The sequence below is a fragment of a genome, unplaced genomic scaffold, assembly GCF_019419815.1.
Source record: "Pyrus x bretschneideri cultivar Hongxiangsu unplaced genomic scaffold, Pyrus_bretschneideri_v1 Contig57, whole genome shotgun sequence".
Taxonomy (NCBI): domain Eukaryota; kingdom Viridiplantae; phylum Streptophyta; class Magnoliopsida; order Rosales; family Rosaceae; genus Pyrus; species Pyrus x bretschneideri.
This window is the reverse complement of record NW_025999795.1, coordinates 132,301-193,248: the sequence shown is the minus strand read 5'-3', so window position 1 is coordinate 193,248 and position 60,948 is coordinate 132,301. Positions and strand designations below refer to the sequence as shown.

Sequence of the window (60,948 nt, the reverse complement as noted above, 5' to 3'; positions counted from 1 at the left end):
AGTAGCTTCCCACTGGCTTCTCTCTTCTTGGATTCAGTCTCAACCAAATTAAACGGTCGCTGAAATTTCTTATATATATTATAATAATAAAATATATATTAATTTTCGGTTCGCTTTGGAATTAAACAACATATTAATAATATGACGGCCCGATTCCCATTCTGAATTATTAGGATTTTTTCAATTTCGACTTTTTTTTGGGTGAAGTTTGGGACATTTTGGGTCGAGTTCACATATTTTGTTTTTTTTGTTTTTTCAGCCCTAAGTTGGTCTTTTTTTTTATTGAAGTATTTTCTTGGACCCCAAAAGATATATTTTCTTTTTACTTGGTGAAAGTGAAAAGTTAATGATAAATATCGCTTATTTTTAGCTAAGCCACCTGAAAGTGGAACTCCATTTTGATTTCATTTCACTTCTTACAACTCAAAAGTCATCACTTTACTCCTTGAAACTCAAAATTCGTTTCACTTTCACTTGTGAACTCTTTGTTCTCCCCAAAACTTATAAGTCGCCTCTTGAAACATATGTGAGACCCACACCTAATAAGACTAAGACACATGTGCAATAAATTTGATTATAAATGTCCATTATACGTTAACATTCAAGAATAAGAGAATATTAAATTTAAAAGACATTGAAGAGATAAAAAAATAAAAAATAAAATGATTAGCCTGGCGCATCTAAATCAAACCCGCATAAGAAATTAACAGATCTAAGGCAATCTAGAGCAAATTGTGAGTTTTATAAATACGACTTTCAAGTTTCAAGAGGCAAAATAGAATCAAAAGTGAGTTTCAAGTGGCAAAATTGAGAGAACATTAAGTTTCAATGAGTAAAGTAATGATTTTTGAGTAACAGATAGCACAATGAAATTAAAATCGAACTCGAGGAAGCGTAACTAAAAATAAGCCTATATCCTTATATGAAATGATCAAATAAAGAGATAAAGAAAGAAACAAGTTGATATAAAAAGGCAAAAAAGAAACAAGTCGATATAAAAAGGTGAAGAAAGAAACATGTTGATCTGACGAAGATGTTTATATACAGTGCAGCAGGTGTGAAAGTAAATTTTGAAGCTTCCAAAAATACTAAAATGAGTCAAAGTATAAATACACACATATATATATATATATATATTATATTCATGTGGATTGCGTAATGAGTGAGTGAGGCCGACCTTTGACCTTGAAAGCAACAAGATTCATTCACTTCAATATTAAAAACCAGTCAATACTCAGTATCGACACACTTGGCACACACACAAACAAAACTAAAATCCACGCCCGCAACTTGGAAAAAAAGGAGTGGGGGATACAATCCTACGACAGCTGTCGGGTTTATTGGTTTAATATCCCCTAACCGGCACCCAGTCCTGCAATTACTCCGTGGATTCCATGCCTGCCCAGCCTGGCTCCGTGTTCGCGTTTTTATTTGCCCAGTCACCTTTTTGTACTCACATCACACTTTATATATATCCAAACCAAATCTACTCATTAAAAAAAGTACAGAACCAGAACAAGCAATCTGAGATTATCCACAATTTTTCATCAGTACTAGGTTTCCAACTCCAAAACTGCAAAGTACTAGATTGTCCACACTTGCGACTTTTCCAACTATAAAGCTCGAATCGCTTGTAGTTTAGTTAGTTAAGAGGTCGCTTAAGTGTTTGAAGTTTTGAGTTTGATTCTCGCTTGCTTCAGCATCGTTTGTGTAAAACAAACTCTACTACTCTCGTACCTAGAAATGGATACTTTCTCTCATTACTACATGGACCCGCAGCCGGAATCGTCTTCCGCTTCTGACGCCAACAGTGCTCGCCCCATGTTCATGAACTTGTCGGACGAGGAGGTCCTGCTGGCGTCCACTTACCCGAAGAAGCAGGCTGGACGGAAGAAGTTTAAAGAGACAAGGCACCCTGTGTACCGCGGTGTCCGGAGGAGGAACTCCGGCAAGTGGGTGTGCGAGGTCCGGGAGCCCAACAAAAAGACAAGGATTTGGCTGGGAACTTTTCCTACAGCCGAAATGGCCGCACGCGCTCATGATGTGGCGGCCATTGCGCTGAGAGGGAGGTCGGCTTGCCTTAACTTTGCCGACTCTGTGTGGCGGCTGCCAGCCCCGGCCTCCGCCAACGCGAAGGACATTCAAACTGCCGCGGCGGAAGCAGCAGAACAGTTTCGGCCGGTGGAAGAGTCGGATGAGGCTTGTGGTGCTTCTGCGGTGGCTCCCTCGGAGTGCACGTCAGCGTCGAAGCAACAAGTGCATTTTGTGGATGAGGAAGCGGTTTTTGGGATGCCGGGACTGCTGGCAAATATGGCGGAAGGAATGCTACTGCCTCCACCTCATTACAGTGACGATCATGACGTGGGAGTTTATGATGACGTGGATGTTTATGGTGACGTACCATTATGGAGTTTTTCCATTTGATCTCTTTTCAGCGTAGTCTCTACTCTCCAGAACGCAAAAAAGCAGCTTCTGTGAGAAACTATTTTGTAGTGATCTTTGGCTTGTAGAAGTGCTTTTTCTCCGTACAAAATTTTGACTAGTACGGAAGCACGTATAGGAAGAAAAGAAGAAAGATAAAAGTCAAATATATGTACCACAAAGATGTATCGTGTGTAAATTTATAATATAATTGAGAAAAATTACTTTTGAACTAATTATTCAGTAACAGCGACAAAATCTCAGTAAATTATCTAATAGTACGCGAGTAATGTAATACGAATAAATATTTCTTGATCCAATTTCAAATTGGAAGTCACTAGTGTTCGTTGCTCGATATCTGTGCTTCCATATGCTGGCTTGCTTCTCCGAGAGACATTTTTTCCTTCTCGAGTGATTCAAGCTTGTCTGCGTTGGCTTTCTGAATCTTCTCCGGGACCTTTTCTTTGTAGCCGGCTACATTCATCGCCTTCGATAGCTTCTCCTTTTGCCTGCAAGTTAATAAAAACAGCTGTCAGCAATCAAAACCTGGAGGGAGTTAAGTGTAATCTGAGCTTTCAGTCACCAAGTAAATTCAACCGCAAAGCTTACAATGTAATGTCTTCCATCTTCTTCCGGATCTTTTCAAGGTCGGCTTCTAATGAACGGCTTCCATGAAGCTTGAGATACACAGAAAGGTTTTCGTTTACAACACCCACCACACATCCAGTTGGAGCAGCATCGTTCTCGTTGATTACCTGAACGGATAAGAAACATATTAACTGAATTTGCATAAAACAATGGTCAGTCAAAAAGCAGTCGGTCCTATAATTTTGTTGCCTCGTTCTGTTGCTAGAGCAGGTTTTTTAAACAACGCATGACTTACCGTCAAAGATGACAAATTGGCGAGAGTTTCAATCTCCAGTTGATGGCTGCATATTATTTCCCTATCTAATGGTGTTCGACAAAGCACAGAAGCTGGTCGCCTGAAAGACAAAAACACTAATTAGATCAATTCACAACATGACAAATCAAAATATTTCACACTGCACTGACAAGATATACCTTTCACGACTTTCTTTTGCAAGTGAACGGAGAGATTTCACAACAGAATCTATAAGATTCATCTCGGTCTCTGCCCTTTCATTTGTCCAGCACTGTATAAATGACAAGTTAGAAAGATGGTTACTTACACATACTATAACCGTCTCCGCAACATTATCCCAAAGGTACAGGGTCATAATGAAAACCACCATTCCCATGAGTAATCCATTATGGCCTAAGAAGAACAATGATGCAAGCATACTTTTTGCATGATCATTTGCCTCTAGCTTTAGGCTGGTCAGGATCATCCAATTTATCTTTGGAAAAAAAAAAAAAACTAACCAACCAACCTCTACAGTGGAAGGATATTCGCATATCATAATTGAGGCTGGCCTCTTGCGATCCTTTGGTGATGGAAGGCGCTGCCACAGTTCTTCTGTGACGAATGGCATAAACGGATGAAGCAACCGCAGACCATTGTCAAGACATAACCATAGTGTGGCTTGTGCAAATCCCCTTTCAGACTCATACATTGGATCGTTGCCAGAAAAGTACGGCTTGATAGCTTCAATAAAGACATCGCACAAGTGGTACTGCCACCAAGCATACACTGCAGTGGCTGCATCTGAGAAGTCGTACGCTTCCAACGACAAAACAGCTTTGGATATGACTTTATTTAGTACTGAGAGTATCCACTGGCAACTAAATGGAACCACATCTGGATTTACATCTGAGGGTGGCACAAAATCATCCCCAAGCCTGCTCATAGCAAATCGTACTGCATTCCACAGTTTATTGCACCATTGACGATAACCCACAACCCTTTGGATGTCCAGATTTATCTTATCTGACTGAAAAGACAAGAAAAGACAATCAGATAGATTACTAGATCCATGGTAGAAAACCATTACCTGCCAGAAATATAACGATAAAAATCCTAACCTGAGAAGTGTAAGAGACAAGAGCAAAACGAAGAGCATCAGCACCGCATTCTTCAATACCCTTGGGAAAGTCCTTTACTTGCCCTTCTTTGGCTACAGTCAATTCCTTGGGATCCAAATTTCCCTCTAAAAGCCTCTGATGCAGACCTTCAAGGGTAATACCATTTATTACTTCAAGAGGATCAATGACATTCCCCAAGGACTTAGACATTTTACGCCCATGTGCATCACGAATCATCGGGTGCAAATAGACCTGCAAAGCAACCAAATTCCACCTGTCACTTCACTAATCAAACTATAATGTAAAATCAAAACCATCTTTGCATGCTCAGAACGATTTTTGCAAAAATTAAGATGGTGAAAAAGTCACGTGTCTCTAACAAATGCCCACTGGACATTTTAACAAGCTCGTGTACGCATAAACATGTAAACTGGGAATCTGGTAATAACAATGTAGTAGGATTCCACAAAATTTCTTTTCCTTCAAGCTTTTACCAAGTAGAAAAACACTCAGTAATGTTAAGTATAACATGCTATTGTTTCATTGTCAAGCAACTGGAAATAATAATTTAGGCATTATGCAACACACACAGAAAGCCATTACATAAATAATGTAAAAAAAGTTCGCACCTTTGTAAAAGGTACGTTGCCACCCAATGTATTTCCAAGCATTACCATACGAGCAACCCAGAAAAAGAGAATGTCATGACCAGTTTCAAGAACTGAAGTAGGATAAAACACCTTCAGATCTTCTGTATCATCAGGCCAGCCTAACACAGACAATGGGAAGAGACCGGCGGAAAACCACGTGTCAAGCACATCAGGATCCTGTATCAATTGAAATTTCCCCTCAAATTTTTGAATGGCATGTCCTTTGGCCTCTTCTTCATTTCTTGCAACAACCCAGCGCTCATCTGATGCTCCAAAATTGTCTGGACTATCACCCTCATAAACAACATACCACACAGGAACACGGTGACCCCACCAGAGTTGCCTTGAAATGCACCAATCACGAATGTTCTCAAGCCATCTGTACAATTGAGACCAGAACTAAGTACAAATTTTAGCCTTTATGTTCAGAATTCCATTTATATAAATTGCAAAGACACAAGTTACAACTAGAATTCATCCACTGACTTGTCCAAAACCTGAACTTATTTTCTTGGCAATGCTCTAAAAAAGAACATACCTTCTGGAAATATGATCTTATTATTCCTTACAATGCATACACAAGAAATTCCAAAAAGTAAGGCAAAGAAAGAAAAAAACCACACCTCTTCCAATCAGCAGTATACTGTTTCGGGATGATCTCAAGTTTCCTGTTCTCATCATTTATGGCAGCATGAAGGGCTTCTTTTCCCATACCACTGCATTTAACATACCATTGGGGCTTTATCATGGGCTCCACAACATCTTGACTTCTAGAGCAAATTCCAAGGCGCATCTCATTGGCCTTAGCATCTCTAAAGAGGCCCTAAATGCAAGGAGAATAGGGTCACTGAACCATCTATAAAATTGTAAAGAAGTGAATTCAAACAGACTGTACCCTCCAACAACTAGGAAGATTGATGCACGTGTAACACAAAACTGGGAATGCTGACAAGTGACATTATTACAAGTAGGGTATATTAAATTGTGCGAAGTGTTTGGAATTATGGGGATGCAAACAATTTCATTTCATAAGACATTGTTTTGAAGGAGTATCAACTTGAAAACGATATTAAAGAAGTGTGGGAGGAGGTGGCAGTGATAGTGTTAAAGGTGTTACTGCAGTCAGCCCAGGAAGTCCCCACTAACAATCAATATATTCATCTACTCGGTAAGCATTTAACAATTGCATAGGAATATGATACACTACGTTGATAATTAGAATTAATTTTTTTTTTAATCACCATCTATACGTAAGGTAAACATGCAGTACTGTAAACAGATACCTTCTTCTTTAATGCTTCAGTCACTGCCTCTCGGGCTTTGAAACGTGGCATCCCTACAAATTCTCCACCATCCTGATTTATTTTTCCATCATCAGTAAAGACGTTGATAAATTCAAGATTATGGCGCTTTCCAACATCAAAGTCATTAGGATCATGGGCAGGTGTAATCTGCATGAAGCAAGAGAGAAAGATGGACAAATCTTTATAACCTGAAACATAAACCAGAAAATAAATTTAACATAATCTTTCACAACTTATACGTTAAATTTACCTTCACAGCACCAGTCCCAAATTCTGGATCAACGAGAATTGCATCACATATTATACGAATCCTTCTTCCATTAAAAGGATGAATGGCATGCTTTCCATGAAGATGCCGGTACTTTTCATCATTAGGATGTACAGCAATAGCAGTATCACCGAGCATAGTTTCCACTCTAGTAGTGGCCACAACAATCTCACCTAAACCTTCTTCCAGAGGGTAAGCAAATGAAGTCAACATGCCAAATTCAACAGGGTTCTCATATCCAGGAACCTTTAGTAACGTCCTTTCTTTTACATCAATATAGTCCACCTACATAGACCAAAAAAAAAATTCATAATGCTGAAAAATTTGGGAAAGTATCCCACTAAAAGGAGAAAGCTGACCTCTATGTCAGATATTGCAGTCCGCAAGACACAATCCCAATTCACTAGGCGATTATCCCTGCAAAATAAAGCCAGAATGTGTACAAACCAGAGAGCATAAAAAAGGACATAGAGAGGATGAATTATAGGAGTAGATGATTGGAGAAGTCCATTGGTCGTTAGTATTATCACCCAATCCTTACCTCAACTGGCTAGCTAAATAAAAAAAAATGTACATATGAAATCAAACAAAAAGCAGAAAAGCTAGCCTCCACCATGACATAATGTTAAACCTAGAACAACACAGATCCTGTGCCTAGCATACCTGTAGATAAGCTCTTGCTTATGAAGCCTTACAAAAGCCTCTGTCACGGCCTTTGATCTTTTCTCATCCATTGTAAAGCACTACAATTAAGAAGGAAACAGTGGGAAAAAAATCAAAGAAATTAGTAATACATATAACAATACACACACACACGTAAGAGAGAGAGAGAGAGAGAGAGAGAGAGCTTCATGACTAGGTCTAATAAAGAGAACAAGAAATTTAAAAGACAACTAATTGTTTGCTCCAAAAAAAACAAAAAAATAAAAAAAAATAAAAATAAAAAATAAAGAATTCAACTGATTACCTCACGGGACCAGTCCAAAGAAGCACCCAAACGACGTAGCTGCTGTAAAATTGTGCCCCCATACTTATTTTTCCAATTCCAAACCTTTCAACAACCAAAGTTACCAACAACAATTATGAAAAGGAAAGAATGGATCCATTAACTTTAGAACATCAAAATTATGAATGGATATAATACTAGCTAGTTTCAGTTCAAACTCACTTCAGCTACAAATTTCTCGCGACCAATATCATGCCTGGTTAACTGCCTTTCGCGCATTAGCTTCTTTTCTACAACAACCTATAAATGGCACATAAATATTAAAATCCAGAATACAAATAACAAATGACATGAACATAATCCAGATATATATATATATATATATATATATATATATATATAGATGCATATGTAGGGTTTTCATGACAAGGTTAATAAATTCATGAAGCACGGGCTATTAAGCACCGCAGCTATAGGAAAGAACATATCATGTGCTGTTTACTCAAATCCACTAGTTTTGTTAGGAGGAAAACCTGGACCCTAACTGGTCCTCCCACAGCCATAATAAGGCCAAATACGTATCTGATTGATCTTTGAGATTTTGGCAAAGACACCATTCTAGTTGTTTTTTCTGTTATGAAAAGCTACACCACTGAGAATAAGATAAAATATAAAACACCACTCCTGACTACGGCTTAATTTTGAAAGAACGCGCCCTTGAGGACATCAGACATGTATGAGAGTAAAAGTTGCTATTTAAGATCCGACATCCTTCATGCGGAAGTTCTATACCCAGAGAGCAGCCTACATATCAGGCACTAAAAACTATGACCCCTACAAGACCCCCATCCAGCCACATAATAAACTGGTGCTGTTGAGTTTGTGTGAAGTGTTGGAATGCAGGGAGTGCAGAATCACTTTTGCTTAGATTGGTAATACTCAAAAACTAAACTATAGTAAATATTCAATAATTGTTAAATGAACACCTGTGTTGCTATCCCAGCATGGTCCATTCCAGGCACCCACAAGGTATTGTAACCAGACATTCTTCGCCAACGGATTATAGTGTCCTGCATATAACAAAATTACATCCAATTAGTTTTTTTTTTTTTTTCTTTTTTAGAAAACATAATTTGGAATATGAACTTGGGAATCACCTCAACAGCAGCAGTAAGAGCATGGCCAATATGAAGGGCACCAGTCACATTGGGGGGCGGCAAAACCTGTAACATATGCGAGTAAATTTTATTTTGTTTATTGGTATACATGTCAATGCAAACTCAAAAACAAATTTGATGGAGCAATATGACACTCACAATGACAAAAGGAGGTTTGGAGCTCTTAGCATCTGCCACAAAGAATCCCGTCTTCTCCCACCATCCATACCACCTAAATCGTCAAGCATAGATAACATAATAAATAAATAAAAAGTAAAATTGTTGGGAGAAGTGGTGAAAAGAAAACATGACACTCACGATTTCTCTACTGCACCTGGACTATACTGTTTCGCCATTTGACTCGACATCCGTTTCTTCCCACCAAATGGAGTCTCTGGGTCGATAAAGTCCTCCGGATTCTCCTCCCCCTCGTTGGAACGCTTTACATGCTTCTTTTCACTCTTCTTAGAAGAACTAGATGCTTGTTGTGCCTAAAACCATCAAATAACACCATATCCTTTATCAGTCATCTCAGGGACTGACGTTCTAGGACGTTTCGACACCACGCAGACGCATCACAACAAAATATATTCCACAAAACCAAAAAATGAATCGAAAACCTACACCAAAATACATTCACCATCATTACCTGAAGCTTGGCAGCTTTCTCTAAAGCTTTCTGCTTTTTCAATTCCTTCTCTCTTGCCTGCCCAAATATCAAAGAGTTCGAAATTAATTTCTTTCTAAAATTCAGTCATTCACATATTTATTCATCCGGGTCTGCAATTATAACATTAAAAGAAGCAATTTTTCAAGAGACTACCTTTTCTTCCTTCTTCCTTTTCTTCTCTGGGTCTTCAATCCCTTTTCCGTTATCCATCTGCGGCATCAGAAGAACGACACGGTTAAACCAATCCCAAAATCCAAAACGGATGGAATTTCTAGAAAGCTTAAATCTTTGATCAGGTGGGTGAGTTCACATACCGCCGCCCTACCGGCCGGAGGAGAAGACTGAAGAGGCGTCTGAACGTGGAAGCGGCGGAGGAGAGGCGGCGCCGCTGCTGCAAATTTGATCTGGTTGCTGATGAAGTGGTAGAGTACTTGGGTCTGCTTGCCTAAAACCTTTAAATGGGACCCAATCACATAAGTATTGTTGGTCTTTGGTGCCAAAAGTTTTTAACCGTCGAACACTTGAAGCTCAAGCTCCACATATAAACAATGCAACACCATTCCTAATTTCTTATTTTTAAAAAACAAAAAAACCATCAAGGGAATTCGTCTGGTTCATCTTTTTAAAGATCGAAAAGATTTACAAAGGCGTTTCACTACCATCATGTAATTCACCAGCGTTAAGAATCAAACTCACGACGTACCTTCCAATTTTTTCTTTTATGTTGCTAAAATTAAGTAAATATCTGGTATTTCTTTGAAATAGCACATAAAGTGCTTTTGGGATATGTGCTTCTTCTAAATAGCACTTAATCACTTTCACTAAAAGCGCTTTCAATCATTTTAAAAACTCTTACGAACTCTACTATATAGATAGAAAAACTTAAAAACACTTCTACCACGTCTTGGACTTCCAAGTACCATTCCAAAAAGCAATTGGATGTGGCTGAAGTTTTGAAACGTTAATAATAAAAGCGCTTATAGCAAAAACATTTCTCAGTAAAAGCTTTTTACTATTTTTTTTTCATTGATACCTCTCTCTATAAGCTATTCCAACACTGCATAACAACATCACCACACAACATCCTAAAATGGTATTCGACAAAGATTTACAGCACAACACAGTAACTTGAGAATTCAAATCTTACATATAGAAAGTTTCCAGGAAAAAAAAACCGACACAACGACCTGGAAATCCGGATTCCATCAGAGGAAGTAGCCCACCGTAGACGGCGGAAACAAGACCGATACCAATGCGAAATGCAAAATCAAAGGGAACCACATCACGGTAAGCATTTCGGAGAAACGCATACACATGAGGAAAAAAAGAGAACATTTTACGAACTAACTGAGCTGAGCATGTCATGTACTTTTGAGTCTTTGATACAATCCACCATTTGATCACTTCATGCTTTTCGATTCAGATCTACTACTTTGCTTTCTTAAGGAGAGCCGATGTAACAAACTCGGCATCATCCCTCACAAAACTCCACCAGAGATATGTAATAGGTATGTTGATTGCATTCCAGAGAGCGTGCGCGTCAATAAAGCCTCGGTAAGGTGGGAAGTCATATATCTCGAAGAGCAGGGCAAGGGCTTCTCCTGCCACTACCGCCCACAACTTCCAGCGCGATGGATGGCAACTAACACCAGCCCAAACTGCCCATGTAAGAAGCTGAATGATGCCCATGGCCATGCACACTTTCATGTTCAAACCTGCAAAACTTGTAAGCTCATTGCCACGGCAAATAGTTTTGTATTAAAAGCAACAAAAAGTTTGGCTCAAATTTGCAACAGAATGTCTTACCGTAATCAAGTTTATAGAAGTTCAGGTACAGTATGTGTGTGGTCACAAATGCAATCAGCGGAGCACAAACCATGACCCTTGCAGCCTCATCTCTCACATCAAAAGCTCGAATTAGGGTCACAATGAGGGAAAATCCAAGTAGTGCTACAGAAGAAGAATAATCTAGCTTCTCTGTCAACTCGACATCTCTACATTGGATAACAAAGCAGCAGTTAAAAACTGTCTGAAAACAATTAATGTTTTCATATCAAAATCGTGTTCCCTCACACCAGGCACAATCAACGCGCAAAAGTTTTGTATTCATTACAAGGTCAGTTCCACAAGCTATAGCATGGTCTTGCTGTCGAAATTTAGCAGAGAAAAATTCTGGCCGATGGAATACCCTAATTCCATATGCACAACACTACACCAAATCTTGTCCTGCTGTTATAAATTGCGACCATTAATTTGTTTAAATCTATAGGTTGCGAGGTCTAAGAAGTGCAAAGTACTAAAATATTTATCTTTCGCCTAAGTTGACATTTTGGAGCAGATCACGGTTGTATGTATAAATCATTACGGTGTCAAAGGAATTTAAAACCACTTACCGGCTGTGAAATACACCACTCCAAAACCAAGCATTCATTGCCAAGATCCCATAGATGTGCCACATACCAGTATATTCATAGTACGTCTTCTTATTTGGATTCGATGGCAACTTGTAGTATATAAGGATGAAAAAAGATATCCAGCCATGAAATTGAATGGCAAGATTGATAGCGGAGAGAGCAACAGCAACCGGTTCCTAAACAAGTTCGTTAAATGGTTAGGCCATATCAGCAAGTAAATTAACTTATTTAGATTAGTAATCAACTAATTTGCTCTACTAAGTATCAGTGGAAGACCTGGATGCCATAAACACGCTGAAATGGCCATTTCCCATGGTATTTGACAGGTTTATGGCCGAGTTTCTCTCTCTCTTCCTCCCTTGCAAACATGCAGTGGTACCTGCAGTCACTGCGGCAGTCCCATTGTTTCCAGCGCAAATAGAGGGGCTCTTGCATGTACCACGGACCATCAATAGGTTTCCCATCCGATGAAAATTTACAGTGTTGAAAGCATGTGTCCCCTACACAACCAGATTTTTCGCACTCCGCCACACAAGACCTGGAAAACCCATAAAAATCATAATGGTTATCACCCAACAGCCACGAAACAAGCAACATATAGATGAATACAATACAAGAGAACACCTAATGAACTTCCGTGAATGTAAATTTTGTACTTGTGAAATCACATCAATCAATTAGCATAACCAATATAGGGCTCGTTTGGAAGTGCTTTTAAAATGATTGAAAGCGCTTTTGGTCAAATTGAAATTGGGTTCCAAAAGCACTTTAATTGCATTTTGGGAGAAGCACCAGATACGTGCTTCTTGCATAAAAGCTCTTTTCTAGGATCCATTTGAACTTTTACTAAGGATTTGATTTCAAAGACATTCTCACCAAAAGCGTTTCAATCATTTTAAAACTACTTCCAAACTCGTTCGCCTAAAGCTCCTAAATAAAGAACTTTCATCATTATCTGCATTAATGCTAGTTAATTACAAAAGATTTCAATTTTAATTTTCCCTAGCATTAAATGATTGTACAATTTTCATAATTATCTTCACAATCTAAATCCATCAAGTAATAAAAACATCACACTAATCGTTGATTCGTTGTACGGAATACACGAAACTTAGTCCAGATTTCCGAGTTTTCAACCCCGAAAAAAAAGAAAACTATATCAAATTTCTAATCAATTTGGCTATACAAACAACTAAACCAAGCTCATCAATCAAACAGTGAGAGCATTCAACTAAACTAAAATACTTCAAATAAACAACTCAATGAGCTCGAATATTATAAATAAACCAAACCAAATCAAATACTGATACGAACTCGGAAAAACTGAAAGAAAACGAAAGCGAAATTCCAAGTCCTTTCAGAAATCAAGCAAAAATCACAGAAAGGAAGGCATACTTGTAAATCGGATCAGCATCGCCATCACTGGCGCGAAGAGCAGGAAGCAGAGAGGAGAGGAAAGCGAGGAGAAGAATGCAACGAAGCTGCGCCATCGGACTCTCGGAAGCAGAAAGTCAACAGCGGAAGAATCTTCTGGAGGTTTCTAGAGCTGGCGAGGAATGTTCGTGTGGAGATGCGACTGGCTGCGTCCCATGGAACCGCGAACTGGTTAGAGAGAGAGAGAGACGGCGGAGGAGGAGGATAAGGAGAGGGAGGTGGCGGAGGAGGAGCTGAGTGGAGGAGCGAGAGAGGAGGAGTTGAGGTGATTTGGGTGGTGAATCCAGGCGATGGGGCGGAGACCAGAATCTCGTGAGGGGCCTCGTCTCGACTCTTGGCGATACTCGAGGAGACACGTGGGCGGGAAATGGACGTGCTGATGCTCTCTCTCTCTCTCTCTCTCTCTCAATTTTTTATTGTTTCCTTTTTCGAATCCCTGTTTTGCCCGTGACGCAGTCAAACAATGACGACTTTAATGGTAAAAACTTGGTCATCTTCATTCTCCATAGGTAAACTAATCAATTTATAGGTGAAAATTTGATCATCTTCATAAATTATAGGTCAAATTAATCAATTTATAGGTGAAAATTTGGTTAAAAAATATACAAGTCAAGGGTTTTTAGCATTAATAATTTTTTTGAAATGTCACGTGAACTTAGTTCTGGATATTTGACCTCCTTTCTACTAGGAGGTGGACGAATCAATTGATTTCTGACATTTGATTTTTTTTTTTTCAGAAGTTCTCTATTTTTTTTTTTTTTTGGTACACACTCTAAAACATTGACTGTTAGAAAAACATGTCGTGTTTGATTCAAAAACTTATGTTAAACTACTAAAAAAGTATATTAGGCTCCCTAACATGGAATTTAACTAGTTGCAAGCTTTAAGAATTCAATGCACTCCATCCCGTTCTTAAATAAAAAAAAAGTGAATTATCCAAAATAGTCTTGAAGAGGTGTGGGAGTTAAAAGTTCCGAAATAACTTCAAAATATTTTAGATGGAAAACTTGGGGCGAAATGACGAATTAATGATTTTGAAAAATTGATATGACAAACAAACCCCTTAAGATTTTAGTTTATATGAAAACTACAATTAAAAGTTGAACATATTCAATTCCAATCCTGACCATCGTTGCAAATGAATCTGGAAATGTCAAAGCCTTTCCTTTTTGCGGCATTAGAATTTGCAAATCAAGCACAATCCCAGTTTAATTAGGTTTTCATTTATTGGAGTTCTTTGCCGCAGGCCACCAGTAGTGCATTGGATGCACGTTGGTGGTTGCTCACCGATTAAGCACAGTACGTTCAAAATGCGCATCAAATTGCTTTGTGCTCCGATGGAAGGATAGCTGAACTCGAACCCAAGACATCTCCGATCGTTGAAAACAAGCGAGCAATGGCGGAGCACACGAGTGAGTTCTACACTACTATATAGCATATGGAGAAAATGAACGTAAATTGTTAAACAGTCGAATTCAGCTGCATATGAACATAAATCTGGCTCTACATATTTTTGCTTTCGTTCGACAATGACTTTGATTACGCGAAAGAGTACTACATTGCGGTGGGGGCGATGACCGTCTCTCGTGAAACCACTAAGAGCTAGAGAAGGAAATAATAGCGTTCAAGTCGGCCAGGCATTCCGTGGGAAGGCCAAGGAAGGAGTTGATCAGAAAATCATCGATAGGATCAACGGTTGCCACCCCAACAAGTCTGCACTTTCCTTGTTTATCCAACCTCTCCCCTCTTCCACTTCTCATCGTTCCTTTCGATTCCTCTGATGTCAATACCGTCCTCACCAGCAGCGGAGGAGCCTTGTATATACTCCCAACGGAAAACCAAAACTCCGCCTTGAATTCGAGATCAACCTGCAAAATAAAGTAGCAAACAGTGGTTATGAAACCAGTTAGTAAGTTAATGCGACAATAAGAATTACTTTTGTCGAAGCATTTTACCTGGCCGGAGTCTGGATTGATGCTCCCACTGAAGAACTCAGGGACAATGTCAATCGTCAAAAAGGGCGGCAGTGGCAACCCCAAGAACTTTGTTGTTGCACTCTCCAATGGCGGGATATAGAGCCTTCCGATGTCAAACGACACCAAAACATCGCCATTCGAGTTGCTTTCCGTGACCTCTGTGGCAGACCCGGTTCCCGCTCCACCTTTAGCATTGTATTCAAAGTCAGGATACCTGGCTATGCCAAGCTTGCAGGCACTCAAAGTCTTGAAGTTTACGGTATAAGGTTTCGATTTTCGATCTTCGGTTTGAGAGCAAGAAGGGGAGGAGAAGGAGATGATGGTTTTGGTTCTGGGATTTTGGTTTTGAGTTGGGAATTTCCAGAGAGCTGGAAGGTTGGAGGTGTTTATCCTGCAGCACCCCATTTTTGGCGGGTACCTTTCTTCTGTGTTTCTTTCCTTTTTCCTTTTTCTTTTTTTAATTTCCCACTGCAAAATTTGAGGCTGGTGTTGATTATAAAAACCTTATCTTTTTATGTTGGAAGATTTAAATTCTATGTGGTGACTGGTTGTGCAATTGAGACGTGTACATAGACAAGTCTAAGCAGAGAAATGTGTTTGTGGTCCCCACCATAACCAATCGCTGCCACAAATTTGCAAATAACTACTAGATGCGAGTTAGATTGATTGATAGTGATGTGTTTATCCGTGAATTTTTTTTGTGTCCGTCAACCAGATTAGGTGAACTCTTCGACCAACTTATGGAGGCGTGGAACCCTTGCATTGAGGTTTGTATTTTGTACCTACATTCAAAAATCTCAAGAAAAAATATCATCTTAATTTTTAAAACTTCACAGTAACACGAAGGTGAAAGTAAATAAATTAAACGATGATTCATGTACGAATTTGCAGAACTGACTGAAAACCGTGAGTGTTAATCCACCTTTTCAAAAAAATAAAAAATAATGCAAATTTTTTATTTTCTCGAAATATATTTCGTGAGCATTAAAGAAATCTTTATAAGGTATTTAGAAGCAGATTTACAATTTATTGAGCAATAAATGTATATTTAATAGAATATTTAAGCCGATAAGTAAAAAAAATGTCAAGATGTTAAAATGTACATCTAGTGTGATATATATATATATTTAAAAAAATTAGAGATGCTAAAATCATCTGTTTGTGAGGCTTAAACAAAAAATAGCGAAATTTTGTTTTGTTAAATAGATTTTCACCTTATATTTAGATAAAAGAAAAATTAACAAAAATAAAAGTTAAAATATCTTTCAATTTAGGTTTTAAATCGTTGATTACAAGTGTTTAAATATGAATCATAATATATTTTGTTTTAAAATTAAAGATGTTAAAATTGCATGTAAGTGAGGCTTAAACAAAAAATAGTAAAATTTTGTTTTGAATAGTCTTTCACCCTCTTTTGATTGACAAATAGGGTTCTATTAATATGTAGTTTTGATTTAAATAAAAAAAAACAAAGTTCAAATATCTTTAAATTTCAGTTGTATCTATAACAAAGATGTCTATCTATGGAAGGCTTGTCGTTGACTGGCTCACTTGAAAAGAGTATTTACTCATGCACTAGAGATCTCGTGTCCGGCCCGCTCAATATTGTATCACCGTGAAACTGATAAGGTGGATTAAAAAAAAAGGGCAGAAAGATAAATCACAAGACTTGGAAAGCACTTCTGTGAACAATGACTTTATACGAAAGGGCAGAAGCTCATTAGGCATACATCACATAGCACTCTTCTTAAGCTACCAACATGAAAAATGGCACTAAACATCACGAATTAGCCGAGTGGAAACACAGACATGGAAACAGACATGAACGATATATTACATTAGCTTACAGAAGCCTGTCAGTTTCCGGACGTCGTAGCAAAACTTCATCGGAACACTCCACCTCCATCTATTGCCTTTCCTACCTACCCGTAAAAGCAGAAATTCACTCTCCCTTATCATGAAGACATCTCTCATCATACGACCAGCTACTTGAAGTTGAAACTAAAGAGAAAAGTGGCACTAAACATTAGGAATAAGCCAAACGGTAACATATGTGCTTGCTACAATGCACGAGCTGAAGGACTTTAGACTTCATATGAGCATCAGGGCCCTCCGCCTTATCTTTTACTGCTTCAGGTCCAGACGGTTAACAGACAAGAGAAGATCTCAGAGATGTAGGATAATGTGTGCATGATGACCAACGAATGATTGATTCGGTCACCATGAAATCTATTTGCTCGTGCTCACCAAGTCCAATAGTACGGTTCCTCTTGCTGTGAATGGCTGATGTCCTAGATCCAGTTGTTCCGCCTGTCCTTATAGCTTCGGCTGGTTTGTTAACCAATTGTCTCGTTTCAAGTCCGAATGAAAGAGAATCTGGCAATAATAGCAGCTTCCCTGAGATTGTCTCTGCATTATAATACATTAAAATGATTGAGACGAGATTTCTATGATACTGATGCAGGGAGAAGCGAAATGTAACTCAAAATACCTCCATGAATTGTGTCTACTCTGGATATGCTGGCTGAGAACTCTATTGCACAACTACCTTCCTCGACCAAAGAACTAGGGCTGAAGAATGAAAAGCTTGGCATGGAGGGAATAGGGGAGGAGAATTCCAAACCATTAGAATCACCATCACCACAGAATGAAAACCCGCCGGATGCTAATTGGGGAGTAAATGGTTCCACCATGAAAGCAGAAAAAGATGACCTACAAGTAAATGTAGGTGATTGGGCATCACATACACTAGCTGATGCAGAGCCAAAGCTGATGTCTTGACTCCTGGACATACAGAATGAGCTGCCGGCTACATCACATTCTCCACGGCCTCCATTTTCACATTGACTCGGTAGTTTAGGATATGGTTCATTAACCCTCATCCAAGGATGATCTACAGGGGAAAGTTCACAACAAACACATATTAGTCAAGCACACCAAGAAACTTCTTTCATTCGCCACTCACAAACACTTCATAACAAATCATTCATGGACTATTAACTGTTACAGCATTTCAATAAACTCTTGGTGAATGTGTGTGTTTTCGTGCGTGCATTTGACCTACCTAAAACTTGCTGAGCCGTGAGCCTTTGTGAAGGATCTTTACAGAGCATTGCTCTAATCAAATCCTTAGCTGATCCAGTAATTCGATCCCAGGGATCAGATGGGAATCTCAGGTCAGCTGTCCTAACAGCATCAAATATCCGTGACTTTGTCTTCCCCCAAAATGGCGGCATTCCACTAAGAAGAATATAGAAAACAACACCCGCACTCCAGACATCTGCAGCCTGGTTATAGCTACCTGCAAGTACCTCAGGAGCTATATAAAACGGACTCCCAACTAACCCATGCAAACTCTGCCCTGCTTCGACAAAAAACATTGTCAAAAATCTGAACTCAAAGTTTTAGCAGAAAAAAATTAGCCAGCCAATATAAGGGAAATATGGAATTACCAGGCTTGATGTAGGTTGCAAGACCAAAATCTGCCAACTTGATTGGAGACGAGGAGGCTTTTGTGGCCAATAGGATGTTCTCTGGCTTCAAATCTCTGTGAACAACCCCATTTTCGTGACAATATAGAACTACCCGAATCAGATGCCTAAAGAGAACCCTGGCATCAGACTCAGGGAATCGTCCGTGCTTCTCCAGCTGGTGGAAAAGCTCCCCTCCTGCACAAAGCTCCATCACCAAATGAACATACTCTTCCTCTTCATACACCGCCTTAAGATCTACAACATTTGGGTGCCCAGATAACCTGGTCATAATTTCAATCTCAAGTTTAATGCCTCGCACATCGTCTGAGGTCACTAATCGATCTTTAGCAATTGACTTACATGCCAAGACCTCTCCAGTCAACTTATCGGTGCACACCCTAATAACACCAAACTGCCCCCAACCTAATTGCTCTCCTAGAATGTACCGATCCTTTAGATTTGAGGTCTCGTCTGCATCTAAGATGGAGGAAGTCAAGCTAGCGACTTTGTAGCAATTGCACAGCCCTGTTGACGCTCCACTGTTGCTGTTCCTCTTGGCAACAGCCATACCAATATCCCGCTCCTCAACCACCCAGAACACTAATCACAATTTCGGCCCACAAATCTCAATTTTCCGGCTTTCGTGCAGAATATTTCAAAATCCTTTTCCAACAGATGAGAAACCTGAAGTTTGAAGTCAATATCTTGAATTCTCAGTCAAATCAGAAGAGAAGCTTCCTGGGATAGTAAACAAAGTTCTCAATAAGGCTTCTAGAACACTTGAACCTTAACAACAACAAAAGTTCAAGCTTTCAGCAGGGAATTCCTTTTCGACATGACCGGATCACGTGGATCCGGATAGAAATCAAGCTGTACCAATTACCAAAATTCAGTCTCAAGCATTAAATTCAAAACCAAAAAGCAATCACAAACGATACCCATTGGAGCAAATTCCATTTACAGCAGGAAAAAAAAAAAATAAATCTCCTTGCTTTCTATTAACAGGTTGCTTCTTTTCGGACTTTTTGACCTCCAGAATCAAGCACAAAACAGAATTCAAGTTCAATTCAGACACAAATCTCCCACTTTTCACAAACCACCCAAAAATAGAAACAAAGGAAATTTTTTTACGTATAGATCAATCTAGAATCTCCAATAACAAGCTCTAATCATCTGAAAACAAAATCCCAAAAACACCCAAATTCCATCAACCTAAAAAGTTCCCAACTTTACTAAAAACAACAAAATTCAAACGCAACCCATCAAATTCCAGTTGAAAACAAAACAACCCCGATCCAATTTTCCAAGTACTTCCAGAAAAAAGCACTTACATACGAAACCCAGAACCCCAAATCCACACACACTCAAACATATACATTTAGAGAGAGAGATTGTGAGAGAGGGAAAGGTACCTGCTTGAAGAGAGATAAAGCGCAGAGAAAGGAAAGGAGGCCGTTGGAGCAGTGGTGGAGCTCCGCAAGACAGAACTCTCTTCTGTCCTGTGGCTCGCTCTCTCTCTCTCTCTCCCCCTCCTTGGATTTTGGCTTTGGATTCCTCCGAGGCTGCTTTAAATTTGCGATGTTTGGCTCCTCCCTGATTCAACTCTCTCTCTCTCTCTCTCCCTCCTTGGAATTGGACTTTGGCTTTTTTTTTCTTTTTTTTTTTATTCATATTTTTTTCAAATACGGATCTATCTTTCTGTACTCGCTGGGTTGGTTGTAATACGACGTACTCGCCTATTCTTAACTACTTTCCTTTTCCATTCATTCAGCCAGATAGGAAAGTAACTAACTTTCCTTTTCAGGAAACTTTTGACAATTTTGAATCCAACATGAACACATGAGGAAGTTAATAGTCATCAAAGAGAGTTTATTTAATAAATCACTCTGAAATAAGGACTTTCATGTAAATTATATTGGGATTAGTCCAAGTGCTTAATAAGGAATTGAGATCCTATTTGGATCTTTGTGTTCGGAGCTAGTGGGTTCAGAGATCTAAGTCACTCATTCAAAATACCACGACCCTTGTTTGTCTATTTCATTGGCCCATTTCATACAAACTAAGGATTCGGATGTCTCTCTTCAACCTTGAAGAACCCTGACTTTTCATTCCGTTTGTTTCGGACTTGGAGATACGGAAAGGATCTTGGTTCCTTAACTAGGGATGTGTTGAGTTGGAGGTATAGTTTATGCTAGCCAGCCTTGTAATGATGTTATAAGTCAACTCCGTCTCCAATTTTAGAGTTCAATTACGATGAATCTATATTTTGACTGAACTCTAATCATAGAAATCATTCTTAGAATTTCAACATACCCTTTTTCTCATTTTGATCAACGGTCTAACAATGTTGTTATTGATCTTGATCTCATTTCATAGTATTGTCGTTAGCATAAATTCAAAGGTTTTCTTAAGTGATGGAGAGGAGTATTGCTCTTACACAATGGCGTGGATTTAAACCCCATTGGCCCCTAATCTAACATCTAATCTAACAAATTTATCGTTTGATAGAAAAAAAAATAGTTGTTTCATAAATATGTGGCTTTTTAGCTAAAATTATTCCTAAGATTTTCATAACTCCTCACTTTGGTCACTGAAATTTAAAATCAATAAAAATGGTACCTAAGTTTATTCACCATCAAACATGTAATTTGGTTATTCCATGAAAAATTCTGTTAAATAAGGATCAAAATGATAAAAATACCCTCTATTTAATAAACAACATGCCAAAATGATTTGACAAAAAAATTGATGGTATTTTTGTCAATTTATCCTTATTCAATGGAGATTTTTCACGGAATGATCAAAACAATTGATGGTTGGCAAACTTAGGTACCATTTCTATCGATTTTAAATCTCAGATATCAAAATGAAGAGTTAAGCCAATCTCAATTACTATTTTAGCTAAAAAGTGTATTGTTAATTACATATGAAGGAGAATTAAACAGTTGTAAATAATAACAAAGATTTTCTTAGAACTAGAAACAAGAATGCTCTTAGATATGCTGCAAAGTTTGGATTTTCACGAATGCCTGCTTAAATATGCTGAAAGCGTATTAGAAAAATCCAAGGTAATATTTTTTTTAAGGAAAACTAATGAAAAAGGCTTGAAAACTTTGAGTTTTAACGATAAAACTTCTTGAGTGATATCGCAGTAATCTGGTGAGTGATATCGAGAGAATTTGTTAAGTATGCTCGATGTAACTTGCTGAATGTTGTTGGAATATGCCTAGTGGACATTACATCAAACACTTGGAAGAAACACAAAATGCCTATACCAAACATTCGAAAGATTCTAAGAATGTATATTTTGCGAATTCCAAACGATACTAGGACCACCTTAGTCTCAATGTACATCGGTCATTGGCTATCGAAGAAATATATATTGTTTTTATTTATCTTCTAGAAACTGAAAAAACGACAACTTGTTAAATTCTATAGAATTGACAGATGATCGATGATGTACGTAGTATTTTCCATATCCTCTCAGCTCCCGGCCTGCCGCATGCAGAAGAAAGTTGTTCAGTATTCGTTCTTAATCTGGAAAATCCCAAATGACAAGAAACTAGGATACTTCCTAAACTTGGGCCTTGGTAGCTGAGACGTGTATGCATGCAGTCAACTAAAATGTTCATGATCTAAAATATTGCATGCGATTGGCTCGATATCTGCCTGTTGCAGACATCAGTTTGCAGCGGCGGCGCGATGAAATCGAAAGCTTCCTTATCCACTCGGCTTTCCGTTCCTTTTGTTTGTTTACTAGAAAGGGTAAACTGAGGAAGGTCGATTAATTCTTCTAGGGAAGAAGTGGAGGAGAGATGAGATTTATAAACGAGCTTGAGTATTGTGATAAGCGTTGTTAACTACCTTAACTATAAATATGTTAAAAACTTGTAGAATGAAACATTATTTCAAAACAAGTGGTTTACTACGCTATCTTGAATTATTAAATTTTCCTTGTTATTTATGTGCAATTGTACGTCGTGAATTAGTCTTGTAAATAAAATAAAGTCTAACCTAAAAATTATTTACTCAAATATTTACTGTACTAAGAACAGGTGTTGAGCCTTGGGTTTTAACAAATGTGGTGGAAACATGTAGAATAGTATCGCCTTGAGCACTTTTATGAAACCCTAGTGTATAAAGTTAAGTGTTCATAAACTATGTAAATCATCTTCAAATTATAGAGGTTTAAGTGTTTTTTTATTTTTTAAATAGTTTGACAAACATTCAAATTCATGATTAAATTATTACTTAAGTGTTGATTAATTGCTTATTTTCTATTGGTGACACATTATATAGTTTACAAATTCAGTCTAAAAAGTTGGTCTACGTAACATTACTTCGAAAACAATGAAGACTGTGCGCTCTATTCGTCCAACTAGTATGATATGTTCAGAGAGCACTATGATATATGATATTTCTTTTCACTTATAAATGAGATGACTCAAATTGAACTCTCATTATCAACGAGCTGGTGGCCCAGTGGTAAGGGACGAATTACGAGACTTTCTTAAAGCTAAAAACTAAAGGTCTCAGGTTCGAAACCTGCTGTTGGTGTGGAAGCCAGACTTGTGGCCAGGGGGAGGCTAAAATGCCTATGTTTATTTTTCTGGCCCCCAGAAATAGTGGATAACCGTGACTTGCCACCAGTTGTCTCATTTTATTAAAAAAAAAAGGGACTCTCATTGATAATGAGTTCAATACTTATGTGTAATTAATCTAATATGTAGTTTAAACCAAATCCGCAATCATGATCGAACCTTCAATAGTTTTTTGGACAAACAATAAGATAATTTATAGTTGAGAAATGCGTAATTGGATTATTGGTCTTCGTGGTGATACGGTAGTCAGAAGATAACCCTTGTTGTGAAGTCTGTTAGGATTTAGGCTCAAAATTGAATTATGATAACCCTCTGTTAATTATTGGCACGTAAGCCACACATATAAAACTAAAAAAGAAAGGAAAGCTAACGAAAAGTACTAAAAAACTTTAGTTTTAATGAAAAATGACAAATAAAGGTACACATGAATAGTATTAGGAAAGGTAAAAATGTCATTTTTCTTTAAAAGTGAATAGTATCGGGAATATTTCGTTACAACTCCCAAAAAGGAACTCTCCATTAATTTTTAGCACATGAGACTAACTTTATCTTTTAGACTCACATGTGAGTCTTATGTGCTAACAATTAATGGAGAGTTAACAAAATTTTCAATTTTGGATCTAAATCCTAACAGATTTCATCTTAGGCATTTAAATTCTAATTTTATTATATGAGCTATTTTCCGACTACCATATCACCACAAGACTATTAATCCAATTAAACCTTGAGAAATGCTAAAGAGGCTCTCTCAAAATAAGACTATTTATCACCTTATATTTTAATGTTAATTTACGTAATTTTAAAATATTGTACAAAAAACATGAGATGAAGAAAGACTCTCGTGCTGTGCCTTACCATCAGAACCAGGGCATGTTAATTTACGTAATTTTAAAATATTATGTAAAAAAATATGAGATGACGAAAGACTCTCGAGCCGTGCCTTCCCATCAGAACCAGGGCATGTTAATTTACGTAATTTTAAAATATTATGCAACAAAATATGAGATGACGAAAAACTCTCGAGCCGTGCCTTCCCATCAGAACCAGGGCATTTCAGTAATTCAATTTCCTCGTAGACACGACGCAATTCCAGTTTTGTCCATCGTCTCCATCCCCCTACCGCGCGAGCGAGCGAGACTGAGAGAGAGAGAGAGAGAGAGAGAGAGAGAGAGAGAGAGAGAGGGAGGGAGGGAGAGAGAGTGTGTGTGTGTGTCTCACAAATCAAACTCTGCTCCCCGAAATTAAATTAGGGTTTTTCCCAAATTTAAATCCCCCCAAATCCCCCACCCTCGAGAGAGAGAGAGAGAGAGAAATTCCGAGCTTCCGAATCTCTCCAACTCCATGATCGGATTCCAATCAGCCAATCCATCCAATCAATTTTGAAAAAAACCAAGAAAAAGGGGGGAAAATCGAAGCTTTTGAGTTTCAGTTCAAGGTATATAGCCACAGAGAGATTCGAATCCGTAGCTGATGGATGTAGACGGAGGGGGAAGCAAACGGGTCTTCCACAGACTGGGTGGGCAGCAATCCGACCCGTCAAAGAACCAGAAGGTATGCTACCATTGGAGGGCGGGCAAGTGCAATCGCCACCCCTGCCCCTTTCTCCACAGAGAGCTCCCGACGCCGCCGCAGCAAGGTCTCAATGGGACGGCCTCGACTAAGCGCCATCACGCCTTCGCCGCTAACACCGATGGTCCATCGTCCCGGAATCGGGGTCCAAATAACTTCAATGGCGGGACTTCTTCGACTTGGGGCCGTACAGGAGGAGCGAATAGGGTGTTTGTTAGGAAGATGGAGAAAGTCTGTAATTTTTGGGTCCAGGGGAATTGCAGCTATGGGGACAAGTGTAAGTTCTTGCATTCTTGGAGTATGGGGGATAGCTTCAGCTTGTTGACGCAGCTTGAGGGGCATCAGAAGGTATTTTTTTGGATTATATATGCGGGTTCTCATTGTTTCTATTGGGTTACTTTGTGTGCTTTTGGGAACTGATGGGGGTTTTTGGGAACAGGTTGTTAGTGGGATTGCACTGCCTTCTGGGTCTGATAAGCTGTATACTGGGAGTAAGGATCAAACTGTAAGGGTTTGGGATTGCGCATCTGGTCAGGTAGTTATTCACTTTTGGGACTCCAATTTTCAATTATATAACAATATTCAAAGCAAAGTTTCTGAGGATTTACAGTTAAATAGATAAGTTTCAATACTTCTTCCCCTTTTCTGTGACGGGTGAAAGTTTAATGTTTGAATAGATGGGTAAAGGACTCCTGTAGCGTATCTCGTTTCTGTTCTTTGGATTAGGTTTAGTTTAGTACATTTGGTAGACATTGTAGTTCCTACCCATTGTTGTTTATAAGGTCGTTGTGTAATAGGAATGTTAGAGTTGTATGCCAGCTAAGGACTCTGTAAAGAAAGCTCTTAGTGATCACAGTCAGTAGAAGCCTTATACAATGAGTGCAAGTTGTATGTACAAAGTAGTTTCCATACCACATCACTGAATGCAGCTGTCGCTCAAATTATAGTTTAATTGATGGTGATCACATCAGCGAGCAGAGTGTGCAAACTCATGAATGGCCATGACGAAAAATGTGGAAGGGAAACACGGCATGTTCTGGAGGATGCATAGAAGAGAGCTCCTGACATTGTGGACTGAAAAGCTTTTTAGAGATTTGCTCCCATTTCTCAATATCTATTGACTTTTTAGTTTTCCTAAATCACATGGTCATTGCCACTGGGTTTACTCTAGATGGTTGGACAATATTTTTTCACATGTCTCATTGCCATTCCAAAGGGCTGTGAAAATAATTCGTGTGCTTCTATTTGGTTATTTTGCAGTGCATGGGAGTTATTAATCTTGGCGGTGAAGTAGGTTGTATGATCAGTGAAGGTCCTTGGATATTTGTTGGCATACCAGAAGCTGTAAAGGTAGGGCAGGAGGATTCTCTTTTAATGTAAGCTTATAGGATCAGACTCTAAGGATACTTTGTCTCATTTGTGTATGGATATGTTTTGTAGGCCTGGAACACCCAAACTAACTCGGAACTGAGTCTTAGTGGGCCTGTCGGACAAGTTTATGCCATGGTTGTGGGTAATGATTTGCTCTTTGCCGGTACACAGGTAATTCCTTTACTGCCATAATGGCTTAATTTATGTTTGGTCCCCATTCTTGGTCAAAATATTTCTTGTTAGGGCTTTCAGCCATGAGGTATTTCACTGTTTACAACTATATTATGTGAACCACCCAATTGAAAAATGTATTATTGAAGGAGCAAACTTTGTTTTTTTCTTTTTTAGTTCATATCTTTTTCATGTGAGTTGCATCTAATTTAGCGAAGGCCCTTGCATCTGCTTTTTCCCTCTCTGTTTTCCTTTGTGCATTCATGTGTGGGATCTACATATTTTCTAATATTTGGCAAAATTGTCCTTCAATGCAGGATGGTTCTATATTGGCATGGAAGTTTAATGCTGTGACTAATTGCTTCGAACCAGCTGCATCACTGATAGGTCACACCCTTGCAGTTGTTTCATTAGTAGTTGGAGCAAATAGGCTCTACTCTGGTTCAATGGATAATTCTATAAAGGTAAGTCGGGTTCAGTATCACATGTTTTCTGTAATAAGCATAAACTCTTGCTGATGGAACATTTGAGGCCTTAAATTGCTCCACACCAGTAGCTCAGTCATGTCTTTGGTATTCTTTTTAGGTCTGGAGCCTGGAAACTTTGCAGTGTATACAAACGCTAACAGAGCATACTGCAGTTGTCATGTCTGTTCTTTGCTGGGATCAGTTTCTCTTATCATGTTCCTTGGATCAACAATTAAAGGTGTGTTTTCTATGATTTATAACTTTTTTTTGTGGGTGTGTAACTGTGTGTTGCAGTAGACCCGTAAACTTATTTAATTGTTCCACTTCATTTGTTTGTGCAGGTCTGGGTTGCTACTCAAAGTGGAAACTTGGAAGCAACATATACTCACACAGAAGAAAATGTAAGTTTATGTTTCAATATTTTTCATTCTTCAGTTAATCCCTGTTCCTGCGTTGACTAAGAATAAGCTAGGTATGTTATAGGATTTTTTAGCCCTATGTTTGGATGAGGGACGTAATAGTACCCAGGAAGTTCAGACTCAATTGTTAAAAATGCACTACAAGGGTACTAACAATGAACTACTCAAGCACTACAAAGCTACTACTAAAAGTCGAAAACACTACAAATACAGTAACCAAAGGACCTTCAAAATGACATCATGACAGGTGTCATTTGAAAGTCTTCTCAATTGTGTTGCATCAAGTTCATCTATCTAATTTTGTGGTACATTCCTAACAAATTTAGCCATGGATCCATGGAAACTCAAAGTTCCTCATCCAAACATACGGTATAGGAACATTCAAGGCTGACACTCTGGCCGTACATTTAGAGTATCTAATGCAAGTTCTATTTGCTTAAAACTAGGTTTGGGTAGAATTATAGAACCACCTTTGTATGCATGCTACGCATTTATTTTGTGTTTAAATTCCATAACCATCATTGTATTTCACATAATAAATGAATCAGTATGCTTGATGTTCACCTAGCAGTGGGTTTAATGTTGAGTTTCGTGGACCTGTTATCATTAGAGGTTATGTATGATTTTCAAGGTGACATGAAAGGTCAAGTTTAATAATGCTTAGGAGCTTGCTGCAGGGTTTGATTACACTTTGTGGGATGCATGATTCAGAAGCCAAGCCAGTCTTACTGTGCGCTTGCAATGACAACACTGTCCGTGTATATGATTTGCCATCGTGAGTTTTCAACACAATCTCTCTGCTGTAGTCCTTTTATCCGTTAGGTCTAGAAAACATTTTTCAAGCATCTCACTTTGCCGCAATTGTCTTCTTTGCTATGGTCTAGGTTTTCGGAGAGGGGTAAAATTTTTTCAAAACAGGAGATAAGATCGATTCAGGTAGGCCCTGGTGGCTTGTTTTTCACGGGTGATGGAACCGGTCAAGTGAAAGTATGGAAATGGACTGAACCAGCTGCGGTCACTGCCTGAGAAAAGGGAGATTATTTATATTGGCCACATTGTATCTGTAGTTTTTTCATTTTTCTTTTCTGGGTTCTTTCGTAAGTGTTAGCTCTGAGGAATGAATTACGGGTTTTCTATTTTCGGGTTGGAATGGATTGAGTTCTCTTTTTTTGGAGGATTTATGGAGCTAGGAATTAGTAGCATTAGCACTGTCCGCAGTCCGCTCCTTTGGGTGCCATGAATGTGAAGAAGCTTCTTGGCTCATTCGAAGTTTTGACTGCAGGACAAATATTCATAAAAGAGTGAGTTTATAAACATTCTGTTTGCAGCGGATGATCTGTATGCATTGCGATGTGCTGATCTTATCAGTGATCGGAGTTACTTATGGAGTTTTGAGTGTAATATTTCTCATCTTGGTTTTGAAAAATAAATAAAAAGTCGGCACACGTTAAATCTCTGTTGATTAGATCGTAATCTTTTTGGTTGAAACGAGCAGGCACTTAACGATTCTGTTGTATTTCTCGTTATGATGTATTACTGTTAACAACACGTAGGACCTTCGAAGTATTTTTTTTTTTTTTTTTGGAATCTGGGAAATTCATTGCCAGGGCAAAGATGCTGAAACAGTACAAGGAAAGCCTACACCAAGGCGAGCGAATAACTAAGCAACCAATAAGCTGAGCAGCGAAGTTGGGTAGAAAGTGAAGACGCTACAACCTAATTAAAGTGTCGCCCCCTCCATTGCCTATGCTAAGTTTTTTTTTGGGGGGGGGAAGGTAAACCATCGTTAAGAACATAAATCAATGAAGATGGAGGTCTGTTGACCCATGTTACATTGCACATCTCTGCGTTGCATTTCTAATCGATGCTAACGAGTCCGCCGTCATGTTGGTTGATCTTGGAATCTAAGACCAGCGAGAGTCCTGAAAAGGCTCCCCTAACCTCTTAACTTTCGCCAAGGTAGGAAAGGCCTCCCATCTACCATTTTCCTATGAGTCCGATAAAGATGAAATGGATTCCAGTGAATCAGACTCAATAATTACCCTTCGGTGCCCCAAAGCATCGGCCAACTCACAGAATGGCCATGGCTCCTGCCGTGGCAACATTTGGAGTTTGGATTGCATACCGAGCCGCAGCCACAAACAGATTCTCAGCTCGTCTCATCACGATCCCCACAAAGCCATCTTGCTTACGCTCCCTCCAGCCGGCATCGACATTAACTTTCAGGAGGTGAGTGTTTGGCTTGTTTGAAGGCTTTTAGAATAGTTACCAAAAGCACTTTTGTAAGCGTATATAGCATGCGTTTTTTTTAGGAATACAGGATATGCAACAACTAGAAAAGGACCCGCCGGTGGATCTGCTGGGTCAATTGCTTTAATGGGTTCTTATTCTTAAACAAGGTCAATTGGGCTGGGGAGAAACATCCAAGCGCAGAGATGGAGATGGCTCTGCTGTTTTACGTGCTTTTTTAGGAAGCACTCAGTTTTAATAAAATTTTCCGACTTTTATTTAACGAAAAGAAAAAGCATTTTCAAATGGGCTTTAAGGAAGTCCACCGAGAACCCTAAAGTGCTTTTCTGATCAATGGGGGCCTGGTGTGGCATGATGACCATTAAACCAAACACATTAGCTAAACGGCCATTAGCCTATTACGGAATAGTTCTAGGCCAAGATAGCCCATTACAATGTAATGAGAAGCACTTGCAAACCAAAATTTGGGGGCCTATCAAGAATACTACTGCCAAGATTCAACAAAAAAAATTGAGCAAGGCTGTCAGCTACTCCAATTCGGCTTTCTCAAACTTCCTTGAAGAGTAAGGGAGATGACATTTGTAGCATTCAGTCATACTATTGGTTTGAAATGTCACGGTAGCCTCACAACGAGTGTAAGAAAACCCTAAAATTGAGGTTTATATAATTGAAACCGTTGATCTCGAAAGGTAAAAAGACACCAAAACCCACAATCAATCTATACCATTGATTGCAACGGTTTATAAAAAATTTAAAATGAAGCAACATGTGTTGTGGGACCCACGCTTGCAGCTGTGACAGATTTCATGTGGGTGGGCCACTCTTTCCACTCAAAACGCCTAATGGGCTCCACTCTTTGCACAATAGCTTAGTCCCTATGAAGTCCTCAATTGTTGATGAGGCCCTATACTATAGCTGATGAGGCCCTATACTATAGGGTCTTGTTTTCAGACCCATTGGTAGGCCTTGGACCTTATATACGAAGACTATACGATTGTAGAGACTATATATGGGGTATAGACTAAGGGCATTCATCTATGCACTAACGTTAGACTAAAGAAGAGATCCCACAATGGTATCATGTGCCAAAATCGCCTTCAAACGAATTCAAACGCCGGCAATTCATCATACATCACGGCAAAGTGGTGAGTTTGATGTGTCTCGTCGTTCCGTTATTAGAATAGTATTATGGACCAAAATCAGACTCCGAAATCAAAAGTTGCATTAAACCTGATTTATAGCATTAGACACCTCTTTTACAACCGCGTCATCTTCTCATCTTATCCACTATAATCCACATTTAACTTGGTCAATCGCACACTTGGTTTGACTGCAAAGCAAGTCGAAAGCTTCTCCCACATGCGTGCCTCTTCTCCGTGAGTCTTGGACGGTGCATCCAATTTCCTAAGCTTCTTGCCTGAATTTTCCTATCAAATTATCCAAAATGAGGCTGAAAGTGAATATATATCCAAATGGAAAACCTCTGCGACAATTCATAAGCTTGACTATGTAGGTTTGACTTTATGTATGTTTTGATTTGTCTATGTACTATGTAGTAGGTTAATTTGCTCTTGAATTTTGGCTAGTAGGTTTACTCAAAGTTGAGTGTTCAATTTATGCCAAACAGCCTTGTCCTTGAAGCAATACTCTAGTAAATACTTTTGAGTTTTATACAATTTTGTAGATTTGGGCAAAGGATCTTCACCCCTTTCCTTGACTTTGTGGTTTCCATACTTTGAACTAAACTATATTCTACCAGGAAAAAAGGAACTATAAACATATTTTATTTCGTTTTTCTTCTAGCGGAACGCAGAAAAGTATATGCATGGTGATGCAGCAAGAAATTTATAATTTAAGTGGTTATGAGTGTTTATTAATGCTTGTTAGATCTTGAGTACGAATTTTCATCTCTCAATATTGATGAATTAGAAAGAAAAAAAAAGCATGATAACGTGTGATCTGTTTATGTAGCATCACAATTATCTTAGTATCTAAGTCAACCTTTAGCCTTGATCTTCCTCCAAAATCAAAGGTTTTACAAGGCGCTAGGCGCTAATCGGGTGGCTGGTAAAGGACTAGCATCTAGGCGGGGTTTAGGAGGGTTTTTTTTTTTTTTTTTTTTTTTTTATAATTTTTTTTTTTAATTTTCACTAAATTTATTATACAATGTATAAATAAATGTCTATTTACATGTAGCAAAAATATATAATGGTATATATGAGAATACATAAATTACAAAATAGAACGACATATAAATTATAAAGCAGTTGAATATGTTGAATATGTTGAAAACATAGGAAACAAACATATAATGAGTGTTCATCTAAGTATCCAACAAATCTTACAATTTCTGAAAAAAAATAAAATGCAAAATGAAAGTAATCTATTTTCTATTTAAGTAAGAGTCACGACCTGGATAGTCTAGAGGCATTTTTTTTAAATGACTAAAATTAATCGTGACGGTAATCAACTGCAGCTGCCTTACTATAAGCATCCAGATAATAAGGCGCGATTTGTTTAATGAATGGCAACAATATCTTCGCAAACCAACTTAATTTGTAGCCATGGCAATTGTATCGCAACGATATCTTAGCAAACCGACTTAATTTCTAGCCATGGCAATTGGCATCCCCAAAAACCTAACAGAAATCTGATCTAATGAGTAGTAGGTAGAGCTAACAAGTAGGTAAGAATGTTTTTTTTTTTTTTCATTTTTTGATCGAGTAGGTAAGTTGTGGGGGACACGAACCATCTTGTTTTAAAAGTTCTCATGTTCTTATTCTTTTTCTTGGTTCCTGCTGAAAACAGCAGTTACGTCTCGTTTGATTTGGATAGTGTTCCCTATTATGAAAGAAAAACTTGTGTGGGGCTTAGCTTTTTATTGGATTTTGCTGAGTGGCACTACAATTCACTCAAAACTCGTCACGCAATAAGTTTTAAAATAATATGTTTCATTCTTTTATATTTAAAATTATTATAATTCTTTTTTCTACTAACTGATATACACCATGAAAATGTTCCCTTAGTGTGTTTTTTTGTCCCCGAACTCTTCACTTTCTTCTCTGATCTTCCACTTCTCCCTCTCTCCCAGTTTTTTCTCTTGCTTTTCTTAAAAGGAAATCCTAAATCTTAAAAAAATCACTTTCTCCAACTTTTATCATGGGAAGCAATTAAAAATCTGTAAGTTTATTTATTTAATTATACAGTAGTTGATTTATATACAGGCATATTAGGGTTAATATGTTAGTCTAATTTTGTTTATTTGTTTTCGTTAGTATGTTAGTCTAATATTAGGGTTCATATGTTACCTATGAGTCCCGATTTCCCCTCTCTTGGTTGGATCAAGAGCCCTGCACGTTAAAGAAAGCATGCCGTGCCCATTTTAAAGCAGTAGTAGCTGATAGCGTGATACATAGAAATTATCATTTAGCAACTGAACAAACTTCAAAGTGTGCATATCCCTACACTATAAGCCACCTTACTTCAGCAAGTGAATAAAGATGGGGAAATGAACAAAAAAATGGCAGATGGAAAGAAGTGAAGAGTCCAGCAAAACGCAAACGGATGGAATATTTGAGAAGAAAAAATGGGGAAAAGAATAAAAAGTTAACCATTAGATTGATTGTATATTAATTAATACAAAAAATAAGTATGAGAATCTTAAAAAGAATGATAAAAGATTATATTTAAGACTTGTCATGTGACGAATTTTGAGTGGATTGTAGTGCCAGTCAGCAAAATCTAGTAGCAAACCATGCCGCACACAAGTTTTTCTCTATGATGTGACAGGTGATGATTGAATTCCTTAAAAAGGAAATTAATTTATCAACTGCCACATCATGGATTCACAAAATATATGACAAGTGATGATTGGAGTCACAAAATATGTTTCTAATAAGACTGTCTCTCTATCATTTTCCTTGCAATAATGCCAAAGATTTGGTAAATTTGTAAGTGAATCTTTTTGTTAAACTTCATCGTTATAGAACAACCAAAAAAAAAAAAAAAAAAAAAAACTACCAAACAAACAAAAGGGAAGTCCGTATAAGTAATACTATAAAACATTATGCATAAAACCATACGATTGGACTTGTTTATTGACCTCCTTTGGGCCAATAAACTTGCTTATTGAGTTATAACTAGTAATTAGATAACAAAACTTGCAGTGTCTTTACAAATTAAACATGACTTTGATGGCATTGCCTCCACGAGCACTGGTCTCAAAGGCATCTTCCACTTCCTTCTGGGAAAATCCAAAACGGTGAGTAATAAGCGGTTTCACGTCAATCTTCCCGCTTCTCAGAAACTCGATGCAAAGCGGCCATGTGTTCTTGTATCGGAAAATTCCAACCACGTCCACCTCCCTGTGTTCAAACACATCAGGAAAAAAAAAAAAATTAGATACGACCAAATTTGTAAACTCATTCTTTGATTTATAGTGTGCCCTAAATAAATTTGTTGACGCAGAACTAGAAAACGGTCGATCTTTATCCAGAAAAGAAAGAAAAATAATACCAAAATCGTAACGCCCTCCATGACCTAGCAACAATGCCCGAATATATTTGTTGACATAGGACAAGAAGGGGTTGATAAGATGCAAAAATAAGACCAAATTTGCAAACGCACTCCATGACCTAGCTATAACGCCCTAATAAATTTGTTGACTAGGACAAGAAGGGAATCGATCCTTATCGAGAAAAAGATAGGAAAAACAGACACGTAGTGGACAAAATCTATACCTGGCAGCCGCAGGAGTGAGAGGGACAGTCATAATGCTGTGTCCCATTCCGACGAGGCAGACTTTGCCGCCGGGACTAGTGGCGGCGAGAGCTGTCGACATGGTTTTGTTGAAACCTACACAATCAAAGGTCACATCCACTTCGGATTTCATGGCTTTTTTAATCTTGGCAACTTCGTCATCCAAATCCTCGGCTTTTGTTGAAACTTTGACGGTTTCATCGGCACCAAGAGACTTTGCCATAGCTAGACGCTGATCATCCACGTCCACAATGACAATTCTCGGCGCCCCGAAAGCACGAGCAGATAGCACGGATACCAGCCCGATCGGCCCTGCTCCGATGATGAGAACATTTGTTTCTGGAGTGACATTGGCTCTCCGACAGGCATGAACCCCAACACTCAAGGGCTCACACATTGCTCCTTCCTCCAAGCTAACATTCTCCGGAAGCTTAAAGCACAAGTCCGCAGGATGCACAATCTGTAAAAAGACATGATTATCAAACGGGTTCGTAGTATAAAACACTGTTACACTACAACGTTATGTTCAGATCATATAATAAAAGTTGAAATTTTGTAGTTGTGCGAATATTTTGCCTGGTTCGCCAAGGAACCATGAACCGGCGGGGTGGCGAAAAACTTCATGTCCGGGCAAAGATTGTAGCGGCCTCCTTTGCACTGGTGACACTTTGCGCAGCTGATGCCGGGCTCTAATGCCACGCGATCGCCAGAAGCCAGATGCTTCACGGCGCTCCCAACTGCGTCTACGATCCCAGCACACTCATGACCAATCACCATTGGCTCCTTAACTTCAAAATCCCCGCACTTCATGGTCTGAAAATTTTCCAAAAATAAAATTTAGAACAAGGGAGGTTAATTACAATCAATAAACATCAAAACGGGGAAATATACATGGAAGGAATAACAACCTTGAGGTAATGGACGTCGCTTCCACAAATGCCGACGGCTTTGATCTTAATTCGAACATCATTGGGTCCTAAAATTAAAGAAATCCCCAGAAAACAAGGGAGCAAGATGTTAGCCAAAGCGATGATACATAATTTGACATGAAAACTAAAAACAACAAAAAACAATTGTGGAATCAAAAGATCAATTGTAGTGAGTGAGATAGATGAATACCAAGACTCGGGAGAGTGAAAGCCTGGATCTTGAGGTTGTTAACACCAAGAAGCCATGCAGCCTTGTTTTCTTGTTCGCCATCTTTGGCATCTCCGTTAGTCGACTTGCCTCCCTTCCCCATTGTATTTTTGCTTTTTATTTTTCTCTGTGTTTGAAAGAAAAAGATTATTTTTCTGATGGAAAAAAGAGTGCCCTAGCGATAGTATTTATATCAATCCTGTGAAGAAATAAGATCGGTGCTCCTGTAACCTTATAAATCTATACTCTGATTTGGTCAAGTTTCGATTTGCTACCGCTATATATAGTTTTAGTCCTTATTTGATGTATATCCGTAAACATCCTATCTATTTTTGGATACTCTTGCTTCTGTTACAACGTATCCATATTGCACTGAGATTGGGAAATAGTATGTTAGTGGAGAGAGACTCCTTGTTCATCTAGGACTTCCACACGTGGAGGTATTTCAAACCAATCACATCTATATCTAAAACTGTAGTTGTCTTAACTTTTTCTGCAGGTGAGAAACTCCTTACTCATCTAGGATTCTTGCATGTAAAAGTATTTTAAACCAACTGCGTATTAATCTATTTGTATGGCAAGTGATCCTTTACCATAATGGTGGAAAGGTGTTGAGTCACTGCATAACGTCGTGGGTTAAACTCCTTCGTTGACTAATCTAACACCTGATCTAAAAATATCTATTGCTAGACCAAAAAAAAAAAAAAAAAATCGAATTCTATGGTTTTCTTAACCTTCTCACGTCCCACTTTGTGGTCAAATTGGAGTACTATCGTCACATAACTTCGTATGTGCATGAAATCTGATATGGGGTGCTTAACTTCCTACGTCTCATGAGTAACTAATTTTCGAACTGTCCGAAAGATTTCGTCTGGAATTAGCGGAGTTTTAAGTTGAGTAGAAGATTCGAAAGGGGTCTTTTGACGACTTAAAATAGGATTAACGGATATTATGGAACTGCTGAATGGGTGCCACGTAATGCAGAGTCAGATTAACATAGCAACCGTCCCTATTATTCCTATGGTGGACCTCACATGGAATTGGAATTGCGAGTAGGTAGACGAGTAGTATGAGTAGTATAAAATAAGATAAGGATTATAGCCAAAAAACAAACATATTTGGAAGTAATCCTTATTGGATAAATGAGATCATATAGCATAAATTCTTCTTAACGGTTCGAAAAAACAAAAACTTAGGTAATCACTAGTGAGTACCTTATATACTCATTTTATTTTATTTTTTAATTTTAATCCAATGATATTTTTAACATATGTTTTATTGTTTTAAAAAATAATAAACATGTTAATTAATTTTATTGAATTTTAAAATATAAAAAACGTGTGATATTTTTTGATTGCGCTAAAACAAAAAAAATAACTATTAGCTCGTCACGTCGATTTTATTATGACTTCTTCTTAATTTTCATTTATGGCAATTTTAAATTTTTGCTTAAACACAGATTATGTTATTCCGAGTCACCCATAATCATTTTTAGACGATCCATTATTCCATGAATATTAGATTATGAAATACTTAATTTTGCCAGTGGAAATAAAGTTGGTTGTATCATAATTATAACAAATCATCTGTCTGATTTATTTATTTTATTTTTCGTCGGTACCTCTAATTAATAAAATAAATGATCCAATGTCAACTGTTTAACAGAAACGAGTTGAGATGGGCTCTCTGTGTTGCCGCTGGCTGCCCTAGGTTTCTCCACGCATCAAAGATAAGTAATTAATTTCCACGTTAGAATTATGTCTAGAAATTTCTTTGAAGTGCGATTTTAGCCAAGTCAAAGAGGCGTGGTTCGTCACAAATATGAATAATGAGTGCCACGTCAACGTCCAGTCGGACATGCGTTGGCAAGATAACACATTTTTGTTTAGACAACTCTGTGGGACAAATTACGTAAAGTTAAAACAGACATGAGTTAAAGTAGTTGAATAATACTATATTAGTAAAAGTTTAATCGTATTTTTGTGACCTCTTCCGCTTTGGACCCGTGATTAAATTAAGGCTTTTAATCCAAAGTGGTTCTTGAGATTTTAATAACACATAATTTTGGTTCCTCAGATTTAAAATCAATAGAAATGGTTCATGAGATTGTCCATCATCCATTATTTTGGTCATTCCATTAAAAAACTCTGTTAAGTGGTCCTTGAGCTTTTTAATGGAATGACTAAAATGATGGATGGTGGATAATCATAAGGACCAAAGTTATGTGTTATGCAAATCTTAGGGATCAAAATTATGTGTTATGCAAATCTTAGGGACCAAAGTTATGTGTTATGTCTTCAACTTAACGGACTTTTTTAACAGAATGACCAAAATAATGGATGGTGAACAATCTCAGGGACCACTTCTATTAATTTTAAATCTCAAAAATCAAAGTTATGTGTTATGCAAATCTCAGAGACCATTTTTACTAAAAAAAAACCTTAAATTAGTAAGGCCTATTGGACATGATAAGGGCTGGTGTTGTTTAACTTTATAAAAATGATAGTTGACCTCGACATGGATGAGGACGACATTGTGGCACGAGGATGAAATTTGCAATATATGGGAATTTAGAGGGTTATTAAATTTACATTTGTAGTTTTTATTATGTTTTTACGTGATAGATATGAGAGTTTTTTAGATTTATGTGCGTAATATATCATGTAAGAGAGTCTTTGGTTTGTTTTTCGTCATGTACCTCGGGCGACATCTTAAATAAAGAACTCTCAATTTGGGAGAATAGCCCATTTGCAATATTTGAACTGCCCATAGAAAATTGCTAAAGATTGATAGCGGTTATGTTTAATTTCTAGATGATTAATTTTTAAAGTTCTTATAGTTTTATAAGATGAATATTTTGATGGCTTAATTATTGATATAAATCCTAAGCTATCGTTTTTTGCCCCAAAAAAAAAAAAAAAATCCTAAGCTATCGTTTGAGTTTCACTTTGTTCCCTTTGAAATTCATTTTTGTGCCACTTAACCTCAAAACTCAACTTTGTCAAATACTTTGTTATCTTCTAAGAACGTGGCAACATATATGACCTACTTTTTTTGCTAAAACACTTGTACCAATAAGTTTAATATTCACAAAATGTTTATATAATCAATTGAAAAAAAAAAAAATGAGATTGTATTGTCACCTCTTTACATCTGGCTTCACTAATATTAGGGTTTAGAACTTTAGGGTGAAAAAGTAAAAGAAACTGCCTTGGGGTGAAAAAGAGAAAGAAAAAGGATAACTTGCAACTAAAGCAACGAAGGCTTTCATCTTAAGTTGCCCGGTTTGGATTGATAAGATACAGAGATTCCACGCATAAAATAAATGTACAAGGATTGATCTCGATTGTGCGCTTGTAATAATTACGTATGCTCAAAGGTGTGCGACTGAGGCCTTGTGTTAAATAAACACAACTTGTTAAAAAAAATGTCATATTGATTGAAGAACCTCTCAGTATAATGTAACTTTACATAGTTCATATTTCTTGAAGGAAATAATGTAAAATAAAACAATTTAGAACTCTGTACATGAACAAGCTTGGGTTCTATCATACAGCTTCCCCAACAGTAGAAACCAGAACTTTGTCCAAAAAAAAAAAAAAAAAACTGTAGATAATTTTCACCTAAGATTTCCGAACCATTACAACTTGTCTCAAAGAATCCGATATTTAGTAACTTAATTTTCTAAAGATTAAACATGACTTTGATGGCGTTACCCCCACGAGCACTAGTCGCAAAGGCTTCTTCCACCTCCTTCTCGGTAAATCCAAACCGGTGAGTAATAAGCGGCTTCACGTCGATCTTCCCACTTCTCAAAAAATCGAGGCAAAGTGGCCATGTGTTCCTGTACCGGAAAACTCCAACCACATCAACCTCCCTGGCAGCAGCTGGAGTGAGAGGCACTGTCATCATGCCGTGTCCCATTCCGACAAGGCAGACTCTGCCGCCGGAGCGAGTGGCCTTGAGACCCGTCGACATGGTCTTACTGAAACCCACACAATCAAGGGTTACATCCACTTCGGATTCCATGGCTTCTTTGATCATGGCAACTTCGTCATCTATATCCTCCATTTTTGTTGAAACTTTTACAGTGCCATCAGCGCCAAGAGACTTTGCCATGGCTAAACGCTGGTCATCCATATCCACGATGACAATTCTTGGTGCCCCAAAAGCACGAGCGGCCAAAACTGAAACGAGACCAATAGGCCCAGCTCCGATTACCAGAACAGTTGTTTCGGGACCAACATTGGCTCGTTGACAAGCATGAACCCCAACACTCAAGGGCTCACACATTGCCCCTTCCTCCAAGCTCACATTCTCTGGCAGCTTAAAGCATAGATCCGCAGGATGCACAATCTGTTAAACCAAATGGTTATTAGACGGTCTTGATGTTATAGAATTCATGTCACGAAGGTTAAGAAAGTCAAAAATTTATTTATACCTGATTTGCCAAGGAACCATGAACCGGTGGGGTGGCGAAAAACTTCATGTCGGGGCAAAGATTGTACCGCCCTCCTTTGCACTGCTGACACTGCGAGCAACTGATACCGGGCTCAACCGCCACCCGGTCACCAGGCACCAGATGCTTCACCTCGCTCCCAACTTCGTCTACGATCCCAGCACACTCATGTCCGATTACCATTGGCTCCTTGACCTCAAAATCGGCACATTTCATGGTCTTGAGGTAGTGAACATCGCTTCCACAAATGCCGACAGCCTTAATCCAAATCCGGACATCATTGGGTCCTGAAAGTAAGAAATCCCAAGAGAACAGGGAAGCAACATGTTAGCATCACTACAACGATGAAAACTAAAAACCGAAAAAAAATAACGAGGAATTTAAAAGAATGGAGAGAGGTAAATACCCATACTGGGGAGCTCGAAAGGTAGGATCTTGATGGTGTTGACATCAACAAGCCAAGCAGCCATGTTTTCTTGCTCAACAGGTTTGGCTTCTTTAGCCACTCCATTAATCGATTGGCCTCCCTTACCCATAATATTTTTGACACTAGCTCTGTGTTTTTTTTTTCTGAAGTGTATTGCTTTCTCTGTTTGCTTTGTGCTGTGTGTGTTTGAAAGACGGAATACTTGTGTTTTTTTTTTTAGATGGAACAAGCTGGGTTGGCAAGGGTGTGTATTTATAGCAAACTTGAGAGTCTGATTTGGTCAAGTTGGTTTGTATAAGATTAGGATAATCTAAACCTGAAACATTATCTAATTCTTTTCAAAAACGAATAAATATAATGGGGGGGGGGGGGGACATTGTTTGATGTTTCCTAGAAAGAGTCCTTTCACATTTTTACAAACTAAAGACACACATGCAAAATAAATCATAAAAATTATTGTTTTTCGGTTATGTAAACCAAGAATGTTTTACTGTAAAAATGACAAACACTTATGAGCTATATTGTAAGTTGTAACTGGTTTTTAAATGATTAAAAACGTTTTTTTTAGAAAATATTTTGGTAATCAATGTTTTGCAAAAATATAAGTGAATCTTGAAGAAGCTTTTGAAATGCTTACACAAGAATCGCATAACTAGTGCATCTTGTAGAAAGTACTTTCAGTATTTTTCAAACACCAAACATTTTTCTAAAAACATTTTGAAGTTATTTTTAAAGCATTTCCAAATGAACCTTATATTTTTTTATTTTAATACAAAGGACTCCATTTCTAATACTGTTTCCAAACATATTCGGAAGAAGTCTAACAAAAAATCCTAGGTCATAGTTTTAGGCCACGACAGCCCTCTACGTCAACAAGAAGCTAGCAATGACAGATTGGGGGAGGGATGAGTTTTTTTTTTTTTCCATGAAACCTGCAACCCAGATCCACCGGCCACACAAGGAAAGCTATGTCATTGGTCTCACTTAGCTCAAAACAATTGTTTGATTTATTTATTTATTTATCGTCGGTATTTCTTATTAATAAAATAAATTATACAATGTCAACTCTCTACAGAAACGAGTTGAGATGGGCTGTCTGTGTTGCCGCTGGATGCTCTAGGTTTCTGCACGCTTCAGAGATAAGTGACTAATTTCCACGTCAAATACATGTGGTGACAGAGTTGTGCGACTGTTGGCGATTGCGAAGGTCCAGAAATTTTCCTCTAAAGGTGCAAGTTTGGCCAAGTCAAATAGGCGTGATTCGTCACAAAAATATGGATAATGAGTTCCACGGCAACGTCCAGTCAGACACGCGTAGGCAACGTATTCGGTTGGACAAATTATCTTGGTTTAAGATGAAATAGGATCCTCTCCAGATTCTCTGTAGGTATTTAGAGGATCAATCAATCGTATTCGTTCATTGTACATTGTGCGATTAAAAATTATTTTAAATTATTTTATTTAAAATTAAATATAAATAGTATTTAACCAAAACTGACCGTAAAATGTACGATGAAATGATACGATTGATTGATTTAAGGATCATCAAAAGAGAATCCGAAAAAGATCTTTGTTCGTTTAAGACAAACATGAATTAAACAAGTTGAATAATACAATATATTAATAAGAATGTTAGTCGTAAATTTGTGGCGTCTCCCGCTTTTGACCGGCGGTCAAATATGGCCTTTTGGACATGATAAGGGCTGGTCTTGTTTTACCTTGAAAAAATGATGGTTGACGATGACATTGTGGCATAAGGATGAAATTTGCACTTTATGGGAATTTAGAGGGTTACTGAATTACAATTTTAGTTTTTACTACTTTTTTTTGCTTAATAGATATGAGAATAGAGAGTGTTGTGTAAGGGTGGGCACGGGCCGAGTCAGCTCTAAATTTGAAGGGACCAAATTAGACCTATTTTAAAATGCAACGGGATGATTTGGGCCATATTTACGCATCCAATTACATTCTTTTTTCTTTTTTTTTTAATGACAGTATATGTAGATTGGTGTAAGTACCACTGTAACATCTCCTTCCCCTTTGTAAACCTTGCCCGGTACAGAGTCTAATTAGGAGAAAAGAATATTGCACACTCCTAAATAACAAAGAAACCCAAGTCACTCTGCAATCCCAACCAAATCGCACAGACAACAAAATTAGCAAATCCCTACACCATGATTAAAATTATTCACAATCCTGAAACAGAACTAAGTATGAAAGACTGAAACTATCACACGACATATATAAATAACTAAACCTAAAAAAATTTGAAACTAGGCATTCAAAATCAATTTAATTCAACAGAAGAACGAAATTCAATAGATTCAAATCCAATTCAACAAAAGATTTTGAATTGGAACTGAATGTAGGTCAAGATTCAAGAACCTAACAAAATTCCTAAATCTAGAGAACCCTAATTTATTTTCAATCCTAAATCTTTAAAACATAATACCTTAAAACCCAAGGTAAAAATGTCGACCTATCAAGAATCGTCAACTCTACAAATATGGGTCTGAATCAAATGGAGGAGATGACTGATACTAATTTCGTCGTTTCGTGTTGTTTGACTTCGTGACTTCATCTCTTCGAGTTCGACATAGAAACTGATAAAAGTGAGAGAAGAGACAGCAGCACAGACAAAGAGAATCTTATTAGAAATAAAGTATGGGAGTTAACTAGATAGACACTCAACGGTGGAGATTTAATCCCCATCTATAAATTAAAGGAAAACTAAAAAAAATAGTTTGAAAACATTGAGTTTTAACGACAATGACAAAATAAAGAGTAAAGTGAATAGTACTAGGATTGACTTTTTAGTGTAAAAATGTAATTTTTCGTTAAAATGAACAGTACCACAGGTTTTTCGTTAAAACTCTCTGAAAACGGTTCAGGTGGACGGTCCGTTTCCTTATACATTTGGACCCTCCCCACCTCATCCCATTGTATGTTTCTAATAATTGGACCCGTTCCGTACTCGCCCCGATCTACATGTATCCCCAACACATAGATCTAGGACCCGTTTCATGTAAGAGAGTTTTTAGTTTGTTTTTGGTCAGGTGCATCAGGTGACAACTTAATTAAAGAACTCAATTGAGAGGATAGCTTATTTGCTTTAAAGTGTCCATAGAAAATCAATACAAAAATTGATAATGGTTATGTTTAATTTCTAAATGCATAATTGTTAAAGTTCTTACAAAAATGCTATTTCCACTATCTATTTGTAACATTATTTATACCAATCTTTATTAGATAAATAGTACAAATGATGATACAAATAGATAGTAAATGTAGCACTACTCAAATTATTATTGTATTATAAGATGAAGATATAAATGGCTTAATTATTGTTATTAATCCTAAACTATCATTTGAATTTCACTTTGCTCCCTTGAAATTCATTTTTGTATCACTTAACCTCCTAAACTCAACTTTGTCAAAATACCTTAATATTCACAAAATCTTTAATTATAATCAGTTGAAAAAAAAATAGAAATTCTTTTAACACTATCTGGCTTCACTAACACAAGAATATTAGAGTTTAAACTTTAGGGTGAAAAAAAGGTAAAAGAAAATGCCTTGGGGTGAAAAAGAAAGAAAAAGAGTAACTTGCTGCTAAAGCAATGAAGGCTTTCATCTTAAACAACACAATGTGGATTGATAAGTGACAGAAAGGTCATACAAAATAAGTTGAGAATATTTGATCTCGACTATGTACTTGTAATACTTATGTATACTCCGAAGGGATGGGACCGAGGTCTTGTGTTAAATAAAAACAACTTGTGAAAAAAAAAATGTCTTATATCGATTGAAGAACCTTTCGGTATAATGTAACATTACATAGTTCATATTTCTTGAAGGAAATAATGTCAAATAAATCAATTTACGACTCTGTACATGAACAAGCTTGGATTCTACCATAAAGCTTTCCCCAACAGTAGAAACCAGAACTTTGTACAAAAAAAATAAAAAAACAAATTGTAGCTAATTTACATCTAAGATTTCCGAACCATCACAACTTGTCGTCTCAAAGAATACGAAATTTAGTAACTTATGGCAAACTTCCTATAGATTAAACATGACTTTGATGGCGTCACCCCCACGAGCACTGGTAGCAAAGGCTTCTTCCACCTCCTTCTCGGTAAATCCAAACCGGTGAGTAATAAGCGGCTTCACGTCGATCTTCCCACTTCTCAAAAAATCGAGGCAAAGTGGCCATGTGTTCTTGTACCGGAAAACACCAACCACATCAACCTCCCTGGCAGCAGCTGGAGTGAGAGGCACTGTCATCATGCCGTGTCCCATTCCGACAAGGCAGACTTTGCCGCCGGGGCGAGTGGCGTTGAGACCAGTCGACATGGTTTTATTAAAACCCACACAATCAAAGGTCACATCCACCTCGGATTCCATGGCTTCTTTAATCTTGGCAACTTCGTCATCCAAATCCTCCATTTTTGTTGAAACTTTGACGGTGCCATCAGCGCCGACAGACTTTGCCATGGCTAAACGCTTGTCATCCATATCCACAATGACAATTCTTGGTGCCCCGAAAGAACGAGCGGCCAAAACTGAAACCAGACCAATAGGCCCTGCTCCGATGATCAGAACAGTTGTTTCGGGACCAACATTGGCTCGCCGACATGCATGAACTCCAACACTCAAGGGCTCACACATTGCCCCTTCCTCCAAGCTCACATTCTCTGGCAGCTTGAAGCATAGATCCGCAGGATGCACAATCTGTTAAAAACAGATGGTCATTATATACGGTCCTGATGCCATAGAATTCATATGTCAAAAAGGTTAAGAAAGTCGAAATTTATACCTGATTTGCCAAGGAACCATGAACCGGTGGGGTTGCGAAAAACTTCATGTCGGGGCAAAGATTGTACTGCCCTCCTTTGCACTGCTGACACCGTGAGCAACTGATACCGGGCTCAACCGCCACCCGGTCACCAGGCACCAGATGCTTCACCTCGCTCCCAACTTTGTCTACGATCCCAGCACACTCATGTCCCATCACCATCGGCTCTTTAACCTCAAAATCCGCACATTTCATGGTCTTGAGGTAGTGAACATCGCTTCCACAAATACCAACCGCCTTAATCCGAATCCGGACATCATTGGGTCCTAAAATTAAGAAATCCCAAGAGAACAGGGGAGCAGCATATTAGCATCACTACAACGGTGAAAACCAAAAACCAAAAACAGAAAAAAAATAACGATGAATTAAAAAGAAGGGAGAGAGGTAAATACCGATACTGGGGAGCTTGAAAGGTAGGATCTTGATGGTGTTGACATCAACAAGATAAGCAGCCATGTTTTCTTGCTGAACAGGTTTGGCTTTCTTAGCCAATCCATAAATCTTTTGCCCACCCTTACCCATAATGCTTTTGATACTTGTTTTGTGTTTTTTTTTTCTTTCTGAAGTGTATCGCTTTCGCTGTTTGCTTTGTGTCTTCTGTGTTTGAAAGACAGAATAGTTCTGTTTTTTGATGGAGCAAGCTTGGCTAGGGTGTGGTATTTATAGCAAACTTGAGTCTGATTTGGTAAAGTTGGTTTGTAAGTTGGATAAGCCAACCCTGGAACATTATCTAATTATTTTCAGAAATCAATAAATTTATTTAATTGTGGGACATTGCAGGGATGTTTCCTAGAAGGAGTCCTTTCACATTCTTACAAATTGTTGACACATATGCTAATTAAGTCAAAAAAATTGAGAAGTTTCGTTTTATATGATTACCAAGAGTGCTTTCCTGCGAAGCACTCCATTTTTAATACTGTTTTCCAAACAGCCCTTTATGTGTCATCAAGAAGACTAGCAATGACAGATTGGGGGAGGGGGTGTATCAAGAAACCTACAACCATGATCCACCGGACACAAATAAGAGAGCTATATGTGATCCTAACAATTGGTCTCACTTATTTATCTTTTAGGTCGTTTATGGTTAGTTAGACACAAGTTTTTTTTCTGTAGTTAAAGATCAAATCAATTGTAAATTAGCGTCAATTCTCGAGATAATCAACTTAGAATATAATCAAAATATTGTAACTTGAGTGATTAAAGCATTTATATGTTTCAATCCCCCTTCATAGTTAACGATCATATATACTGCAAATCAGTATCAATTCTAGACAGAATCAGCTTATAGTATAATCGAGATATTGTAACTCGAATGATTAAAGCATTTTTTTCGGTTATCGTGATTAAAGCATTTTCTTCATACTCGAATTCATGTGTTTTCAATCCCCTGTTTCTAAAGTTGTTTGTATAAAATAAAATAATAGTCACTTTACACCTTTTTTTATGACTAGGTTAAGAGCAAAGAACGAACCACCACCACAACAACTATCTCCGGCCCCACATTTATGCGTGTTTCAATCCTCCTTCATAGTTAACAATCACATAACCTACAAATCAACATCTATTTTAGACAAAATCAACTCATAGTATAACCAAGGTCTTTATAACTCGAGTGATTAAAACATTTTATTTTTGGTAATCGTGATTAAAGCATTTTCTTCGAACTTACGTGTTTTCAATTCCCTTTCTCTAAAGTTGTTTGTATAAAATAAAATAATAACCCCTTTACACTTTTTTCTATGACAGGTGTAGAGCAAAGAACAAGCCACCACGACGACCCCCCCCCACTCCAGCCCCACATGTTTGACACTGAATTTCGCCGGAGTACTAGCGTTATCCACAATTAACAAGTCCAATCCATATTCCACACTTGGAGGAGAGAGGCTTCTACCACATGCCGGGTCCTCCATTCGTCTTGGACGGTGCATCCATTTTCCTAAACTGCTAGCAGGAATTTTCCAGTTGGATTATCCAAATATTTGGAGGCCGAAAGTGAAATTATAAAACGTTATCCAAATCAAGACAGTTGTAACAATATTTAATAAGTTTGACTATGTCGGTTTGACGATCTAGGTTTTAGTATGTACTGTGTACACGGTTTTGCTGTTAGTCACGCCCATGTTAGGTTTATGTTTACTCAAAGTCGAATCTGGAATATGCTGTCCTCCTTCAGTTTATTCCAAACAGCTTATCCTTACAGCAAATACTTTGAGATTCAAATAATTTTGGAGATTATGTCATGCGCTTCGTTCCCTTGACTTCATAAATTTGAACTAAACAAAATTGTCGACAGTAAAAAAAAAAGAAAAGAAGGTAACATTATAGTTGAACGGAAGTAAACTGAAAAATTAAAATACATGGTAACAGGACAAAACGGTTGTATTATATAAAACACATAATAACACGTGATAAGTTTAAAATACTATCATTTTAACGTTCCGGTTATATGGTCCTATTCAACATTCCTAACACCATTTTAATTGTTGTTGGGCATTATTTTCATCTAAAAGTAAGAAATCCCAAGTGAACAGGGGAGCAACATGTTAGCATCACTACAACGATGAAAACTAAAAAAAATAACGATGAATTTAAAAGAAGGGAGAGAGGTAAATACCGAGACTGGGGAGCTCGAAAGGTAGGATCTTGATGGTGTTGGCATCAACAAGCCAAGAAGCCATGTTTTCTTGCTCAAAAGGTTTGGCTTCCTTAGCCACTCCATTAATCGATTGGCCTCCCTTACCCATAATATTTTTGACACTTGCTCTGTGTTTTTTTTCTAAAGTGTATTGATTTCTCTGTTTGCTTTGTGCTGTGTGTGTTTGAAAGACATAATTGTGTATGTAAATTTCTTCCTTCTTATTCTTGGACAAAATTGCACCTACAAAACAAATAACACCTTAGATCAATGCCAAGAGCCTCACGTGCTCACGATGAATGGCGGAGGGCTTTGGCCGAAGAACCTCCGATGTCAAAGTTAGAATTTTGAAAGAAAAGTGTTTGGAGAATTTAGAATTGGAATTGAGTTTTGGAGAGAATGAGAGGGCTTTTATAGGGGTGTGGCCGGCCTCCTTGGGTGAGAGAGGACCGCCCACTTGGCTCTCTTAGTGGGCTAGGTTCTTGATTTGTGTTTAATTGGGCATAATTGAATAATTAACTAATTAATTAGTCAATTAATATAATAATTGCCTAATTGATTAGCTAATTAATATAATAAAAAGGGAAAGATTTGGGAGTTACCTTGTGGAAAAGATTTGATGAGGATGGATGGAATAGGTTTTGAATTGTTACCTATTTTGGGCACTTTTGACTTGGTTGAGGGATGATTGCCCGCTGCTCGCGCATAGGAATCCCAATGTGCCTCAAGGGTATTCTTGTCATTTTAATCCAAAGATTCATGTGTCACATTGTGATTATTTTTGGCTCCACAATAATACTTGTGTTTTTTGATGGAACAAGCTTGGCTAGGATGTGGTATTGTTGACCCTAAAAATTACAAAGCCTACGCGACGTGCATGCCAAATAACTAATAATCTAACTAAGTCCTTCGGTTGAATGCGGGGCGTGCCAACTCGTCGGCCGAGCTTGGCCAAGGAGTAAAATTTGTTGTTGTCGCGTTGAGCGCGTTGCTAACTTCTTAATCTTGCGACTGCGACTGAGGAAGGAACACTCTCAGTCTTTGGGTTCTAGAGCTTGAAGACGAGGTTGCTAGTTCTGCGAAGTTCATAAATCGACTGTGCCTGATTCGGTCACCGTGATTATATTCGTAAGAGTATAAGCACGTCGAATCAACACCAGACTATATGAACACAAATATTCAAAGGTGATGTATGTCTTGATAGTGAACGTGGTTCGGCCGTCAGAATGCTGAACTCTAAAACTCACTTGTGAATACCCAATCATAAAATCACCCGGCGTCTGATACGCCGAATGTCGTAACTCGTGACACCTTACTTCGCCGAGAAGGCTAATAAGATGACCCCTGCCAATAAGGATTCGAAAACCCTCCTCAGCCGAGACTTGGATAGGTAACTAATCGGCCTCGACGTAGTGTTGTTTATCCAAACTGAAGATGCTCCTCGGTTGGCTGATTCTACAGCGACAGTACTGTTTATCCAAACTGAAGATGTTCGCCGGTTGCCTTCACAGTACTGTTTATCCACACTGAAGGTGTGTTGGCGGAAAAAGAAAAGGAAAAATCTCAAGGTGTTTGAGAGGTTTTGCGCAGGGCAATTGTATGTTGAATTCCAACTCTTTCTTTGTTGCATGATTTCTTGTATTTATAGCACCAACTCCTTGAGACCGACTTAAACCCCTATATGAATTGGGAGTCCTTGCCCCGTTCTAACTTTGCTTCGAACAACCCTACTCCCATCAGGACTTTGAACTCACCCCTCTTCGGGGCTTTATTCATCGTTGGCTCGAGAATCCTAGTTGCACCAGGATTTCCTCGGCCCTTCTTGCTTATCTGGACTACTCCTTCTTGTGATAGGACTCGACCATCCCTGCTAAATGGCCCGGAATCAATCAGGCAGCCCATAGTATTTGACACCGCTTTGGGCCGAGCACAACCCTACACTCAGCCCAACAATATTATTTTGGGCCCAAACAGGTATATATAGCAAACTTGAGAGTCTGATTTGGTCAAGTTGGTTTGTATAAGATCAGGATAATCTAAACGTGAAACATTATCTAATTCTTTTCAAAAAAAATAAATATTATGGGGGGACATTGCTTGATGTTTCCTAGAAGGAGTCCTTTCACATTTTTACAAACTAATGACACACATGCGAAATAAGTCATAAAAATTAATGTTTTTCGGTTATGTAAACCAAGAATGTTTTTTTGTAAAAAAAGAAAAACACTTATGAGTTATATTTTTAATTATTTTTAAAATGATTAAAAACGTTTTTTGAGAAAATATTTTTGTAATTAATGTTTTGCAAAAATACAAGTAAATTTTAAAGAAGCTCTTGAAATGCCTTCATAAAAATCACATAACTAGCATTTCTTGTAGGAAACACATTTAGTGTTTCTCAAACACAAAAATATTTTTCTAAAAGTGTTTTCAGTTATTTTTAAAGTACTTCTAAACGAGTCGTATATATTTTTTTTTGCAAAGCACTCCATTTCTAATAGTGTTTTCCAAACATATCCGGAAGAAGTCTAAGTCATTGTTTAGACAAGACAGCCCTTTAACGTCAGCAAGAAGACTAGCAATGACAGTTTGGGGGAGGGATGGATTTTTTTTTTTTTTAAAGAAACCTGCAACCCAGATCCACCGGCCACACATGGAGAGCTATGTCATTGGTCTCACTTAGCTCAAAACAATTGTTTGATTTATTTATTTATTTTTCGTCGGTGTTTCTTATTAATCGGATAAAATTATACAATCTCTCTACAGAAACGAGTTGAGATGGGGCAGTCTGTGTTGCCGCTGGATGCTCTAGGTTTCTGCACGCTTCAAAGATAAGTGACTAATTACCACGTCGGATATATGTGGTGATAGTCTGATAGAGTTGTGCGACTGTTGGCGGTTGCGAAGGTCCAGAAATTTCTCTAAGGAGCAAGTTTGGCCAAGTCAAAATGTCAAATAGGCGTGGTTCGTCACAAAGATATGGATAATGAGTGCCACGGCAACGTCGAGTCAGACACGCGTAGGCAGCAGATTCGGGTGGGACAAATTATGTTGGTTTAAGACAAACATGAATCAAGCAAGTTGAATAATACAATATATTAATAAGAGTTGTAATCGTAGATTTGTGGTGTCTCCCGCTTTTGACCGGCGATCAAATATGGCCTTTTGGACATGAAAATGGCTGGTCTTGTTTTACTCGGTAAAGATGATGGTTGACGACGACACAGTGGCATAAGGATGAAATTTGCAATTTATGGGAATTTAGAGGGTTACTGAATTACAAGTTTAGTTTTTAGTGCCTTTTTTTTTACATAATAGATAGACAGGAGAGTAGAGAGTTTTATGTGGGGGTGGGTTCGGATCATGTTAGGACTAAATTTGAAGTGACCGGATTGGATTTGTTTTAAAATGCAATGGGACGGACCGTGCCAAATCCATGTATCCATTTACCTTTTTTTTTCATAATAGAATATTTAAATTGGTGTAAGTACCACTGCAACATCTGCTTCTCCTTTGTAAACCTTGCCTAGTACAGAGTCTAATTAGGAGAAAAGAACATTGCACACTCCTAATTTAGAAACCCAAGTCACTCTGCAATCCCAACCAAACCACACAAACAACAAAATTAGAGTTTAAAACTTGAGGGTGAAAAAAGGTAATAGAAAATGCCTTGGGGTGAAAAAGAGAGAGAAAGAGTAACTTGTTGCTAAAGCAATGAAGGCTTTCATCTTAAACAACACAATGTGGATTGATAAGTAACAGAAAGGTTACACACAAAATAAGTTGTGAGGATTTGATTTCTAATGTGTACTTTTAATACTTATGTATGCTCCGAAGGGATGGGACTGAGACCTTGTGTTAAATAAAAACAACTTCTGAAAAGATAAAAAGGTCTTATATTGATTGAAGAACCTTTCGGTATAATGTAACATTACATATTTCATATTTCTTGAAGGAAATAATGTTAAATAAATCAATTTACAACTCTGTACGTAAACAAGCTTGGGTTCTACCATAAAGCTTTCCCCAACAGTAGAAACCAGAACTTCGTACAAAAACAAATAAAAAAACAAATTGTAGCTAATTTACATCTAAGATTTCCGAACCATCACAACTTGTCGTCTCAAAGATTCCGAAATTTAGTGACTTATGGCAAACTTCCTATAGATTAAACATGACTTTGATGGCGTCACCCCCACGAGCACTGGTAGCAAAGGCTTCTTCCACCTCCTTCTCGGTAAATCCAAACCGGTGAGTAATAAGCGGTTTCACGTCGATCTTCCCACTTCTCAAAAAATCGAGGCAAAGTGGCCATGTGTTCTTGTACCGGAAAACACCAACCACATCAACCTCCCTCGCAGCAGCTGGAGTGAGAGGCACTGTCATCATGCCGTGTCCCATTCCGACAAGGCAGACTTTGCCGCCGGGACGAGTGGCGTTGAGACCCGTCGACATGGTTTTATTAAAACCCACACAATCAAAGGTCACATCCACCTCGGATTCCATGGCTTCTTTAATCTTGGCAACTTCGTCATCCAAATCCTCCATTTTTGTTGAAACTTTGACGGTGCCATCAGCGCCGACAGACTTTGCCATGGCTAAACGCTTGTCATCCATATCCACAATGACAATTCTTGGTGCCCCGAAAGCACGAGCGGCCAAAACTGAAACCAGACCAATAGGCCCTGCTCCGATGATCAGAACAGTTGTTTCGGGACCAACATTGGCTCGCCGACATGCATGAACTCCAACACTCAAGGGCTCACACATTGCCCCTTCCTCCAAGCTCACATTCTTTGGCAGCTTGAAGCATAGATCCGCAGGATGCACAATCTGTTAAAAACAGATGGTCATTATATACGGTCCTGATGCCATAGAATTCATATGTCAAAAAGGTTGAGAAAGTCGAAATTTATACCTGATTTGCCAAGGAACCATGAACCGGTGGGGTGGCGAAAAACTTCATGTCGGGGCAAAGATTGTACTGCCCTCCTTTGCACTGCTGACACCGTGAGCAACTGATACCGGGCTCAACCGCCACCCGGTCACCAGGCACCAGATGCTTCACCTCGCTCCCAACTTTGTCTACGATCCCAGCACACTCATGTCCCATCACCATCGGCTCTTTAACCTCAAAATCCGCACATTTCATGGTCTTGAGGTAGTGAACATCGCTTCCACAAATACCAACCGCCTTAATCCGAATCCGGACATCATTGGGTCCTAAAATTAAGAAATCCCAAGAGAACAGGGGAGCAGCATATTAGCATCACTACAACGGTGAAAACCAAAAACCAAACACCGAAAAAAAATAACGATGAATTTAAAAGAAGGGAGAGAGGTAAATACCGATACTGGGGAGCTTGAAAGGTAGGATCTTGATGGTGTTGACATCAACAAGATAAGCAGCCATGTTTTCTTGCTGAACAGGTTTGGCTTTCTTAGCCAATCCATAAATCTTTTGCCCACCCTTACCCATAATGCTTTCGCTGTTTGCTTTGTGTTTTTTTTTCTTTCTGAAGTGTATTGCTTTCGCCGTTTGCTTTGTGTCTTCTGTGTTTGAAAGACAGAATGGTTGTGTTTTTTGATGGAGCAAGCTTGGCTGGGTGTGGTATTTATAGCAAACTTGAGAGTCTGATTTGGTAAAGTTGGTTTGTAAGTTGGATAAGCCAACCCTGGAACATTATCTAATTATTTTCAGAAATTAATAAATTTATTTAATTGTGGGACATTGCAGGGATGTTTCCTAGAAGGAGTGCTTTCACATTCTTACAAATTGTTGACACATATGCTAATTAAGTCAAAAAAATTGAAAAGTTTCGTTTTATATAATTACCAAGACTACTTTTCTGCAAAGCAATCCATTTTTAATACTGTTTTCCAAACAGCCTTTATATGTCATCAAGAAGACTAGCAATGACAGATTGGGGGAGGGGGTGTATCAAGAAACCTACAACCATGATCTACCGGACACACATAGAGAGTTATATGTGATCCTAGCAATTGGTCTCACTTATTTATCTTTTAGGTCATTTATGGTTAGTCAGACATAAGTTTTTCTCCGTAGTTAAGGATCAGATAAGTTGTAAATCAATGTCAATTCTCGACATAATCAACTCAGTATAATCAAAATATTGTAACTTGAGTGATTAAAACATTTTTTTGTGTTTCAATCCCCCTTCATAGTTAGTGATCACATATGTGGATGCAAAATTCCACCTTCTTGATCTTGGACAAAATTGCACCTACAAAACAATTAACACCTTAGGTCAAGGCCAAGAGCCTCACGCGCCCACAATGAATGGGAAGGGGGGGTTTTGGCCGAAGAACCTCCAATGCCAAAGTTAGAATTTAGAGAGAAAAAGTGTTTGTAGAGTTTTTGGAGTTTTACAAGAGTGTGGACCTCCTCTTTCAAGGAAAATGGAGTCCTATTTTTAGACCATGGCTGGCCCTCTTTGGAAGAGAGAGTGGCCGGCCCTTGGATGTTTTTTGGGGTGTAATGGTGATTAATTTGATGATTAATGGATTAATTAGGAATTAATCCATTAATTAGCCTAATTAATTTAATTTATAGGGAGGGTTTTGAAGGTTATGGAATGATTTCCTTGTAGAGGATATGGAGTAAAGATGGATGAGATAAATTTAAACTTGTTACCTATTTTGGGCACTCTTGACTCGGTTGATGGATGATTCTTCACTGCTAGTGTGTAGGAAACCGATGTGTCTCGAGGGTAATTTTATCCTCTTCACCTAAAAATCCACGTGTCGCCTCTTGATTATTTTTGGCTCCATAACATAGACTGCAAATGAGCATCAGTTCTAGACAGAATCAACTCATAGTATAACCGAGATCTTGTAACTTGAGTGATTAAAGCTTTTTTTGTTTTTTGTAATCGTGATTACAACATTTTCTTCGTACTCGAACTCATGTGTCTTCAATCCCCTTTCTCTAAAATTGTTTGTACAAAATAAAATAATAATCACTTTACACCTTTTTCTATTACTAGATTTAGAGCAAAGAACAAACCATCACGACCGCCATCCCCCACCTCCACCCCACATGTTTGACACTAAATTTCGCCGGAGTTCTAGCGTTATCCACAATTAACAAGTCCAATCCACACTTAGCGGAGACTTCTACCACATGCCGTCCATTAGTCTTGGACGGTGCATCCATTTTCCTAAGCTGCTAGCAGGAATTTTCCATTTGGATTATCCAAATATTTGGAGGCTGAAAGTGAGATTATTAAACGTTATCCAAATCAAGACAGTTGTAGCAATATCTAATAAGTTCGACTATGTCGGTTTGACGATCTAGGTTTGAGTATGTACTATGTACACGGTTTTGCTGTTAGTCATGCCCATGTTAGGTTTAGGTTTACTCAAAGTGGAATTTGGAATATGCTGTGTTGACCTTAAAAATTATCAAGCCTACGTGGCGCGTAGGCCGAGTAACTAATAAGCTAATTACGTCATTCGGTTGAAATGCGAGGCGTGCCAACTCGTCGGCCGAGGAGTAAAATTTGTTGATGTTGCGTTGAGCGCGTTGTTGACTTTTTTATCTTGCGACTGCAGCCGAGGAAGGAACAAATCTCAGCCTTTGGATTCTCGAGCCTGAAGACAAGGCTGCTAGTTCTGCGAAGTTCACAAATCGTCGGCACCGGATTCGGTCACAGTGATTATATTCGTGAGAGTATAAGCACGTTGAATCGACACTAGACTGTACGGACACAAGTATTCAAAGGTGATGTATGTCTTGATGGTGAATGTGGTTCTGCCGTTAGAATGCCGAACTCTGAAACTCACTTATGAGTATCTAATCATAAAATCACTCGGCGTTCAATGCACCGAATGTCGTAACTCGTAATACCTTACTTCGCCGAGAAGGCTAATAAGATGACCTCTGCCAATAAGGATTCGGAAACCCTTCTCGACCGAGACTTGGATTGGTAACCAGTCGGCCTCAACGCAGTGCTGTTTATCCAAACTGAAGGTGTTCCTCGGTCGACTGATTCTACGGCAACAGTGCTATTTATCCAAACTGAAGATGTTTGCCGGTTGCCTTCACAGTGCTGTTTATCCAAACTGAAGATGTGTCAGCAGGAAAAAGAAAATAAAAAATCTCAAGATGTTTGAGAGGTTTTGCGCAGGGCAGTTGTGTGTTGAGTTGGAGGTCCCTTCCATGTTGCACGACTTCTTGTATTTATAGTGAAGTCTCTGCTCGCAGCCTGATGGCTGATGGTATTTGTAGAATTCAATTGCAACTCAAACTCTTTGATAAGCCAATCCCTTTGCTAATAATTATCACAACATGAATTGGTGCTAGTAAGGCAACATATTCGAAACGCCTAATGCCAACCACTTGCACTAGAACTCTCATTAATTTCAAACCCTCCATGCTGCTTAGCGGCTAAATCCTCCACGTGTATGTGAATTATGTATGTCGCAAACACCTGCAATTTAATTGCAATGCCAACCCCTGAAAGCCTTATCACATCCCATTAATGTTACCAAGCCTAGGCTACCTAGGCTTCCTATCTTATCGCCTTTAAAGTCATCCATCCATGCATGCATCTTGACCCTTCTTTCTTGAATACCAGCTTTGCAGCATATCCACACGTCCACACACATCCACACACATCCCAACTCAATTTAAACTATACCACTTGCTTCAGGATATAATTCGCACCCTATTTACTTGGTTGAAAAAGATGCTAGGATAATTCATATTAAAAGATAATTATTATGATAAAAACCATAATATTATCCTTTAATAATGACAAAAATTATCTCTACTTTTCCATCCGATGATTGAGAGCTATGTTCACTCAACGACCTTGATTGCACGGATCGATGGTGTAAATTTGGATCCAAACAGCTGCCCTCCTTCAGTTTATTCCAAACTGTTTAATTATCCTTACAGCAAATACTTTGAGATTCAAATAATTGTGGAGTTATGTCATGGGCTTCCTTCCCTTGACTTCATATCTTTGAACTAAACAAAATTGTCGACAGGACAAAAAACAGAAGGTAACATTATAGTTGAACGGAAGCAAACTGCAAAATTAAAATACATGGTAACAGGACAAAACAGTAGTATTATAAAAAATACATAATAATATGTGATAAGTTTAAAATACTGTCATTTTAACGTCCTGGTTATGTGGTCCTATTCAACATTCCTAACACCATTTTAATTGTTGTTGGGCATTATTTTCATCTACCTTAGTATCCGAGTAAACCCTAGCCATGGCATCCCCAAAATACCTGACTATAATCTGCTCGAACGAGTAGGTAGAGCTAACAAGCAGGTAAGCATGCAAGAATGCTTTTTTCCTTTTTGGATCAAGTAGGTGAGAGATGTGGCTAAAAATTTGAGTAAGGGGCCAAAATAATCATTTTGTTTCTTTCATGTAGTTCAATATTCTAATTGATAGGGTGTTGAGGTTATACGCATAACTCAGGATTCGAAACTTACCTGTTCTCTAACTTAATGTAATCAATAGTGACAAAAAAAAAAAAAAAATCTTGCCCTCCTCTCAATAATAGTAATTTAAAAAAAAAAAAAAAGAATAATTATCTTGTTTTAGAAGTTATCTTTTTCTTTTGTTATCTTTCCTGGGATTCCTTTAACGCCTGAATTAAATATATTTTTGGTCGGTTAGCAAAATCTATTAGCCATTCTGTGAAGTAATGACTCCCACCATCCATTATCAACTAACAAAAACCGACCAAAAACCTAATTATTTAGTAACAGTTGGTTGGTCCCTGTGTAGCCAGGCTTAAACACGAGATGTGCTCTCTGTGTTGCCAGCAAGCCTTAGGGTTTCTGGCACGCGTCCAAGGTAGGTGACGACTGACTAATTCCCGCGTCAGAAATATGTGGGATTGAATTCGGTGACCGTTGAGTTGCAACGCTCCTGAAGTTTCTTCAAAGGAGCCGTTGTACGTCAACAATGGATAATGAGGTGCCACGTACACGGTGTACCTTCAGACACACGCGTATGAAACATAATATATTGGGAAATTTGTTTTAGTGGTCCCTCTTACAAAATCTTTCCTCTCATTTACACCGTCTTTTCATATGGGTGTATTTTTTATCGTGATCCTCGAGTGCTGATGATATTTATTTTTACATTTATTTTAATTTAAATTTTGAAAGTTATATTCAGTATATATATCTCGAATTATATTGGTGAGTATTATCATCATATAAGAACGGTGCGCAAAAATATTTCTTTTTTCATATATGCAACATACAAATAATGTTTTACACTAATTTACTCCAAAATGATAGGATTTTTGACCAGATAATATAATGGGTTGAAGAGAAATACCCTAACCATTAGGAGAATTCACCACTTAAACTCAATATGGTGAAAAGAGAAATGCTAAGGAGACTCTCACAAAGTGAGACTCCCTGTGGACTTTCTGCCACATCACTGTTTAATGTTAATTTCGATACCAACATTATAAAACATTGTGACAAAGAGTTCATAAAGACTTTCGTTTTTTTTATTTTTTTATTTTAAATCTCTGTAACATATCTCTGGTGAAAATATCAACAACATCAATAGAGCTTATTACCATTTTGAAAATACCGACGAGGAATATCAACGCATTGACGATATTAACAAAGAACAAGTTGATTGTCTCTCCCAAAGATCACAGACGGTCTTTGTCAATATTGTCGATGCATCTATGTCGTCGATGTATTGGATAGCTCAGTGATGAGCATATTGACTAAGCAAGGCTACATGAAAATACATTTTTGTCGATTCTTTACAAGTTCCCTAAAATATGTATAAGAGATCATAGTGGGAGGATGTGAAGTTCAAGTTTGGCGTGAGGCGATTAGATGGACGGGATTTGGGCCGGATCTTCGTGGTTTGGCAACTAGTAAGTCCAAATAAAAATTTTAAGGGTTAATGTTTAATTTGTAGTATATAATTAGGGTTCTTGTAATTTAAAAAGGTGAAAATATTGATCGTTTAATTTGATATCTCCTAAACTATGAGTGAAACTCACTATGTCACTATAAACTCATTTTCGTGTCACTTAACTCTAACTCTACTAACTCAATTTTTATGTATCACTTTATCTTGTTTCGTTACCCTCGCCAAATACTCTACCAACTTTTATAACATGTCACCTATGTGAGCTACTTTACGCTAACATGTAATCAAGTCATTGCCACAAGTACTAATGAGTTTAACATTTAAAATTGTTTATAAAACTAATTGAAACTCACATTTTCTTAAATAAAAAAAAGGGACCAGTTGCTGGTCAAGTTAAAACATTCCATTATTTCGGAGGCCGGGAAAACTCAAGGGCTCACACTTCACCCCAATCGATGAAGCCTCAACACTTAAGACATGTATTCTACAAGCCAAAAAGCTTTGAGTCCATTCGTGTTTGGCAGTGAGCCGAACTTTGTTGCAAATATTTTGACTCACTCAAGACACCAACTGATCATTCTTAGATTTCTAGTTGTGCTAGGTATGCATTATGTTTAGACTTCGTTTGTACATAAAGGCTTTGCTCTTTAACTATTTTTCGTTTTAGAAAATAAATATTAGATTATATTAACCCTCAAAAGTAGTATTGGACAACCGTGGTTAACACAAAAGTATTAGGTTTACAACTTTAGGGATAAAAGAAAAAGTAAAAGAAAATGCCTTGGGGTGAAAAAGGAGAGAGGAAAGAGTAACTTGCAATTTAAGTGATAAAGAATGTTCATCTTGTGTGTTAAGATTTGAATTATCTTTGATTATAATTATAGTGGCCGATTTAGGTGGCCAATTTCTCTAACTTAATAGGTTGGGTTTGTGATAATTTGTAAAATGGTTAGGAATTAAGATTCTCATCATCTTTGGTAAAATCAAATCCACCGCGTAGATATTCATAAACTGCTCTACCATATGCTGCTCATACAGCAGCAGGAAATGCTATTGGAACAATAATAACTCAAGGTATATATTTTCTACACTAATAGAAGTACGTCTATATTTCTGCATGACGATGTGTCTAGTACTCTCATCGATGGTCCAAAGGAACTGAAACAAGGCCAACAGACTCGTGTCAAATGAAAACAACTTCAGCGGAAAAAAGACTTATATTGAAGAAGTTTTAGTTACATACATAGTTCATATATATTGACGGACTCATGTTAAAAATAAGGGAAGCTATACTACACTGGTGCATGCCGAGATCTAATAAAGGTATACAATGGTCCCTGTACAACAAGAAGTTTCCCCGAACTTTAGAACAAGACCATTCTTCATCCGAGATGATGACTTCCAAATTTCCAAACCATCACAAACTTGTCCCCTCAAACAATCCGAAATTCTGCAACTTCATGGTTGATTTGCTATAGAGTAAACATGACTTTAATGGCGTTGCCCCCCCGAGCACTGGTTGCAAAAGCTTCTTCTACCTCCTTCTCGGTAAAACCAAACCGGTGGGTAATAAGCGGCTTCACGTTGATCTTCCCGTTTCTCAAAAACTCAAGGCAAAGCGGCCATGTATTCTTGTAACGAAAAACTCCAACCACATCAACCTCCCTGGCAGCAGCGGGAGTGAGAGGGACTGTCATCACCCCGTGTCCCATTCCGACAAGGCAAACTTTGCCGCCGGGACGAGTGGCATTGAGGCCCGTAGACATGGTTTTGTTGAATCCTACACAGTCGAAGGTCACATCAACTTCGGATCCCATAGCTTCTTTAATCTTGGCAACTTCGTCATCTAAGTCCTCCATTTTGGTCGAAACTTTGACCGTGCCATCGGCGCCGAGAGATTTTGCCATGGCTAAACGCCTGTCATCCATATCTACGATGACAATTCTTGGTGCTCCGAAAGCACGAGCAGCCAGCACGGAAACCAGCCCGATCGGCCCTGCGCCGACGATCAGAACAGTTGTTTCGGGACTAACATTGGCTCGCCGACAAGCGTGAACCCCAACACTCAAGGGCTCACACATTGCCCCTTCTTCCAAGCTCACATTTTCTGGCAATTTAAAGCACAGATCCGCGGGGTGCACAATCTGATTCGCCAATGAACCATGAACAGGTGGGGTGGCGAAAAACTTCATGTCAGGGCATAGATTGTAGCGGCCGCCTTTGCACTGCTGG

General features: G+C 38.2%; 11 protein-coding genes across 15 annotated transcripts in view; 2 read left to right on the top strand and 9 right to left on the bottom strand.

Annotated features, from left to right (window-relative positions):
* Positions 1–1,484: 1,484 nt before the first annotated feature.
* Positions 1,485–2,657, top strand: LOC103933308 (dehydration-responsive element-binding protein 1A). Its single transcript, XM_048571069.1, has one exon. It carries the CDS (start codon positions 1,744–1,746, stop codon positions 2,422–2,424), a length of 681 nt encoding a protein of 226 aa, XP_048427026.1. The 5' UTR covers positions 1,485–1,743; the 3' UTR covers positions 2,425–2,657.
* LOC103933307 (valine--tRNA ligase, mitochondrial 1) lies at positions 2,608–9,932 on the bottom strand. 2 transcript variants are annotated; one of them, XM_048571068.1, is made up of 21 exons: positions 9,714–9,932; positions 9,553–9,609; positions 9,379–9,435; positions 9,048–9,220; positions 8,889–8,961; positions 8,730–8,795; positions 8,559–8,642; positions 7,795–7,872; positions 7,594–7,677; positions 7,290–7,369; positions 6,986–7,043; positions 6,609–6,911; positions 6,338–6,505; positions 5,678–5,877; positions 5,034–5,433; positions 4,405–4,656; positions 3,813–4,313; positions 3,484–3,575; positions 3,305–3,404; positions 3,031–3,176; positions 2,608–2,930 (listed from the first exon to the last, which is right to left on the bottom strand). In XM_048571068.1, the coding sequence occupies exons 2-21, from the start codon at positions 9,607–9,609 to the stop codon at positions 2,759–2,761; spliced, it is 3,144 nt and encodes a 1,047-aa protein (XP_048427025.1). In that variant the 5' UTR covers positions 9,714–9,932; the 3' UTR covers positions 2,608–2,758. The 2 variants fall into 2 exon arrangements, with proteins under 2 accessions (XP_048427025.1, XP_048427024.1); XM_048571067.1 differs by lacking the exon at positions 9,714–9,932 and having other exon boundaries at positions 9,553–9,618.
* Positions 9,933–10,469: 537 nt separating this feature from the next.
* Positions 10,470–13,553, bottom strand: LOC103933306 (post-GPI attachment to proteins factor 3). The gene is made up of 5 exons (XM_009342990.3): positions 13,209–13,553; positions 12,090–12,351; positions 11,793–11,989; positions 11,206–11,393; positions 10,470–11,114 (listed from the first exon to the last, which is right to left on the bottom strand). The coding sequence occupies exons 1-5, from the start codon at positions 13,301–13,303 to the stop codon at positions 10,828–10,830; spliced, it is 1,029 nt and encodes a 342-aa protein (XP_009341265.1). The 5' UTR covers positions 13,304–13,553; the 3' UTR covers positions 10,470–10,827.
* Positions 13,554–14,684: 1,131 nt separating this feature from the next.
* Positions 14,685–15,654, bottom strand: LOC103933309. Its single transcript, XM_009342995.3, has 2 exons — positions 15,203–15,654; positions 14,685–15,115 (listed from the first exon to the last, which is right to left on the bottom strand). The coding sequence occupies exons 1-2, from the start codon at positions 15,626–15,628 to the stop codon at positions 14,843–14,845; spliced, it is 699 nt and encodes a 232-aa protein (XP_009341270.1). The 5' UTR covers positions 15,629–15,654; the 3' UTR covers positions 14,685–14,842.
* A 1,249-nt stretch (positions 15,655–16,903) lies between these two features.
* Positions 16,904–20,379, bottom strand: LOC103933311 (calcium-dependent protein kinase 26). 4 transcript variants are annotated; one of them, XM_048571143.1, is made up of 6 exons: positions 20,109–20,379; positions 19,483–19,566; positions 18,676–19,380; positions 18,288–18,584; positions 17,715–18,116; positions 16,904–17,632 (listed from the first exon to the last, which is right to left on the bottom strand). In XM_048571143.1, the coding sequence occupies exons 3-6, from the start codon at positions 19,262–19,264 to the stop codon at positions 17,370–17,372; spliced, it is 1,551 nt and encodes a 516-aa protein (XP_048427100.1). In that variant the 5' UTR covers positions 19,265–19,380; positions 19,483–19,566; positions 20,109–20,379; the 3' UTR covers positions 16,904–17,369. The 4 variants fall into 4 exon arrangements, with proteins under 4 accessions (XP_048427100.1, XP_048427099.1, XP_009341274.1 ...); XM_048571142.1 differs by lacking the exon at positions 19,483–19,566 and having other exon boundaries at positions 18,676–19,482; XM_009342999.3 differs by lacking the exon at positions 19,483–19,566 and having other exon boundaries at positions 18,676–19,434.
* Positions 20,380–24,342: 3,963 nt separating this feature from the next.
* LOC103933310 (zinc finger CCCH domain-containing protein 48) lies at positions 24,343–28,750 on the top strand. Its single transcript, XM_009342996.3, has 9 exons — positions 24,343–25,214; positions 25,306–25,401; positions 26,127–26,216; positions 26,307–26,408; positions 26,726–26,872; positions 26,994–27,113; positions 27,217–27,276; positions 27,972–28,069; positions 28,179–28,750. The coding sequence occupies exons 1-9, from the start codon at positions 24,768–24,770 to the stop codon at positions 28,318–28,320; spliced, it is 1,302 nt and encodes a 433-aa protein (XP_009341271.1). The 5' UTR covers positions 24,343–24,767; the 3' UTR covers positions 28,321–28,750.
* A 4,843-nt stretch (positions 28,751–33,593) lies between these two features.
* LOC103933315 (sorbitol dehydrogenase) lies at positions 33,594–35,809 on the bottom strand. Its single transcript, XM_009343004.3, has 5 exons — positions 35,422–35,809; positions 35,211–35,278; positions 34,879–35,115; positions 34,284–34,762; positions 33,594–33,908 (listed from the first exon to the last, which is right to left on the bottom strand). The coding sequence occupies exons 1-5, from the start codon at positions 35,540–35,542 to the stop codon at positions 33,716–33,718; spliced, it is 1,098 nt and encodes a 365-aa protein (XP_009341279.1). The 5' UTR covers positions 35,543–35,809; the 3' UTR covers positions 33,594–33,715.
* A 3,087-nt stretch (positions 35,810–38,896) lies between these two features.
* On the bottom strand, positions 38,897–40,619 carry LOC103933314 (sorbitol dehydrogenase-like). The gene is made up of 3 exons (XM_048571036.1): positions 40,305–40,619; positions 39,881–40,185; positions 38,897–39,795 (listed from the first exon to the last, which is right to left on the bottom strand). The coding sequence occupies exons 1-3, from the start codon at positions 40,432–40,434 to the stop codon at positions 39,124–39,126; spliced, it is 1,107 nt and encodes a 368-aa protein (XP_048426993.1). The 5' UTR covers positions 40,435–40,619; the 3' UTR covers positions 38,897–39,123.
* A 3,529-nt stretch (positions 40,620–44,148) lies between these two features.
* LOC103933312 (sorbitol dehydrogenase-like) lies at positions 44,149–45,825 on the bottom strand. Its single transcript, XM_009343001.3, has 3 exons — positions 45,576–45,825; positions 45,145–45,449; positions 44,149–45,059 (listed from the first exon to the last, which is right to left on the bottom strand). The coding sequence occupies exons 1-3, from the start codon at positions 45,703–45,705 to the stop codon at positions 44,388–44,390; spliced, it is 1,107 nt and encodes a 368-aa protein (XP_009341276.2). The 5' UTR covers positions 45,706–45,825; the 3' UTR covers positions 44,149–44,387.
* A 5,869-nt stretch (positions 45,826–51,694) lies between these two features.
* Positions 51,695–53,329, bottom strand: LOC103933316 (sorbitol dehydrogenase-like). Its single transcript, XM_009343006.3, has 3 exons — positions 53,168–53,329; positions 52,737–53,041; positions 51,695–52,651 (listed from the first exon to the last, which is right to left on the bottom strand). The coding sequence occupies exons 1-3, from the start codon at positions 53,295–53,297 to the stop codon at positions 51,980–51,982; spliced, it is 1,107 nt and encodes a 368-aa protein (XP_009341281.2). The 5' UTR covers positions 53,298–53,329; the 3' UTR covers positions 51,695–51,979.
* A 6,585-nt stretch (positions 53,330–59,914) lies between these two features.
* The window catches only part of LOC103933317 (sorbitol dehydrogenase), a 1,648-nt gene continuing 614 nt past the window's right edge, over positions 59,915–60,948 (bottom strand). The window contains exon 2 of the mRNA XM_009343007.3: positions 59,915–60,948. This exon is cut by the window's right edge and continues 217 nt beyond it. Within this exon, the coding sequence (XP_009341282.1) occupies positions 60,189–60,948 (760 nt within the window). The 3' untranslated portion in view covers positions 59,915–60,188.

Bases quoted from the DNA above. Each gene is read 5' to 3' on its own strand.
- LOC103933311 (XM_048571143.1), bottom strand. From the start codon at position 19,264: ATGGCTGTTGCCAAGAGGAACAGCAACAGTGGAGCGTCAACAGGGCTG. The intron at 18,585-18,675 runs GTAATTCCATAT...TTGTCGAAGCAG, and splicing joins TGCAACCTACATCAAGCCTG to GGCAGAGTTTGCATGGGTTA. The intron at 17,633-17,714 runs GTATTTTGAGTT...ATTATAATGCAG, and splicing joins AGTAGACACAATTCATGGAG to AGACAATCTCAGGGAAGCTG.
- LOC103933306 (XM_009342990.3), bottom strand. From the start codon at position 13,303: ATGGCGCAGCTTCGTTGCATTCTTCTCCTCGCTTTCCTCTCCTCTCTG. The intron at 11,990-12,089 runs GTCTTCCACTGA...GAACTTGTTTAG, and splicing joins AGCGTGTTTATGGCATCCAG to GAACCGGTTGCTGTTGCTCT. The intron at 11,115-11,205 runs GTAAGACATTCT...CAAGTTTTGCAG, and splicing joins CTTCTATAAACTTGATTACG to GTTTGAACATGAAAGTGTGC.
- LOC103933307 (XM_048571067.1), bottom strand. From the start codon at position 9,618: ATGCCGCAGATGGATAACGGAAAAGGGATTGAAGACCCAGAGAAGAAA. The intron at 7,678-7,794 runs GTGAGTTTGAAC...GGTTGTTGAAAG, and splicing joins GCGAGAAATTTGTAGCTGAA to GTTTGGAATTGGAAAAATAA. The intron at 3,576-3,812 runs GTTGGTTGGTTA...TCATTTATACAG, and splicing joins AATATCCTTCCACTGTAGAG to TGCTGGACAAATGAAAGGGC.
- LOC103933312 (XM_009343001.3), bottom strand. From the start codon at position 45,705: ATGGGTAAGGGTGGGCAAAAGATTTATGGATTGGCTAAGAAAGCCAAA. The intron at 45,450-45,575 runs GTATTTACCTCT...TCTTAATTTTAG, and splicing joins TTTCAAGCTCCCCAGTATCG to GACCCAATGATGTCCGGATT. The intron at 45,060-45,144 runs GTATAAATTTCG...TGTTTTTAACAG, and splicing joins ATGGTTCCTTGGCAAATCAG to ATTGTGCATCCTGCGGATCT.
- LOC103933309 (XM_009342995.3), bottom strand. From the start codon at position 15,628: ATGGGGTGCTGCAGGATAAACACCTCCAACCTTCCAGCTCTCTGGAAA. The intron at 15,116-15,202 runs GTAAAATGCTTC...TTTATTTTGCAG, and splicing joins TCAATCCAGACTCCGGCCAG to GTTGATCTCGAATTCAAGGC.
- LOC103933315 (XM_009343004.3), bottom strand. From the start codon at position 35,542: ATGGGGAAGGGAGGCAAGTCGACTAACGGAGATGCCAAAGATGGCGAA. The intron at 34,763-34,878 runs GCAAAATATTCG...GTCTTTTTACAG, and splicing joins ATGGTTCCTTGGCGAACCAG to ATTGTGCATCCTGCGGACTT. The intron at 33,909-34,283 runs GTATAGATTTTG...GTTTGAACACAG, and splicing joins CTCACTCCTGCGGCTGCCAG to GGAGGTGGACGTGGTTGGAA.
- LOC103933314 (XM_048571036.1), bottom strand. From the start codon at position 40,434: ATGGGTAAGGGAGGCCAATCGATTAATGGAGTGGCTAAAGAAGCCAAA. The intron at 40,186-40,304 runs GTATTTACCTCT...TCTTACTTTCAG, and splicing joins TTTCGAGCTCCCCAGTATGG to GACCCAATGATGTCCGGATT. The intron at 39,796-39,880 runs GTATAAATAAAT...TTGGTTTAACAG, and splicing joins ATGGTTCCTTGGCAAATCAG to ATTGTGCATCCTGCGGATCT.
- LOC103933316 (XM_009343006.3), bottom strand. From the start codon at position 53,297: ATGGGTAAGGGTGGGCAAAAGATTTATGGATTGGCTAAGAAAGCCAAA. The intron at 53,042-53,167 runs GTATTTACCTCT...TCTTAATTTTAG, and splicing joins TTTCAAGCTCCCCAGTATCG to GACCCAATGATGTCCGGATT. The intron at 52,652-52,736 runs GTATAAATTTCG...TGTTTTTAACAG, and splicing joins ATGGTTCCTTGGCAAATCAG to ATTGTGCATCCTGCGGATCT.
- LOC103933310 (XM_009342996.3), top strand. From the start codon at position 24,768: ATGGATGTAGACGGAGGGGGAAGCAAACGGGTCTTCCACAGACTGGGT. The intron at 27,114-27,216 runs GTGTGTTTTCTA...TTGTTTGTGCAG, and splicing joins CCTTGGATCAACAATTAAAG to GTCTGGGTTGCTACTCAAAG. The intron at 27,277-27,971 runs GTAAGTTTATGT...AGCTTGCTGCAG, and splicing joins ATACTCACACAGAAGAAAAT to GGTTTGATTACACTTTGTGG.
- LOC103933308 (XM_048571069.1), top strand. From the start codon at position 1,744: ATGGATACTTTCTCTCATTACTACATGGACCCGCAGCCGGAATCGTCT.